Here is a 72089-nt window from a genome sequence, read left to right as displayed (position 1 = left end):
TTGGCAAAAGTTAGAGCGCAAAAAGAGAGGGTTAATACCCGAGTGTACCTTAACCCCGAACTACGTAAGGCTTGATTCCCATCTTTGGGATACGTAGGCAACTTCATTCTGAAGTCCAGCCGTAAAACACTTCAAAATCAACTGTGTCCATGTAATGGTTTTGATCATCTTTGCCTTCTCTGTATCCGAGAGTTCGGTTGTCATCGTCACTCTGAGGGCTGATTGCAATGCGCTGCGATGCTATCCAAACAAGGGGTAACTTTCCGTTGCCATACAGTGTGCCGTGGTGCCATTCAAACAAGGGGCAACTTTCCGTTACCGTGCAGCTCTCTTCAAGCAAGGGGCAATTTTCCTTCGGATCTGAGGTTGTGCATCTCGAGAGTAGGTTCCGTGCTTGTTGAGCATTGGCCGTTTGCAAAAATAGTTTTTGAGAATTTTTACAGAGGTTGACTGATTTTCTCGAAAAGTATTCCATTTTTTTCAAAACTAGACCATTTCTTGGATCAAAAAAAAAAAGGAAAATTTTCAGTGCTCATAGCCGGACTTGCATGATTTTAAATCAGAAAATTGAACAAGTATGTTAATCTGACTCTCATTCTGGTCAAAATTGTTTTAGTAGAAAACCAAAACAAAAAATGGTCAAAATGATGAACTAGGGGCACAATTGAGTCAGGTGTTCTGTCTTTTCCCCATTGTTAACATGCTTGCCAAGAAAGGCACCATACCTGCCGGAAAAAGGCACCACTGAAGCTAACCGCAAAAGGGCAGAAAGCTCTCACATCTTCCAAGCAATGAGGTATCAAGTTAAGTGCGAAGCACGAACCGGAATGGGACAAGATATTCCATTCCCTCATCTAGGCAGATCTGATCACGTCCAAACTCCCCAGCAGAGCATCGTCAACCGATGTCCGCTGCAGATTTGCTACACACCCAATTGTAACGCAGCCCCTCCGTGGAAGAAACTCACTGTTGTGAACAACAACAAGAATCTAGCGGAATGCTAGGGGCAAGACCCCGTAACTTTTTGTTTATCCACCAACCACCTAGGGAAGGGATAAAAAATGAGAGATTGAAGAATAGAGAGATGTGCGCTGAGAGAAAAAATGAGAAAATGGCTTTTTTCATAAAAACAGAGATTGAGTGCCAGAGTGATGTGAGAATCACAAATGAGAAAAGGGTAGGAAACACTACCCGGGGAAACTGGCTCCTCGCGAACTGAGAGGTGTCTTGTCTTAGTAACACATCTGTGTGTCGTGTCTTTTGTTTTGTTTACCTCAACTTTTGTTTTGAGTCTTTTTCGAGTGTTACTAGATGTGTTTAGGTCGTGTACCTTTTGTTGAGTCATAGTATGATGTGTTCAGTTATTGGCTCAATACCCGGTTGAGAACCCTTTTCTCATTTTCAAAAAAATCGTTTTGTGGTCAGAGTGCTGTGCCATTCTGCACATTTATGCAAAACAGGATTGTTTCTTTCATAAACTATAGGGTCCACCCCCGACAAGTGTGAATAGTAAAACAAGGACCTATCTGAAGCTCTGTGGGTTCCAGACTGCAAAGCAAAAAAAAAAAAAAAGAAAAATTTGGGGCATCTTAGTGTGTTTCAGCTTCGACAAATTCCGAGACTGCATTCCAGGTGCGCCTTCTCAGACCTCGCCACTTCTCTGGAGTATGAGTGTATCTTGACCCCAAGTGTAAGCCTGCTTCAAGTCAGAATGGCAGTCAAAGCAGCACCCGAGGGTTTCACATGCAGATGTTATCTCTCGCCAATATAAATAGGGTGTCCCCTTTTGAGCTGAGCGTATTGCCAAGTCCTCCGAAAGGTAAATCGGAGGCACCAGAGTACATGTTTGATGCCCTTCCATTGCATAGAATGTGCACTTTCATATACACTTCTGTTACATGCGTGCTGCGCATCATTATGATTCGTGCATAGAATATGCTTGCTTTCGATTCTGCATAGAATATGCTTTCAACATTGCATAGAATATGCTCCTGTTTCTTGCATAGAAAATACTCGTATCTTTTGCATAGAAAATGCACTCTTCCATACTTGCATAGAAAATGCACCTCATTTACATAGAACATGCATTCACTCGCACTGTCTTGTGCATCTTGTGGTGATATCTCACTCGCACTGTTTTGTGCATTTCAAATCACTCGCGCTGTTTAGCGTATCGTACAGTTTAGTGCATTTCAAATCAATCGCGCTGTTTAGCGTATCACACTTTCTTGTGCATTTTAAATCACTCGCGCTGTTTAGCGTATCGCACTTTCTTGTGCATTTCAAATCACTCGCGCTGTTTAGCGTATCGCACTGTCTTGTGCATTTCAAAATCAATCGTGCTGTTTAGCGTATCGCACTTTCTTGTGCATTTCAAATCACTTGCGTTGTTTAGCGTGTCGCACTGTCTTGTGCATTTCAAGATCAATCGCGCTGCTTAGCGTATTGCACTTTCTTGTGCATTTCAAATCACTCGCGCTGTTTAGCGTATCGCACTGTCTTGTGCATTTCAAACCACTCGCGCTTTCTTGCGCATCGCATTATTTTGTGTAGTTTATCACTCGCGCTTTCTTGCGCATTGCACTGTTTTGTGCAGTTTATCACTCGCACTCTCTTGCGCATCGCACTATTTTGTGCAGTTTACACTGGCGCTCTGTTGCGCATCGCACTATCTTGTGCATTTCATTACATGCTCTCTCTCATCTTGCATAGAAAATGCTTGTAGCATTTGTCAGTGCATTGCGTCGCACTGTTTTGTGCACCTTTCTTTCATTTTGCATGCATTCTATCACGCTTTCTTGCGCACCTAACCTGTACTTGTTAGTACGTTGCATCGCACTGTTTCGTGCATCTTCTTAGCATTGTTTTGTGCATTCACTCTCCACTCGCACTTTCTTGTGCACTCTTCGGTCTAGGAGACCTTAAATCCTCTGAAGGTGCAAGTCCTTCGGTGTTTGTTGTGCCCGAACGACTTTTGGTAAGTTGCATTGTACATGTATTTCAAGCGACTTGCGTCATCGCATATTCAAGTTCACATGCATTATCATGCATTTCAAGCGATGCGCGTCATCGCGCATTCGAGTTCATAAGCATTTCGAGCGACACACGTGGTCGCACATTCAAGATCATTTGCATTGTCATGCATATTACAAGACGTGCGTTGTCAGGCGTTTACATTAGCATGCATCAACATGCATTTCAAACAAAACCAAAAAACAAAAAACAACAACATGCATATGTCATGCATTTCATTGTAATATATTGCATATGTCATGCATCCCACTATATCCATTCCTTTGCATATTGTAGATGTTGCATTGTAGCTTGCATGCATTCATTGCATCACCTCCATCTAGGGTTTGCACCTTTCCTTGTTGAGCTTGGTCTGGTATGTGCCCATACTTTTCACGTCTATACACTCATAGTTCTGTATGACCGTTCTATGTTAGACGTGGCTTGTTTGTGTCCATGCCTTTCCTAGGCAAGATACGATTTGGCCGTAGGCCTTAATCCACTATATCCATTCCATTGCATATTGTAGATGTTGCATTGTAGCTTGCATGCATTCATTGCATCACCTCCATCTAGGGTTTGCGCCTTTCCTTGTTGAGCTTGGACTGGTATGTGCCCATACTTTTCACATCTATACACTCATAGTTCTGTATGACCGTTCTATATTAGACGTGGTTTGTTTGGGTCCATGCCTTTCCTAGGCAAGATTTGGTTTGGCCCGCGCGCCATATCCATCATACATATTACATTGTAGTGTAATTTTTGCATCCTGCATTAGGATCGTGTTCTTTCGTTAGCGGATCATTCCCCACTTATGTCATTCCACCCAATTACTTGTTCTTGTGTCCGTCTACATCACTCATAGTTCTGCATGTGTATGCGCTTTGAGGGTTGTGGAACCTTTTCTATGGTAGACGGACTTGCTACTTCCATCAATCTATTTGACATTTGTGTGGTTTTGAACCGCTCATGATTGGATCATGATTCAATTGCATTGCATTTCATTTGCATTGTTTCAATTGCATTGCATTTTCATTTGCATTATTATACATAGTTTTGTATATATTGCATATCATTTTGCATTCATTTTGCATTGTTATGCATGTTGCTAACAATATTGTACCTGTTAAGTTTGCTTTCTTTTCAGGCACGATATTATATGTACGGTACATTTATTATGCTTCGTTACAGCTTTCTTTGCATGATCATAAGCTATGTTCGGCTTTGTGCATTGTCTTGCATTTTGCCCCTGCCTTCGGGCGCATATCTTGTTTGTCTTGCATGTTTGTCTAAGTCTTTGGCCTTGTCAAAAATGGGTCGTCTCTGGGCTTTGACATTCACTCCCGTCATTGTTATGACTTTCGACTTCTGTCAAAGAGGGGCAACTGTAGACACCCCATTTTTGACCGTCCTCAAGACTTGGACGTCACCGCTTGAACACTCGGTGATCATCCATGTTTGTGTTCGTCTTGAGTTCCCGGAGGTCTCGGCTACGCGCCTTGCCTCAGGATCTCTCGACTCGACTGTTTTGTGTCTGGTTTTGCACCAAACACTTGTGCTTTGCCTTGGAGGGGCAGGGAATGGCTTGTGGGCCATCCCCACACTCCACCGGCCATGGCTTGAGGCCACCGGCTGTGTTTTGTTGCCACCGGCCAAATGCTTGGTCGGCCGGCACTATAGATGGCTGGCTGGCTATCTTTTTTTGGTCAATTGCATTTTTGGCCAGGCGACTACTGTGCATCTGCTTTTGCAGAAATTTTTGTGCAGCTGGCATACACTGTCACCCCCTCCATACACGTGTATGGAGGGATTGCCCTCTTGTTAGCTTCTTTTGGAAGCTTTACAAGACTAATTGTCTATAAAAGAGAACCTCTTCTCTCTTATTCAGGGGTTAGACAACTTAGACAACATTTTCAGAGTTTGAGCTTTAGGGTTAGGGTTTACATATATCCTCTATCTCTATATCTTTCTCCCTCTTGTGTTTAGTGTGTGTTTAGTCTCATTTTTGTGCACAAACACCCACCATCACACCTTTTCTTAGTTGCTGAGGTACTAGAGGTCTTTCCTTGAAGCTTTTGGACTGGTTTGGAACCAAAAGAGCTGCTGGAACATTGTTTGTGAAGAGGGTCTACAAGGGTAAGACTTTTGTCCTCTTTTACCCCATTTTTGCAAAGCTTTTTAGTCTATCTTGCATCTGTTTTTGAGCTTAGCATATAACATATAAAAGTCTTGTTTTTGTCTGCTCTAAATAGTTTGTTAAGGGTATTTTAAGCTTTGGGGTTGTTTGACCCCTCTTAAGGCTTGTTTGGCCTTTGTTTTGTGCCATTTTGGTTGAGCTCCGGGACCATTGTGTTTGGGCCTCCTCACCACTGAAATCTTGAGGGATTTCAGAGGTGAGGATGGTGCCTTGAGGTCCTAGGAAGGAGAGGGCCACCCCCTCTCCTTGTTGTCATTGAAAAGGGCTATTTTTGCCTCTTGAGGGAGCATCTAGTTTAAGTGTGTGTTGACCTTGCCTTGACTGATATTTATGCTTATTTTGCCATGAAATAGCATTGTGTTGAGTTGGTTTGGACATATCTTGCATGCTTTGCATACATGTCTTGTAATGCCATCATTTAGCCTTAACATGCATCTAGGCTTTGACCCTTGTTCAAGCATGTTTTAGGCCCTGCTTTATGAAGCTTTTGTACTTGTTTTTCCATGCTTAAGGTCTGCCTTTAGTTGTTTTGGTCGACCATGGCATGCATTGCATAGCCCCTTTACATTGTTTAGCTTGTAGGCTTTAAATGTGTGAAGTGTTGAGCATGCATTGTTTGATTTATTTCAGTGGTTTGACACCACTGATAGCATCATTTCAGTCCTTATGACATGCTTGCATGCTTGCCTTTGATGCCTCTTTGATGCCTTATGAGGTTATGCCTTATGCTCCATGTTTGGTCATTGTGCATGCCCTTGAATTTAAGTCATTTAGATGCCATCTAAGTGGTCTTTAGGCTTTGTTTTAATATGCTAAAACTTTGTTTTTGGTTATTTAATTCATGCCATGTTTGGTTTTGCTAAGGGTAGTTCAATACCTCCTTAGCTTGCCTTGAGTTTTGGAGCTCTAATTGCATGCTTATGCTTGTCTTGTTGGTTTGGTTTGGTACCATTTTAACATGATTTTCAGAGCTTATGTTGCATGTCATTAGTCCATGTTTTTGTGCTTACAAGTTGTCTTCATATGCTTAAGTGTTGGACCATATTTGCATGCATGCGTGTGTGTGTGTTGGACCTCACTTCCATAGTATTGGCCACTGATTTTGGCAAGCTTGCAAGCTACCCATGTTAGTTTAAGCCCACCCCTTTGCATGTTGTTGTATGTCCACCTTGTATGTTGTTGCATATTTGTGTGTTGTTGCATGATTGGAGTTGCATGATTAAATGAAGTCACATGCTTGCTTGCATGCTCGAACACCCACATTGTGCCTTGCATACTTGTTAGTTGCATTGTCTCATGCCCTATGTCTTGCATGACCATTGTATGCCTTGTATGCTTCTTAGCATTGTCCATGTTGCATACTAGTCGACATGCTTAGGATTGCATTGCATTGGCATGCATGCTTCGCCTCTTGAATTACTTGTGATAGAGGTTGAGTTCAATTTGCTTGATTATGTGCATTGCATTCCATATCAACATGCACACTTGATTCTTTGGGCCATCATGCATGGAAATGCGTGATTGATGGCCCGAGGGTCGAGGACCACGCTCCCTTGAGTCCATAACATGATTGGGAGAGTGGCCACGCACACATTTGCTTGAAATGCATTACCATGCTATGTTTTGCCCTCTGCTGCTGTCAAAAACAGATTCTGCAGGAAAATTTGGCCGACCGGCCATCTGCAGTGCCGACCGGCCATCCATAAGTGGCCGATGGATTAATTTATGGCCGATGACCATTCCTCATGGCCGGTGACTATTCCTCACGGCCGGTGGTGCTCCACAGCACTCAGAGAAGCAACCTTGAGACTTGTGCAGTCTTCAGAGAAGCAGAACAGTCAAAGCAGAGGCAGCTTGTGCATGGCAGTGACATCCGAGCGGAATCGAGCACGCATCGCATTAGACCCTCTTTCCGAGGCTGTTTATTGCTTAAATTAGATTAATTAATTTGCTTAATTAATTAGGTGGTCTGTAATATTTAATTAGCTTACTAGTTAGTTAAATTGTATTATTCTTTCGGTCCCTCCGAGTGAGGGCTAACTTGTAATAAGTGTGGGTGCGTGTGTGCATGTCTTCCAACCCCCACTTCTTTCTCCCTTTTACTTATCTGCTTTTGATGGTTAGTATTAGGTCATATTTGATTTAGCTTACCGTATGCTATGCATACGTACATCCATACATTTGTCTTGCATGTACCGGGCTCGGCGCATCATACTAACTGCATTGTATTTCAATTCCAAGTTGAATACGTGTTAGTTGTAGCATCATCATATGTCATCCATAGATTAGCCGAGCCTATTGTAGCTGCATCTTGCAAGTGTTGCATTAGCCATCTTAACATGAACTAGGATCATGCATATGATTACTAACTAGGTTTTGTTTTGGCTTGGAGTACTCAGTGAGCATTTATGTTTTAGCATCCTTGCATGCGTGTGAGTGTTGCCTTGACAGCATGCTTACCATGAGGCTACTTGCTTATGTGATATAACTGCTTGAATGCCTGTGGGTGGAGGTTGAATTACCTAAATTGGAATAATGTATTAAAACTGTGAGTTTTAAGCCCACTAGATAATGACAAAACCATCTTTTCTAAAGCCCACTTGAGGGTGGCAAAACTTGCATTTTACCCTACTTGCGAGTAGCAAACCATTTTCAAAACAAACATGCAATGTTTTGTTCCAATTTAGGCGATTTGGTCTATACTTGTTTGTTGTGCGCATAACATAGTAATTCTAGGCTAATAACCGGAATAAGAACGCATAACGTTTCAAAATAGGATATCACGGTTAGTAGAGGCCGATCTTCGGATCGGGCGAGAGGGGGTGCTCATAGCTAACCTTCCCCAATCGTACCCAAGTTCCCGAGCCGAGGCAACTTTGGTGATGACGGATACGTGGCCTTCGGCACTGAGTCAGGGTTTCCTAAATTTCCTAAAATAAAATATTTAGGTGGCGACTCTGTATCTGGCAAAGCAGTCCATGTTTGGCACTTCTTTTCTACAAATCTGTTTTCCAAAACGATTTGCCGGATTTGGACTCTTTGGTTCAGATTAAGGACCGTGAGAATTTGAGAGTCCTGAACTGTAGCGAGCCTAAAACGAACAGAACGGGACTCGTCCTGCCGGGGCGTTCGGGGACGTCTACATCTGCTTGATAGATTGTATATCTGTTTAGAAATATCTGTTTGGGCTATCGGTGGAGAATAGCTATGATTGTTGTAGAAACTGCATGTGGATTAGGCAAATCGAAACTAATCAATTGAATTATGTCATTGAATATGACGGTTTGATTAAACCATCGAATATGTGATTTGATTAGTCATTGTATATGACAAAGTTTTTAAATACATTGTAGATGTATTATTGTTTGGGAGGAGATATGGGATGTACTCCATTGTTTGGGAGGAGATAGGGGATGGACTCCATTAAAAATTAAGCTGGCCGAAGTGTCCAAGATGAAAGTCCCGAAATCTTATATATATATGGGTGCCGGTTCCCTCGGATGTGATTCCGTAAAATGGCAAGAAATAGAAGTGTTGGATTGATGAATGCATTGAATTGTGAACCATTGAGTGTATCTCATTTTGGTTGATTGAATAATAATGAATTTGATTAATAGATTTACCTGAAATGGATGAATGGAAATGAATTGAGGTATTGGTTATCTATGTTAAATGGTCTTGGAAAGAATTTGTATTGGTTAAGAATATTGCACATTATTTAATGTTTATATCTTAGTTAAATATCATATATTGTTTTAGCATATCTCTACTGGGCTCTGGCTCACCTTACTTGGGAAACCATTTTCAGGTACAGGTGACATGCCGCCTCCAAGGGCATAACTTGGGAGGTTTAAGGGCTAAAGACTCCGTTTTGTTATTTCGTTTTGTGTTAAATGTTTATTTCAAGCCGAGGGCTTTAAATGTATAGAGTTAGGACTCTTTCTTTTGAGGTAACCAAGAGATGTATTGGAAAGATGTAAGCCCGTAGGGCATTTATTTTGTTGTAATTAATCAGTGTTACATGCTGTAGTTTTAGAATGAATATTTATGAAAGTATGATGCATGTAATCGCTTTTGTATTATAAACTCTAATGAATGAAAGTAATACATTTCCTGTTATGATTATGAACCTCTTGGGTTGGTTTATCTTCTTTATTTTGAGGGCGTCACACTGATACCCACTTTTCAAAGATATAGTAAAAATTTAAAAAAAAAAATTGAAATAAAATGTTAACTAGTTAGAGTTTTTTTTACTAATTTATAATAGTTATGAGCTTATATTTTATTTTTATAATCCTTTTAGGGACTAAATGAGTTTGAATTAAATATTTTAGGGACTTAATAGATTATCGATATTTTAAGGACTAAATAAACTTTTATTCATATAGTTTAAGGATCTAGTAGACACAATCGATAGTTCAGAAACTAAATAGATAATTTAACGATAATTAAGGAGTATAAAATGTAATAAACTCTAATATATTACTATTTTTTATTTAAATTTTGTGATTTCAAAACAACCAAAGATGTAATTACTAATTATGGTATGAAATCTATACCTATACTTCTATTTATATTATTATATAAAAATATTATTGGGTGAATAAATTTAAAACTTCTAATCCATTTTTTAAAATATTTTTTAATTAATAAAATATAAAAATACATGTGACTTAAATTCATTGGTCATTTAACTTTAATTATACTTATTGATATTTTTAATTATTATGATAATATATTTCAAATTGTTAAATGTATCGTTCTTTTATGTAATATGAAAAATAAATTAGAATTTTAAACTATAATAACAATGGAACACAACTTTATCAAATTTAGTTTGTTTATAGATAATAGTAAACATGAATTCATGCAATGCATATTAATCGTGCAATAATATTAGGTATCATGAAAAACCTTCATAAAGATTCTCTACCCTTGAATTAATTTGTAGTGTTTTATTATATTAGGGGTGTGAGCCCACCAAATGGGTGTATTTAAAATATAAATTTTAATTTTGAATTTATAACATATTTTCTATGTTGTTTAAGTGATAAAAGTGAACTTAGTAAGTTAAGTGAATGATTTTGGGTTTAAATTTTGTGTCTTTCTTTTAAGGAAGTTCATGGACACCAAATGAGGTGTTCACTTTTAATAATAGTATAGATGTTATTCAATCACCTTTGGATTAATTTCATGCATTTTATGATATTTATTTCATGATGCGTATTGTTACTTATTAATCATGACCTATCAATGTTAATTTTCATATTTTATTATGCAGAGTTCAATTTTTTTGGGTTCAAATTTTACATTTATTTATTTTTTTAAAATTCTTACAATTCTTTTTTAAAAGCTAAGAAATATATTTGGCATTAAATTATTGGCACATCAAGTTACATATCTAATTTGAAAATCTTTTTAAATGGAAAGTCCAAAATAAAATTTTATTCATAATTAAACCACAAATTTGAAATTTTGGAATATTTAAAAAATAAAATATGAAATTATTAATGCTATGGTGATTGTATTTAATAGTAGGGCGAATTACACTAATAGTCCCTATAGTTTGGACTGTGTCACTTTGATTCTTAACTTTTCAATTGTAATATATTTGATCCTGAATTTTGAATCTTGTTTCAAATAAGGACAATTGAAGACATTGTTGCTCCATTTGAAGGACAAAGTTGTCATACAACTAATTTTTTGTTGGTTAACTTACATCTTTTTAAAAATATAATGGCCTTTAATGTCATAATTTTTTTGGTTATAAAGTTCTGTTTGATTTCATTTTTAGAATCTATTTTCAGAAATTTCTTCTAAGAAGCTAAAAATTAAATTGATGAAAAAAAAAATTAAAAGCATATAATTTTTATATAATTTTATCTTTTGGGAGGGTAGAAATAAATTTTTTTGATATTTATTTTGTTAAATTAGTTTTTATTTTTTCAAAAATCAAACACGGTGACAACTTTGATATCATTATTAAACCAACCCATCAAATCAAAAAAATCCAGAACTAAAAATATTTCATATATTAAACATATCGATTGTACATTAAAAGCCTAATAACCGTCCATTAAATGATAACCATCCAAAAATATATGTTAACAATAAATACAACCATCTATTACATGGTAACTATTCAAAAATATCAACAAAACAACCACCCATTGAAAGATAATCATCTAAATACATACTAAAAATTAATTTGGTAAAAAAATAAAAATGTAAAAGATTTATTTATTTTTATATAATTTTATCTTTGGTGAATAGAAATAATTTTTAAAAATTAAAAAATAACTTTTTGACATTTATTTTTGTCAAGCTAATTTATATTTTATAAAATTGACAACTTTGCTCTTGAAATGGAGCAAAAATGTTTTCAATTGACCTTATTTGGAATGAGATTTAAAATTTAGAGTCAAATGTATAACAATTGAAAAGTTAGGGATAAAGTGACACAAAACCCAAATTACAGGGACCGTTAGTGTAATTCGCCATTTAATAGTATCTTTTTTTCTTGAATTGTATTTAATAGTATCTAATGTAACGCTATAAAAATAATAATTACATGCGTCATATAATGCCCATCGAATGATGTGATGTGTTACAATATATGGTATTAAAATCTGATATCAAAATATCATCACATTATGTTACTCATTTTAAAAATTTACGTATAAAGTGTGAAAACTATCTTTAAGGTAAATCATAATTGACTTCATTCTCTAATATTATTCGTAGTTGAATAACCTGTACAGTCTAAATAATTTGGTCAAAAAAATAAAAAAATAAAACCTAAACTAGAGTTTTTATTAATAGGCACCAATAAAATAGTTCAATTAAAAAAGCCAAAAAAATAAATTTATGGGTTAACTCATTTACATTATTTTATAATACAAATATTTTTACAAAAAGTAAGTTTTTTTTGGCACACATACCTCCAATTGTACAATTTATGTTTGTAACATGCTCAACTCATCCATTCAAATTTTTAGAATACCACTTTTACCCATAGAAGTAAATCTAAAAAAATAATTTTTTTAGATATTAAAAAAATTCAATAAAAAAAATTTCACAAACTATTTTTGAAAAGACATCCACCATATTTGGTTAGCAATTTTCAAAAATAATTTATGAATTTTTTAAAATTTTTTAGTGAACTTTTTTAATATTTTAAATACTTTTCACTGTGTTTGGTTTGAGTTTTCTGGATTAAGTTTTTTGAAAATTGACTTTTTTGGTTTTTGTGTTTTTTTGTTTTTAGTGAATATTTTTTAAATTTTAAACTTTTTTTTTTTTACTTTTTTAGATGCACCTTACTTAGATGTATCTAAAAAGTAAAAAATTTGTGAAAAAATATTTTAAAAAATTAATAAATACATAAAAATACAAAAAATGTACTGAATTCTTGTATTTTTTTTGTATTTTTGGTATTTAGTGAATTTTTAAAAGATTTTTTTTACAATTTTTTTACTTTTTAGGTGTATTTATGTTAGGTGTGTCTAAAAAGTAAAAAAATTACTTAAAATATTAAAAAAATTCAGTAAAAACAAAAAAACACGGAAAATAAGAAAGTAGAATTTTCTGAAAAGTATTTTGGAAAACTAGAAACCAAGCAAGGTGTTTAGTTTTATGTTTTAGATTTGTTTAATCTAAATACACTTAAAAAGTAAAATATTTTTTAAAAATCACTAAAATAAAAATATAAAAATTCAATAAATTGGTTTTTTTATAGATTTTTTCAAAAATATTTTATTTTATTTTATGCATTTAGGTTAAGTGTATCTTCATAATTAAATAAAAAAGAGACTAAAATAAGAACTAGATGGGAGATATATGACTTCTAAGGGTAAAAATGGTATTTTGAAAAATTGATTGAGGGCTGCTATTTGCCTCCACTTTTTTACTTTCGCCCCCCCCCCCACTTCTTTGAACCACTACCCAAGAAAATGAAACCCTTCCATTTTCTCTTTGAACCCCTACCTTAATGCCAACTATACCTCTAACCCCAAATCTAAACCCAAACACTAACTTTAATCATAATCCCATCTCCACCAACTCCGGCAACCAACGCCGCTAGCCCACCTCCGCTGCTATGTCAGCACTACCATCCATGGCGGCCACCATTGATGCTGCTTTGAACCAGTCCAGCTCCTTGCCCCATCGGTTTGCCATTCCGACCACCTCTATCTTCCTTTGTTTTTCTTTTTCTTCACCTGCAAAATCCTAACACAACCTTTTCCTACCGCACCGCCACCCATCTCCATCGAAGACCCCATATCGTCTCTTTCTTTCTCTCTCTCTTACAAATGCTATGAGATCACGATCGTAGCAGCGGCTAGGGTGATCGCAATGACGGCAACTATGGTGGAAATCAATCTCGCTCAATCTCTTTTTGTCTTATTCAAATCTGTAACCATCGTCGCTCCTCGATTAAAAGAAGAAGAAGAAGAAGAAGAGGAGCTAGGGGCTGAGAGATAGGTTTTGATGGTGGAGTAAGAGCAGTGGGTACTTAGTGGAGATAATGTTGGTTACGATGGAAGGAGTAATGGTTGGAGTAGTGAGGGATGGTCAGAGATGGTGGTGATTGCTGGAGGAGATTAGGGTTAAGGTTAGGGTTTGAAAAATTAGGGTTAGAAGATTAGGAATAAGGGTAAAAGTGAAATTTTAGGTTGGGACAAAATTAGAATTAAAAAAAATAGAAGATGTGAAGGTTCTAAGAATAAAGGTAGGGGTTAATTGCAGTGCTCAAATTGAAAGGATGTATTGAGTATGTTACTACAATTGGGGGTATGTGTAATGTGTCATCTCACTATAGTTTTTGAAACTTCAAGAGAAGTTGCAATAATTACAAGAAATCTTAGGAGAGGTCAATGTAATTTATCCTTTTATGTTTTTACGAGGTGAATAAAATATTTTTTGAAATGATTTTTAAGTTGTATAAAGAAACATGAACAACTAGTGTGTTTTAACTTATATATTTTTTTAATAACTTCTTAATTTTTAGCTTTTTATTGACTTTTGGATTTTGATTTTTTTATTAATCTTTTTTGTCTGAGCATATATATGGTTCACTATCCAAAAAAAAAAAAATCCAAAAAAAATAACTTTAAAAAAAATATAAAAACTTAAATGATGATCTCTATTTAGTCGAACAGAACTCCAAAATATAAAATTTTCTGAAAAACTGAAAAAAAAAAAGTTCACTAAAACAGAAAAAAACAAAAAACAAATAGAACACACTAAAAAGGTCAACTCCACACACTCCCTTAATTTATTTTATTATGTTGTAATATGGTTGTTTTTTATAATTTATGTTGGACAAAGTCAATTTTATCTCCTTGTATTTGAGGCAAAAACATTTTACTTTCCTGGTTCAAATATGCCAGAAAGTCACATCTGGTTTTGGATCAAAGTACAATTGTTAATATCGTTAACTATAGATGTGAAATGACAATAATACCTTCAAACCCTATACGTTTTTTGTTTTTGTTTTTTCTCTCTCTGTCTTTTCATATACATAATTTATAATGTCTAATATTAATTCAATTAAATCATAATTAATTATAAATTTTTAATTATTTATTGTAATTATTAACTTTTTATTCTAATTTTAATTTAATTATATTATAAATCATAATTAATCCTAAATATTTAATTATTTATTGTAATTTCTAATTTTTAAATCTAATTTTAATTTAATTATATTTTAGATCACAATTAATTCAAAATTCTTAATTATCTATTGTAAAGTAACATGTTAATCTAATTTTAATTTATTTATATTTCAGATGAATTCTCAATTATTTTATTTTGTATTTTTATTTAATTATATTGTAAATCAATCCTTAGTTATATTTTATATTTTAGATTAATCCTTAATTATATTTTATTTGATTTTAATTAATACATTAATCTAATTTTAAGGTTGGAAAATTAGGGTAAAATTATCTTTTTGTTGTATTAATTCTACTTTATTTTTTCAGGAAATCAAATCGATTCAAAAAAATAGTATGTGTGATACACCTTCAGTTAGTTTAAATGAAAAAACTAACGGCGACACTTTAATTCAAAATCACATAGGGACTTTATGACTATGTTTGAATCATAGGGACTTTATGACCATATTTGAACCATAAGAGGATAAAGTGTTTGACTTCCAAATCATGAGGGGATAAAATGAAATTAACCATAATTTTTTTTTTTTTGTAAAAATTTCAATTTTATGTTGTATATTAAGAATAAAATTTTAGTTAAAATTTATCATCTCTTTTTAAATAAGACAAATCTAACTCAATAATTCTCCATTCCCGTCTCCTCCCCAATATTCCCCACCTCATCCCATCCCTTCCATGCCCTGCGCCCAACAAATTAAAGGAAAGGGATGAGGACTACAAACCCACCGCAGCTCCCATTGCCATTCCTACTTCAGAGGGTCGCAAACACATGTCCACGCAATAACACTTCAAATCAATAACTCAAATGCTTGATTATCCGACGGCAGCAACACGCGGCATGAAGGAAGCCATATACTCCATAAATTTTGAATAATTTTTTATTGAAAAACCCTCAATATATATATATATATATATTTATTCCAGAATCTATATAAAACTAGTAGTGGTTGATAGTGGACATGAAAGAGAGAATAAAAAAGTGTGAACTTTTTTTGGTCAACAAATATTGTATTCAACTAACAAAAATCTGCCTCAAGCGCTCATTTGTTACAGTCGAGTCTATTTGCTACTATGTCTATTGACTACAACTTACAAGTCAATTTCAATACAAAATTGTATAGCTATCAAACAAACATTTACATCAGACAAAAGTGGATGCAATCTCAGCTTCAAACTCCAAAAACTATTCATCAACTGCAATAGCTTTTTTCACTATGATAATTGGACTTCTGACACTATACTCAGAGTTGTACCATTCTAGAGAGGCGGAGAGCACACCCACTTTTGCTTCGCTCCATTCCTTTACCCTCACACGTACTGTAAAACCTTTTTCTTTATCATTGTCAAAGCACAATACAGTAGGATTCACTTTAATTTCAACCGCGTCAGGACTTGTAACTTTAAGAAAATAAGTTGAAACTTTTGTGTCTCTTCTCCCAACATGCTTTACACACCTCTTAACACACTCGAATTGGTTTTGTTTCTCAGATTGAAGCTCTAAAAGATGGGTGGTTCAAGTTCCATACAAGTACACCAAACGAATAATCTTCTAGCTTTATTTCATAAACAAGGCTTGGATGAATTGCTTTGGTAGGATTCACAAGTCCTGAGCCAATTCTATGGATATCACATATGTTCTTCACATTCATTTGGATCGCTGCATATTATATATATTGCCTTTAATTTCAAAAGATTTAAATAACCATACAAAAACAAATCATGTAAAATTTACCAATTGTCATGAGTGCCGATTTTATAGCGTTTGATGACCAAGTTGGGTGAAATAATTTAACAAATGCAGTAGCACCGGAGACAATGGCAGTTGCCATAGATGTTCCAAAGGCCATGGTAAATGGGAAATTCTCTTTAGCACCTTTCACCTCTTCTGAATTCGCACAAACAATATCAACCCCTATTGCACAAATATCAGGTTGAAAATTGGAAGATATTTAGTATTATATTTATTCAACAAATTATCATGTTTAAAGATAAAAATTATAAGAAACAACAACAATATATTGAATTTGGTAGAATGTACCTTACTAATATGTTTTGATGGTGGGCTTGTCCCTTTTGCACAAAACCTAGCTATATGTCACAGCCTTGGTTGTTTCCAGGCTATCCGTAGACAATCATAAGTCCTACTTGGTGATACTAAGTCAGCTTAACTTACAAGTTTGCAAGAAAGACAAGTTAGAAGACAAAGAGAGTTTAAGAGAATGCCTTTGTATTCACTTTGAGAAAACTTACACAACTCTTGGATTATTAATGGAGCAAATGAGCCCCTCTCCTATTTATAAGCATCTTAGGTCTTCGTTGGAATATTCCAGAACATACAAGAAAAAGGACTATCAAGAAAAAGAACTATGGAGAAACTTCTCATGAAAGCTTCCCTTATCGTACAAGAGGGTTCTAGAATCCTCCCTAAAAATATCTATACAAACATCCGCTTCATTCTAGAAGTAGATACGAGGATCTTTTACCACCTCCATTTCTCTAGGGGGTTCTAGATCATTCTATTGCTTCCATTCCTCCAATCTTCACTTAAATGCTATAAAACCTATTCTAGATCTTTCTATGTACATTATAGAATTATGTACCATATTTTCACATTTTCTCAGGTCTTCTAGGAGCTTCCAAAAATATTCCATCAACCTTCCTTCCTTAAGACTTTCTCTTGGTAGGCAATTCTATCTAGGTAATTTGGCGGGACGTGACATATAGCTAGATAGTCAGGATTTGGTTCTTCTTCACTTGTGCAAATTTTAGTTATTGGGTTACTGTTCAAAAATTAACACAAAAATCATTAAGCTTATATATATATATATATATATATATATATAGATATTTATGTATATATTAAGAAAAAAATAGAGTAACTAATTTTACCACACAACCAGGTACGGGTCATTTATCGGATAATAAATTCACCATCTTCTTTAGTCACACATACTGCCCGAAGTGGAAAGATTAGAGATCGAGGTGTATCATTCCCTTTGCTTATAATGATAACATCTACATCACCAGCTTTCAAGCCAAACATTCCATTTGTGTTGATTGCATAGACAACTATTTTTCCTTTCACTTTTTTGAGATCTAGCTCATTCTTTGACCTGAATTCAAATTATGCAAAAAAATAACGATTCTTTCATGATTTCATGCCATTCGACAAATAAAAATAGTATGCATTATTTTATTTTATTACTTGAACTTCCAGTACCAGCAGCACCTATTGGGGCTCTTGCATCTTTAGAATAGATCAAGCTGCAAAATTCAATATCCCCAAATCTATAGCGATCCTGGTTTTGACCCGACTCTTATGGTATCCCGGACTCAGGTTTAATGCTTTCATACTGTTGTTAAGCTCTTTCTCCCCTTGTATACCTTGAAAATTGGCTCTTGGGTTATTGTGATTGTGTTTAGGCAGGTTGGTCGCCAGTTTTTCAAACATTATGTTGCCTAGAATTTTGCTCCTCCACTCAAGCGGCCATTCTTGCGCTCGAACGGGATTTGCGAACTCTCAGTGCTTTGCAGGTCTGCAAAACTACTGGGAGGGTGTTTTCTATGCTTGAGCGGTGTTTCCTACGTTCGAGGGGGTTTGCGCTCAAGCGACCTTTCCTGCACTCAAGCGTTGGTTTGTTGTCTGTAAAACTTCTAGATGAGTATTTTCTACGCTTGAGCGAAGAGTTCTTGCGCTCGAGCGGGGAGCATTCATTGCGTCTTAGCGCTTGAGCAAAACAACTTTTTTTGTGTCTAGTGCTCGAGCATCAACTCTTCCGCTTGAGCGGACTATGCGTATATCAGATGGCAAAAATGACTTTTTACGTCACTTTTTCAAATCTATTTACTTCAAAACCCTAAAGTGAGACCTTCTCTCTCTAAAATACTTCCTCTCTTTACATTTTCATCTAGTTCCAGTGATTTTCTCACCCTAATCCCTTTGTTAAAAAGATAGACCATCTCAATATCTTCATTTTGAACTAAATAAAGTTGGGTTTAAGTATCTTTGGAGTTCCACCTTTGCTTTGCTCGTCTTCTCTTCTTGAGGTAGGGATTTTCTACACTTTAATATGATTTTTAACTTAGTTATTTGTCGTTGTGTAACAATGGTGGGATTGGGTGTAATGTGAACAAACCTAGGGTTTGGGTGTCAAATGGAAAGAGGGGTTTTGATGAATGAGAGATAAATGATTGTGGGGTTTAAAAATGATGTTGTATGGAATCAAAATAGATGATTTTGATACTTGGTTGATACTTGAGAAAAGAAGGGGTTTGCCCTAAAATGATCATAATATTTATTTTGGATAAGTAAATGAAATTGATGTTGTGAGCATAAAACTAAATGAGTTTTGAAATAAATAGTGGTTGTGAGTAGATGATATGCCTCATCTTTGGAAATTTTGAATAAATTATCTGTCTTGAGCTTGTACATCTGTTTAGAAATAACTGTATTGGGCTATCGGTGGAGGATAATTATGATTGTTGTAGAAATTGCATGAGGATTAGGTGAATTAAAACTAATCCATGGTTGGTTATCATTGTATATGATCATGTTGCAAAGACATTGTATATGTATGATTGTTTGGAAGGAGAAATAGGATGAACTCCATGTATGATTATGTGTTTAAATACATTGTATATGTATGTTTGTTTAGGAAGAGAAAAGGGATGGACTCCACTACTTTGGAGCAGAAAGGAGATAAACTCCATTATAATTAAGTTGGCCGGAGTGTCCTGGGTAAAGGTCCCGAAATTTATACATGGGTGCCGATCCCGTGGACGAAATATCCGTAAAATGGCAGATGGAAGTGTTTATGTGTGTTTTATATGATTGGAAATGTAATGCCCCAAAAATTAGGTAAGGTATATATATATTTATGCCACAAAACCCACTTGATAGACAAACACATATATATAGCTAACTATTCCATACATCCATTTCCATTAAATCCCAAATGCCAAATACATACTATTCACACCTCAATGCCCCAGTTCCAACCCCAAGCATATATTTTTACAACAAGTATGAAATGAAAGCCAAACAGATAATAAATACCCTACAGACTCACAAATTTATCCAAGAACATTCTTGGTTACACAAAATGGAGTTTCAACGCAACGAAAATACAGCCCTGGGCTTACATTCAACAAATAACAATAAAACAAAAATGAAGCCTCAGCTCCGAGTCCTCCCAAGTCAATGCCTTGGCAGAGGCATAGTACCTGTACCTGAAATGGTTTTCCTTATAGGGTGAGCCACAACCTAGTAGAGATATACTACACAACATATGGACCATGACAAGACTAAAGAGGAGTATGCTCATGCCATGCTCATGATAAAATAATTTATCTCTTTTTTTATAAAGCATGCAATACTAAGATACAACAACAGATATAAAATCATTTCCATTTTAAACCATATATGTTATATGAATACAGGCTCTGTGAATCTGGATGTGAGTGTCTGCGAGTAGGCCCTAATGCACTACCATTGGCATTTTTACTAGTAAACTGGAAGGCTCGACACCTAATCGCGCGGTTCTACACCCCCTACCCAGATTTACCAAGTATTCATCTTTTCGGAAATAGATATATTTCCAAACATTTCTCAAAAACAGATACATTTCCAATAAAATGAATGTAATGCAAAGTCCAATGCAACAAATGAGGAATGTGGTTCAATTTACCTAAGTCTCATGCATTTCTACAACAATCATGGCTATTCTCCACCGATATCCCAAAATAGATATTTCTAAACAGATATTAAAACAATTAAATTCCAAAAAAAAATTTGATAAATACAATCTATTCCACATCTCATCAAATATGAACAACAACACTAGTTTTCGTATCACAATCACGTCCAGTAACCTCTCAAGGTCCATTTCTAACCGTGTCGGTTTTATTCCAATGTATACATTAAGCAAAATAATACCGTTAATGTCCAAGAAAACATCATTTTTTTTCCAAACTCATTCTTCAAGCATTATTCAACTAGGACATCCTATTTTGATCAAAAGCCCCAAAAGTTAAACATAATTCCTTTGTTTTCTTTAAAAATGCTCTTTTGGCCAAAAATCGGTAAAAATTTCAAAACCAATCGAATCGAAATCCGTTTTTGTTCAAATTTAAAACATAACTCTTTCATAACATTACAAACATATTCCAAGTTTACACTTTCGCAATTTGGGCATCAACTTTTTATTTTTCTCAAAATTTCTCTTTTAAGCAAATAAATCACAAATTTTTCAAAAATTCTATTTAAATTATATACAACTCTAAACTCCATATAATCAAGTAAAAGTGCATAAAGAAGTGTAAGAAAAATCCCTACCTCAAGCTAGAAGAGGAAACAAGCAAAAACTCTAATTTTTGACTTTGTTGGATTTCGATCTCCACCGGTCAAAACGTTGCTCTCACCAAGCTCTTTACTTTAATCTTAAGAACTATGGTCTAAAACCTAATAGATTTTGGTGGATCAAAGAAGTCTTGTGATAAACCTAAAAGAAATTTGAGAGAGCAAGAGAGATAGAGAGATAGAGAGAGAGAGAGAGAGAGAATGCTGCTCAAGAACAAAAAAAAGAAGAAAAACGAATGAAGTGAAATGAGGAGAGGGATAGGAAATGGAGTAGCCTCACGTGGGCTGCTCTTCTATCAGCATTATTATACTTTATTTTATTATATTAAAACATCTATGAATCTACATATGCATATATATATATATATATATCAATTAAAAGTATATTTTAACATCATTAATGATAAAAAGATATAATATTTTCTCACCACAAAATATATTTTGTTTAATGGTACACACCATAAAATCAATTATCAAATATTTATTATAATCATATATAATAAATAATAACAACTCTCAAGGTAGTTATTACCAATCACATTTTAAAAGGACCAAATAGTTAAACGTGAGTCATTAAATAAACTCAATTTAAATTAAATCTAAGTCATAGGTCTCACCCATAAGTCAAATATGGTCTAATTATACACCAAAATAGACCCAACAAATTTATCTCAAATCATGGTCCGAACACCCAAAACTCAATTTTAAATTCTGCTATAAATTAAACTGAACACCAATCAGTCCGTGAATTTTCATAAAATAAATACTTATCATTAAATTCTGAAATTTTTACCCAACATGCTAGACTCATATAGGAACAACATATAAAAATTTCATAATTTTCTGAGATCGGGGAACTATTTTAAAAAAATACAAAACCGAACTATTTTCGCACATAATTTACACGGCAATCAAATTCAAAAATTTACTCAATTAAATTATGCGCTGGCTATTTAAAAAAAAAAATTGGGTCATTACAGGAAAACCATTGAGTTGTAGTCTCAATTTGGTTATTGAGAGATAATGCACTTGACTCATGCATTGAGAAGATTAAATGAACTGGAAATGAACTGAATGGAAATAGATTGAGATTTGGATTTGATACCCTACGACTATATAAATTGTGAATGTTTGTCAAAGGCATTATTTATGCATATGGCACTTATATCTTTGTTAAATCTCATATACTGTGTTAGATTGTTCTACTGGGCTGTGGCTCACCCTATTTGGAAAAAATATTTTCAGGTAATGATGGCTTGTCTCCACCAAGGCAATAGCATTGGAAGGACTTCTAGTTTCTTGAGTGGTGAGTGTGATGAAGCTCAGGTTGAGTTGCCATGGGTGGTTTGTGAATACCTGGATGTCTTTCCCGAGGACCTTACTAGTTTACCACCTCACCGAGAGATTGAGTTCTTTATTGATTTAGTGTTTGGTACGACACCGATTTTTATGGCTCAATATAGATTTGCACCCGCCGAATTGAGTGAGTTAAAGGTTCAATTCCAGGAATTGTTAGATAAGGGTTTTATCCGCCATAGTACTTCACCTTGGGGAGCACCGGCTCTCTTTGCTAAAAAGAAAGATGGAGCATTGCGACTCTGTATTGATTATCGAAAGTTGAACTGGGTAACTGTTAAGAACAAGTACCCCAATGCCTCGTATAGATTATATGTTTTGTCACAACCCAATGTCATGACCCCATTCCGCCCCTAGTAGAATAGTGCCATGATGGCCAGTAACTCGAGATTACCAAAGGCCAACTTACAAAAATTCACACAATCAGAGTATACATATGGGGCTTACATGTGTGGAAGCATAAATTTAAAACCAAGTAGTCCATAAGAGCTGTGCATAGATTAAATGAAATGACATACATCTTAACGTGGTTTTTACAACTTGAATACAAAAGAAAATACATCTTACGTCTTACATCTTGATCAAAAGGCTTCTCAAAAGACATGAATTACAAACCAAGAAGTATAATCTTCAAGATGCTAGCAAAACATGAATTCGAAAATATCTTCCAAATAACATCTAGGCGTCACCGTCTTCTTGCTCGTCACCTACATATATATAAAGGGGAGGGTGACCTTGGATACTCAGTGAATGATATAAGTAATAAAGGTTTGAATGAATGATATCCGAGATCTTTATCAAAACAATCCATATCATAACTTGTAACAAAACATGGGATGAATCAAGTTCATCAATCAAATTGTTTCAAAGTTTCAAGGGATGCTTACTAACATCAACATAATACAAGGGATGACATTCCTAACAAAACAAGGGAATAATCGACCTAGAATTGATAAGACAAACCCACCCATACAAGATCGTTCGTGGCAAGGGAGATATCTCAAACAAGGGTACTAGTTGCATTATAGTCCCATAGCACTAAAGACTTTCCAAGAATGTCATCAAAACAAAGATAATACTTGATACGGAAGCTAATGGATAATCATTCATACTTGATCAAATACTTTTCCAAAATGAAGCAAAGCTTTATCAAAACATTATAACATAGCTTTATTAAAAATACCACTCACAATAGCTCTTCGGATGTAGGGCTTAAGGCAAGAATCCAAGACCTACAATCATATAGCAAAGTCTACTGAATGCATTTCAAGAAGATAAGAAGGAATGCTCAAAGATGATTATGCAATGCACTCTTAAAACAAGCTTTACATGAATGAAAATGATCCTGGCATTTCTTTCCAAAACCAAGTCAAGACAAAGCAAAACATGTGCTGGGAGTCAAAGCACTGTTTTTCTTCTTGGAAAAGCATGCTGGGTACCAACCAGGTCTTGGAATGGATGCACAGAGATGATCTAGGCAAAAATGGCCTAGCTAGGTGAACTCAGGGAGTCTTGGCCGAGGTCCCACACGTCTTGGCCTAGGCCTAGGTGTGCGGCTGCCTGCTAAGATGTTACAAGGTGTCGGCAAGGGTGTACCATGGTCAGCCTAGGTGTGCATGCAAGATAGGCTAAGGTGCAAGTGATCATGCAAGGTAGGCCAAGGTGAGATACGATGCTTGGCCTAGGTGTGAGATATAGGCAAGAGTGGTCTCAGTGACCACACTTAGGGAAACAATGAAGTCTAGGAATCTGGATTTCCCCCTTGAAGGACATGAAGAACATGAATGCCAAAAATCATAACTTTTTATTCAAAATATGAGATTTCATGGTACGTGTTCAAAAACATGGACCTGGGTACCCATGGTTGAAGATTTCATGAAAACAAACACAAAAACATGGAACTTGTTACAAACTTTTGGATCAAAACAAGGCTTTTCTTGAAGAACACAAGAACATCATTTTCTCTTTCTAAAACTAAACTTTAAATCAATGCATGGCTCATGAATCATGCTAGATTATGCAATGTGATCATATGAACATAAAGAACAACAAGAGTAGATCAAGAATCTAACCTCAAAACACGGATCAAACGATTCAAACGCTAAGGATTAGGCTTGGAAATCTAGTTCTCTCTCTAAGAACTTCTTCTTCTTCTTCCTAGAGCTTCTCTCTCTAAAAGGCTAGGATATGGAAAGTGATATGGGTTTCTCAGCTAGAACCTGACTTAACTCTCTGTTGGGACGCGTGGCATCATCTGATTGGATCTCCTCAAAAAGGTGCCAGAGTGAAAAGACAAGAGTATGACAAAGTGTGTAAGGTAACATGGGCTCTCTGACAAGGCAATGATCTCGAATCAAGACATAGGCTTCGGCAAGTAAGGTCTTCTTGGTCTCCGCTAGGGAGGATAACACTTGACCTAGCTGTGCCACACCTTGGCCTAGATGTGCCACACCTCGGTCTAGGTCATACCAATCCCGGAACAAGATCACTAGGTGCATAGATCAAAGATCTAGGACGCCTAGATGATTAACATCTCGGCCTAGATAATACACACCTCACACTAGGTGATGCATATCTCGGCTAATATGCCTAGGTGACGGTGGAGGTCAACCAAGGTGGTTCCAAGATGGTCCTAGGTGTTGGCGCTCAACGGCCTAGGTGTAAGAGGTTCAACGGTGTGACCTAGGCTTGAGACAACAAGGATAAATGATTTAGGCTTGAGACGGCAAGGATAAATGACCTAGGCTTGAGACAACAAGGATAAATGATCTAGGCTTGAGACAGCAAGGATAAATGACCTAGGCTTAACACACCAAGTAAGGAACAAAGCATGCATGTAACACTTAGGCAAAACACATAAGCACAAAACAAGACAGGGACTTTCACTTAGGCAAAACAGGTCAAAGTCTACAAATGCAAGCTTAACAAGACAAAATCATGCAAATGCACATAAATGTGGCTAAGACATGAATAAGGGTTATTAATGCAAGCTTAACAAGATAAAATCATGCAAATGCACATGAATGTGGCTAAGACAAGAATGAGGGTTATTACACCAAAACCCGCCTCTATAGGTTTAGCATCGTAACTGGCCAGTAATCCTGGGATTACCGAAGGCCTCTAAGACAGATTAACATAATGTTAGGGGCTAGCGGAAGCAAATTGCAAATATATAATGTCCATTAAGTTGTGCAAACTTATATGAGACAGAAAAATTTTGAACTTTTCATTCATATGTTTACATATCATCATATATATATAGGCTAGACAAAAAGGGACTTAGCCCTGTTTACAAAATAACAAAGACTTGTTTAACCAAACAAGAAAACAAAACTTAAACTTAATCACATAGCCATAACCACTTGACATATCCGGAACCTCCACGGGAGGCACATAGGTTGGCTGACAAAAACAGATTCCCGGCAGACGCCTCTAAGCTTGGTCACGCGTCTGATCACTTACGTACATAAATAATACAGTGAGCTAGAGCCTAGTGAATAATAACAAAGTAAAGGGTTTTAATGAATGATGTCCATCACAGAGTCAGAAAATCAGAGTTTATATCAAAAACAAATTCTTATTAAAAACAAAGTCTTATGCATATTCATGTTTCAATTAGAAACAAATTCATATTTATATTCTTATTCAAATCATATATAGAAATCAGAGTTCATGCTTAATCTTACATAGTACATCCGTTAGCGCTGATAGATCACATACAGAGTATCAAAGATCATACTTCTCAGTTCCATAGAGGAACCTCCGACCGGGTACGGATAACTTGTTAGTTCCATAAAGGAACCTCCGGACTGGGAATGGATAACTTGTCAGTTCCATAAAGGAACCTCCAGCTGGGTGCAGATAACTTTCAGTTCCATAAAGGAACCTCCGGACCGGGAAAAGATAATATACTTGTCATAAATACTTCTTCAAAATTGGACAATCATTCATAGTACAGAACATAACATTTCATAAAACAGATCTTATTTCATATACAGAAAATAATTTAACTTGAACATAACTTTACTAAGTTATTACTCACAGATAACTGCAAAAGCAAATCAAACAGACTGGACAGATCAGATAAATCAGGCAAACAATAGCGCGCGACCTACACAAGCACATAACATATACACATTGAAATACAATATCAATTCCTTTATCAAACTTGACTTTTCTTGTCTTTTTCTGTCTTAGTAGTCTGAAGTTCTACTACGCTTATTCTTTCTTATTCAAATGAACCGGGGTTCTTATTTCACATATTCTTTCATTACTAAATCATCATTTTCTGAATAAACCAATTTCTTACTTGGCATTCTTAATCAATTACTACTAAGTCCATGACTTATTCTTTAATCAACTAATTAATGTTGATTGTTAGCTTGTTAATCTTCATTGAGTCATAAATCATGTCTAGAATACTTGGAAGTGAAAGAGAACGAAAATCAAAATATGAAACTACTTTTCAAAATTTTCTGAAACAGGACTCTTCGCTCGAGCGCAACATTGGTTGCTCGAGCGGACACATTGGTCTGCAAAAATACTGGTTGCTTGCATCCTACACTCGAGCGATAACTTCTTCGCTCAAGCGATAGTGACGAATTTTGGATTTTCCAGAATGTTGTTTAAACTTCAAAACACATTACCAAGGCTCCAAATTCATGCATGACTCACTCGACTATACAAAAACATTCCCAATTATATATACTTAAAGATAATTCCACTTATACTTCAAGATTTCATCCATGATTTTAATTCAAATTTAGACATTGGCATTCACGCTTAAAAATCATCTTTCAATTCTTTCTTTGTTTCATGAAACTTAAAATTGAATCTATAAGGCCCTTTAAAAAATATTGCATGTATAAAATTAAATCAAAATCAAACTAATATTTGACTCTCAAATACAAATTACAATATATTTCCATATTTGTCTAAATTTAAATTTAATTCATTTTCTTCATATCAAGTCCAATTTCAAACCCACAAATTCTAAAACATAAATTAACCTTCAAAAACTATTAAACACTCACGATGCATGTATAATTGAAACTCAATTTCATGTTAAGACAACTAAATTAAAACCCAAAGTGATTACTTTCTAAATTATTTTTCATAAATTTGAACATAGCTTCAATTCCTCATTTTCTTTTTTAATAACATAAAATTGACTTCAAGCTCTTTCTATTTTCCTTCAAAACATAAAATTAAAGTTATAAACTTCTTAGAAAACCATTTGCATGCATGAAACATTTATCAAAATCCAACCAATTCTACATAATCAAGCTCAAACCATAATTAAAATCTTGAATTGCTCTAATTTAAATTTTTATTAATTTTCCTCATATCAATTCCAAATTCAAACTCATAAAACATGAATTCAAATCTCAAAACCTTAAAATTCCATGATGCATGTAAGGTTGAGTTTCAAATTTATGAAGAATGACAAAATCAAACTCAAACTAACTACTTTCCAAACTTATTTCCTTAAATCATAGATGTTCCAAAATATGTTTAATTTGAGTCAAACTCTTAAATTACATTATATGCATGAATTAATAATCAAAATCAAAACCTATATTTATTCTTTAATTTTTTTTTTCCTCCAAATTACATGCATGTAGAAATGAGACCCAAATTCATGCAAGATATTCGACATCAAACCCATTTCCTAGCAAATTCCATGGAATTGATCTTAAACTCTTCTTAATTTCAAGTGTAATGTGAAGTCCTTACCAAATATTTTATAAACATGCATTTAGCTTAAATCTTAAATTCTTACTCAAAACCCAATTTCTTATAATTTACAAGAAATTGATTCGATAGTCTCCTTAATTTCAAGTATTATATGAAGATTCTACATGATTTGAGCATAAATTCCTTACCTTGAACTTCAATTTCAGATGTAATGTGTTGATTTCCTCTAATTCCCTTTGTTATTCCTTCAATTTCCATCACAAAGTGGGTTTCTCTCTCTACACCTTTGAGCTCTCAAACTCACTTTCTTTTTAAGCTTCTTTCCAGCAGAAAATGGGCTCAAGAATGAGCTCTCTCTCTTCTTCTTGACTCACATATGACACACTCACACTTCACTTCTTAATAAGGCCCCACGTGTGCACACACCTACACCTCGTCTTTGAGCTCCAACACAACACTCATATGCACACACACAAATTTCTCTACACACACACATATTCCTCAGCACACACACACACCCTCATATATCCTCAAACTCTAAATCATTCTACAATTGAATTTAGGGTTAAGATTAATTTAATTAACTAACACTTATTCTTAATAAATCTTGATTAATACATAATTAAAATAATTATACCTAATCACAAATTCCACATAATTTAATTAGGCTAATTTGACTTCCATTATAGCCTAATTAATTATATTTAAATTTATCAATCCAAATCAGATTTTTAATCAAACTTCCAAAAGACTCCAAATATCAAATTAAATTTATATCCATCCTCAATTTTGGTTTCTTGAATCATTAAGGTCTTCAATTTTAGATTAAACTTCAAAATCTTTGCCAATAAATTACATACTCAATGAATACCTTAATTGAATGCCTCATAAAAAAATTTAATTCATAATAACCTTAATTTCCAATTTTCATAACTTAATTAACCCCAATTCGGACCCAATTAATCAAATCTCAATTTTATACATCTGAATCGAATATTTAATTAAACTCCCATATGGTCCGATACTCGAAATTAAAATAATTCAATTCACCAATTATACTTTATTGAGCCATGTAGGCTTTCAACTTCTAATTCCAAAATAAATCATCAATATAATTATATGCGAACCAGTCGCCATAGTTTTCATAAATCTCGGATTAAATTAGAATAATTGGCAATTAAAATTAAAATCTCCTTGATTAATTAAGTGCTAATTACTATACGTGGTAGGGTCGTCACATGTTTGATTAATTGAAGGGGTCTTGTTGCTTCTCTAAGATAGACCTAAGATCAGGTTATCACCAGTTGAGAGTAAGGGAGGAGGACATCTCGAAGACAACATTCCGTATGCAGTATGGCCATTATGAGTTTCTAGTGATGCATTTTGGGTTGACTAATGCACTGGTTGTATTTATGGATTTAATGAACCGGGTCTTCTGTGAGTTCTTAGATCGTTTCGTGATTGTCTTTGTGGACGACATTTTGATTTATTCACCTTCTGAGGAGGAACACGAGGAACACTTGCGAGTGGTACTTGAATTGCTTAGTGCCCATAAGCTGTATGCTAAGTTTGGGAAGTGTGAATTTTGGCTGAAAGAGGTTAAATTCCTAGGCCATGTAGTATTCGGGAAAGGGGTGACTGTAGGCTTATCCATGATAGAGGCAGTGCAAGATTGGGCACAACCTAAGAATGCTTTTGAGATTCGTAGTTTTCTGGGATTGGCCGAGTATTACCGGAGATTTGTGAAGGATTTCTCTAAGCTAGATTCACCTTTAACTAAACTGACATGGAAGAGAGCTAAATATGTGTAGGATGAGACTTGTGAGAAGTCGTTCCAGGAACTTAAAGTTAGACTGACCACTGCCCAGTTTGATTATTCCAGAGAGGGGTTTGGGCTATTCGGTATATTGTAATGCCTTACGGGAAGGTTTGGGTTGTGTATTGATGCAAGAAGGGAAGGTAAGAGCCTATGGCTCATGGCAGTTGAAAACATATGAGAGGAATTACCCCATCCATGACTAGAGTTAGCAGCGGTGATATTTGGAGGCACTATCTGTATGGTGAGAAATTTGAGGTGTTTTCCGATCTCAAGAGTCTGAAGTATCTGTTTACCTAGAAAGACTTGAATTTGAGGCAGAGGAGGTGGATGGAATTCATAGAGGATTATGATTTTGAGCTGCAGGGAAAGGCCAATGTGGTGGCCAATGCCTTAAGTGGGAAGTCTATTAGCAGTGTGGTTTGTGTCGCCATCCGAGAATGGAAGATGTTGGGTGCTCTTGGGGAGTTTGACTTGCATCTTAGCGAGTCCATTGAATCTATGACTTTGTTTGCGATAGTTGCCAAACCTACATTTGTGAACCGAGTGATAAAGGCACAAAAGGGTGACCTTGAAGTAGACACCCTCTGAGAGAAGATCTCCTATGTATCCTGACTCGAGTGTTAGATACTGTGGCCGTCTTGTCGTGCTGGAGTCTTGCCGAGAGGAAGTCCTCCAAGAGTTTCACCATTCACGCCTTGCGGTGCATCCAGGAGGCACAAAAATGTATCATGATCTGAGTTGCTAGTTTTGGTGGAGAGGTATAAAGAAGGATGTGGCTGTGTTTGTATCGAAATACCTTACTTGTCAGCAAGTGAAGGTTGAGCATTAGAAGCTAGCAGATTTGTTGCAACCCTTGCATATAACCGAATGGAAGTGGGGAGCATGTCACGATGGATTTTGTTGTGGGCTTTCCGAGGACTCAATACGGTAGTGATACCATTTGGGTGGTAGTTGACCGGTTGACCAAGTCAGCACATTTTATACCTATGTGAGTGATTTAGTGGACTATCTTGTCGACCTTTACATTAGGGACATAGTGAGGTTGCATGGGGTCCCTGTGATGATTGTTTCGGATAGAGATTCATGTTTTACAACTCGGTTGTAACAGAGCTTACAGAGTGCCTTGGGCACTAGACTGACATTTAGCATAGCGTATCACCCTTAGACTGAGGGGCAGTCTGAGCGTACCATTCAGAGCCTTGAGGATGTGCTTCGGGGTTGTGTCCTTGATTTTAAGGGGTCGTGGGAGAGGCACTTGCCCTTAGTGGAGTTTGCCTATAATAACAGTTTTCAACCGAGCATTGGCATGGCACTATTTGAGGCCTTGTATGGCCGACCGTGTAGATCCCCAGTGTGTTGGGCCGAGGTGGGTGATGCACCTTTGTTGGGCCTAAAGTTGGTTCGGGAAACGACGGAGAATGTGGCACTTATTCGTAAGAGATTGGTTACGGCTCAGAGATGCCAGAAAAGTTATGTCGACGTAGGGGATCATGTCTTTTTGAAAATATCACCTAGACGGGGTTTGATGAGATTCGAGAAGAGTGTGAAGTTGTCCTCTTGATTTATTGGCCCTTTTAAGATCCTTGAGCGGATTGGGGAGGTTGCTTATCGTTTGGCATTACCACCACAACTTTCCAGACTTCATGTCGTGTTTCATATTAGTATGCTTCGGAAATATGAGTCGGATCCATCGCACACGTTGGATTGGACTGACTTAGAGGTAGATGAGGATGCCTCATATGAGGAGAGACCAGTGAGAGTCTTGGATACTCGGGACCAAGTCTTGCGAGGCAAGACGATTCCTTTGGTTAAGGTCTTATGGAAATATCACGGGGTTGAGGAAGCAGCTTGGGAGTGTGAATCGGAAGTCCAAGAGAGATATCCGGACTTATTTGTTGATATTTGAACATGTATTGAGGTTTTGATTATGATAATGAACTGTAAAAGCATTGTATATGTTTTGAAATGTGAGAACATTGTATATATTGAATATGTTTTGGAAAAACAGGTTTAATATGAACATTGTATATGTTGTTTAAGTTTGGAAGCGCGAATTTATCATAAATATTGAATATGTTTTGGAAATATAAAATATATACATAGAAATCGGTTAAAACTATGGGAAATGTAAGTTGAGATGTAAATTGAGACTTGTTCATCATGTGATGGGATTGAGTGACTGGCAATGTCACGCCCCAAACCCGTCCCTAAAAGTTTGGGCATGACTACTTCAGAAACGGACGCTTAACTCAATGTACATAAGATATGGGGCCTGAACGGAAGCATTATATATATAAAATATCATATAATAACATACCAAACATCCATTGAGCTATCACTACTATGCCGGGATCACAAACAAAACATAAGGCAAATAAACATATAGTGACATGCATCTGAGAATATAGCTATGTACATATACATATACAGACCCAGCCCTCGAGATTGGGCGTGTAATAAAGACATTGAAAGGAATAAGGATCATATACACTTCAATCTTAGACAGACAATCAGAGTACAAAACCAAAAGCTTCGCATACACCATATTGTGAGCTGCCTTCATTTAGGTGCCTGGACACTCTAAGGTTGACACAAGGGGAAAGGATGCCATGGGTTAAGGTTGACCTCCAGGTTGAGTGCCTACAGAAATAGACATAACGTAGAGTAAGCCAAGCTCAGTGAATAATAGCACATAAACAATTCAATGCTCAACTTGAATTATAATACGTATTCATGCATTTATAAATAAAGAGATCATATGGTTAATTTGTTTCTGTACCAGTTTCAGAACGGCCTTGAGCCCAATCTTAAACAGAGTGGCATGAAGCCCTTAACAAAATGGCATGAAGCCCTTAAGCAGAGTGGCATAAAGCCCTTAACAGAATGGCATGAAGCCCTTAAGCAGAGTGGCATAAAGCCCTTAACATGCATGTATGAACTCAAGAGGTGGCTCGCACGGATTCTAGAGGTGTCTCGCATTGCAGCACTTAGTTCCGTGCAGCACTTTGTTTCATTCTAACAGATCATACAGAATGACTATAGGCCCAGATGTCATAGATTGGCCATAAGCCTCATAACTTTCATAGAACGGCCATAGGCCTCAGTTCACATATGTATGGATTTAAGAGGTGGCTCGTACGGATTCTAGAGGTGGCTCGCATTGCAGCACTTAGTTCCGTACAGCACTTTGTTCCATACCAGAAATCATTAGGTCTTAAAGACCGGTCAATCCATATCATGTCATAACATAGCGTAAACAGGACGGATAAACAAAAACATATTTATACATATTTTTAATTATACTTGAATCATAAACAAAAATCAGAATTCAGGTTTGATTATACATGGTACATCCAATAGTGCTAACAAATCAATATAAAGTATACTTGTTAGTTCCATAAAGGAACCTCCGTACCAGGAACTTGTAACATACTTGAACTACGGTATTATTACCCCCGAGCAAACGCCATAGACCACGGTATTATTACCCCCGGGTAAGGGCCATATGCTAAGGATGCCGTGGATACTTTTACATATATGGACAATCATTCATTAATTCAAAACATAACATATCAGAAGGTAGAGCATTTCTTGTTATATCATGTCATTACAGTACACTTAACAAAGACAGAACAGTTTACATCATAATATGAGTTACATAACAATGTCATTGATATTTAATTCTGTCTTCAGGTTGAGTCATCGTAAGTCAATCCGATGTTTATCATAATTCTTAACAGTTATTAACGTAGAAGACAATCCGTGGTTTGATCTAATTATTCATCCTGATTATCCCTTCTGGGTAGATATCTATGCCATAAAACATGTGTCGAACCAAATAAAACTGTAGAAGTTCATGATAGGTCATTCAGAATAGCATATTCCCGTTCAAAATATCATGTTCCCATTAAGTGGGATTCACATTCATAATTTCCTTTCCGTCGACTAATCGCATAGTGTTAATATTCGTATGTAATTCTTGTGCAGAGTTCATAGGTAATTCACAAGTTGGTACATTAATGATAATCATTAACCTTAACTGGAATACAGAGTGGGTTCAGAGTCGTACTGATGTACGCCAAAATCTTTCAATGGTCACACTGATTCCCAATCAACATAAGGTTAACATAACTACTTGTGAAGAGCAAAGCGTTAATAAAAAGAATTATTAACAGTAATCAAATGTGCAATTACAATACTATTACTCACAGTGCTATAGCGGAGTGCTTGACCTTCCCGAGTTATGACCTACACATGTGCATAACTTATACATTAGTTCTTGTTCTTTCTTTCATTATTTCCTGCATCATTTTACTTCGAATGAATTTACAGGCATCTTAGAGACATCAAACACATATTTCAAAAATACCAGAGGGTTAAGCACGCAAAACGGAGCGAACAAAATTTTGCAGTTTGGGCCGCACGTGCGGCTGTGAGCCCCACACGTGCGGTAAGGCTTCCCACACGTACGGCAGTGATCCCCGCACATGCGGCGATTTTGGACAGAAAGCAGTTCGCAAATTCAGCAAAACCCAATTTTTGGTACACTTTTCTAAGGCTCAAAATAGGTTCTTTAATTGATGACATATGGTTCAGAATCATGTATATAAACATTATGTAATCTCAATCTAACTTGGATCTTAATCTTTAAAGTTTATAAACATAACCTAATTCCACAATACTTCTAATTCCCTCACACATCTACACCCACATACACACACACATGCAACCATATATCCATATAGATGGGTTCAAGTTGATAATTGAGGAAATAGGTTGGACCTCTCATTAGATAATTCCACACAATTCCAAATCAATTCAATACAAAAGAGAATAACTTAATTAAGCACTTAACACAAGAACATAGAGGAATTTCTTCTTTATTCAATGAGAGGGTCAATTAGAAATGGGTAGACATACCTTGAGTCAAATTCCCTACAATCCTCTAGCTTTCCCCAATTTTTCCTTGAAGAACTTTGCTTCTCCTCTCTAACCCTTCTCTTTTCTCTCTCTCTTAGGATATTTTTGCATAAAGCTCCAAGTCAAATATTTGGGATAACATATATATATATATATATATATAAAGTGGAATAAGACAAAACTTAATCGTTTTAATCATCCCAATTCAAATTTTCACAAAAATGCCTATTATGACTTAAAAATTATGCTGATCTCACATATAAGCTCTTAAGGCTTTCAATTCTAGATCCAAACATTTTAATTGTGACAGATATGATTTCTTATTAAACAGATATGAATCTATAATCATAAGGTTCACTTCATTAAACTTAATTCCACGTGGAATGTCACAATAAGCATATAAATACGCATAATGAGGGACAGAAAATATACCGGGAATACATGGGAGGGTTGGGTTATTACAGGTAAATGGGTCATGGTGTTGAAATTTGACTCGTGATTATTGTGGAAATTTGTTTAAAAACATGATTTTGAAATGTGATTTGAAATTTCGGGAACAAAATTCTTTAAGGGGGAAAGGTTATAGTGATCCTGGTTTTGACCCAACTCTTGTGGTATCTCGGACTTGGGTTTATGCTTTCATACTGTTTACCTCTTTCTCCCCTTATATGCCATGGAAATTGGCTCTTGGATTGTTGTGATTGTGTTTAGGCAGGTTGGTCATCAATTTTTCAAACATTATGTTGCCCAGAATTTTGCTCCTCCGCTGGAACAGGCTTTGTAATTTTTGCTCCTCCACTCAAGCGCCCATTCTTGTGCTCAAGCGAGATTTGTGAACTCTCAGTACTTTGCAGGTTTGCAAAACTACTGGGAGGGTGTTTTCTACGCTCGAACGGGTTTGCGCTCGAGCGTTGGCTTGTTGTCTGCAAAACTTCTAGATGAGTATTTTCTACACTCGAGCGGAGAATTCTTGCCCTCGAGTAGGGAGTGTTCGTTGTGTCTTAGCGCTCGAGCAGCCTTTATTGCGCTCAAGCGGAACAACTTTTTTTGTGTCTAACGCTCGAGCGTGAACTCTTCCGCGCGAGCGGACTGTGCATATATCAGATCGCAAAAATGACTTTTTACATCACTTTTTCAGATCTATTTACTTCAAAACCCTAAAGTGAGACCTTCTCTCTCTAAAATACTTCATCTCTCTATATTTTTATCTAGTTCTAGTGATTTCCTCACCCTAATCTCTTTGTTAAAAAGATAGACCATCTCAAGTTCTTCATTTTGAACCGAATAAAGTTGGGTTTAAGCGTCTTTAGAGTTCCACCTTTGCTTGCTCATCTTCTCTTCTTGAGGTAGGGATTTTCTACACTTTAATACGGTTTTTAACTTAGTTATTTGTCATTGTGTAACAATGGTGGGATTGGGGGTAATGTGAACAAACCTAGGATTTGGGTGTAAAATGAAAATAGGGGTTTTGATAAGTGAGGGATAAATGATTGTGGAGTTTGAAAATGATGTTGTATGGAATCAAAATAGATGATTTTGATACTTGGTTGATACTTAAGAAAAAAGGGGGTTTGCCCTAAAATGATCATAATATTTATTTTGGATAAGTAAATGAAATTGATGTTGTGAGTATGAAACTGAACGAGTTTTGAAATAAATAGTGGATGTGAGTAGATGATACGCCTCATCTTTGAAAATTTTGAATAAATTATCTGTCTTGGGTTTGTATATTTGTTTAGAAATAACTGAATTGGGCTATCGGTGGAGGATAACAATGATTGTTATAGAAATTGCATGAGGATTAGGTGAATTAAAACTAATCCATGGTTGGTTATCATTGTATATCATCATGTTGCAAAGACATTGCATATGTATAATTGTTTTGGAGGAGAAAGGGGATGTACTCCATGTATGATTATGTGTTTAATATATTGTATATGTATGTTTCTTTGAAAGGAGAAAAGGGATGGACTCCACTGTTTCGGAGGAGAAAGGGAATGGATTCCATTATAATTAAGTTGGCCGGAGTGTCCTGGGTGAAAGTCTCGAAATTTATACATGGATGCCGATCTCGCAGACGAAATATCCGTAAAATGGCAGATTGAAGTGTTTATGTGTGTTTTATATGATTGGAAAACCATTGAGTTGTAGTCTCAATTTGGTTGTTGAAAGATTATGGACTTGACTCGTGCATTGAGAAGATTAAATGAACTAGAAATAAATTGAATGGAAATAGATTGAGATTTGGATTTGATGCCCTATGACTATATAAATTGTGAATGTTTGTCACAAGCATTGTTTATGCATATGGCACTTATATCTTTGTTAAATCTCATATACTGTGTTAGATTGTTCCTACTAGGCTGTGGCTCACCCTATTTGGGATGGCTTGCCTCCACCAAGGCAATAGCATTTGAAGGACTTCTGGGAAGTAAGAGCTTCTTTGTTTTGTTTCATATATTATAGCCTAGGACTTTAATTGTATGAGCTAGTCTCACTTTTGTTGTAACCAAGTCAAGACTTGGAAAGGTGTAAGCCTTCAAGGCACTTATTTATGTTAAACTCTTTTGTACTATTAACTTATGAAATGAAAGGATTTTACACTCTAATTCATGCAGTTATTCATGTATGATTTTAGGTTGAACTTGTAGTTATATTTTGGGGGTGTGACAGAATCGATTAATTGAGAATCCCTGTAAGCAAAATCCAAAATTAAATGACAAAAAAAAAAAAAAAAAAAAACTAATATAATAAGCGTATGTTTCTATGGAATTAATAGAATTTTATCAAATTAAGAATTCCAGAGATGAGACCGCTTTTGGAATGTTCAATTAGAAGTAAGTATTTATTTATTTTGAAGGTTTAATTCTTTTTTAACATGATTGAAAATCTTATCCACTAATCAAGTATCCAAACTAATTCAGAAAATTGTTTTGAGCTATGTATCATATGCACATTTAGTTATAATTTTTATTTCTTTGATTGTGACATATTGTGTTATTATTTATGACACATTGTGATTTTGGTTATGACATTATTATTTTTTTTTTTTGATTTAAGAGTTGTTTGGTTATATCTTATGTGATGTTATCAATTTATTAACGCTGTGTTTGATTGGGGGATTTGGGAAATGATTTGGAAAGAAAAATGGAAAAGGAAGGTAAAATGTGAATAAAATATACTTACATTTCACCTAATTTCACACATATTTTCCTTTCATTTTTTAAATTCTTTCACAAATCCCTCAACCAAACACAACGTAATATTGAGTTATATTATTTGTGATAATCAAACTCACAAATAGTATAACTTGCATGGTGTTGCTGTGTTCCATAGCATTTTGATGTGCAAAGTCAAACGTCTTTGTAAAACAGATAAATTATAATGAAAGAAAAAGCGATAAAAGGATTATCTTTTCGAGAAATGGTCTGAGTGATATAAGCAAAAATCCTACCTTTGAGTCAACTTGCTTGAAGTATTTTTTCATATAATAAAATATTTAAATATTCTCATATAAAAAATTAGCAAATATATTTTTGATTAATAATCAAAATAATACACCATAAATTATAATCAAGTTATAATTTGAATATTATAAAACTTTCAATTGTTTTTATTATTATTTTTAGGAAAAAAATCTTTTAATACACGTGGAATTTATGATTTTTAGCAAATTTTATTAACACAAATGAGAATTTGATTTTAGATTGAGAATACACTCTTTTTTTTTTTCTTTTTTCTTTACTTTGAAAGAAATTATTTTTATAAACCTATTTTACTTAAGATGTAAAAATAATTTTCATCAATTATTAACAAATCTATTTATATTTAACTTTCAATTATTAAATTTTTTACACATAAAATATTAATTAATTTTTTATTTTAAAAATAAATTCTCGTGCAATCGCACAGATCACTTACTAAGGCCTTGTTTGGTATAAATTAAAGAATTCAAAAAGTCAAAAAAAAATTATTACATCACTTCAAACTCAATTTATATTTCATAAAAAGTCAAAAAATATATTTATTTAGGACATCCCAAATCACCCATAATATGGCATAATTTCCTAGCCCACTACATTTTATTCAGTGACTTATTCCCACCCGTGAACACCTACCAAGGGTTCACATCACTCTCTTTCTCTACCTTACCTTCACTTAGGCTTTTTTTGGGGACGTGGTTTGTAGCTGCGTTTGGGTGTTTGATGAAATAGCCAAACGTGGCTTTTTTGTTCTAAAACCCATTTGGAAAGCTGGATAAACTCCATATTGCAATTTACGATTATACCCTCCATTCACTTAGGGTTTGCTGAGACTAAACACTTCACCATTTCGCATCTCACGGCTCTTGTTCTTTTCTCTCTCTCAAATCGTGTTCGCACTGCTACTGTGGACGCCGCAGAAAACTCGTTTCTAGCGTCGGCCATTGACATCGCCACCGACTTCCCTCTACCAGGTCGTCTTCCTCGGTTGAAGTACACAATCATGTAAGCCTCTTCCTTCCGCCGATTTTCTGCTACCAGTGATTTGCAACCCATTGTTTGGAAACTGTTAAATTGCAAATAGATCTGTTAGTTATCAGTTGCGTTTATGACATTACAAGTGTTATTTGGCTTTCCGACTGCCATCTGCTACTCTTTTTTCTTTTTCTTTTTTTTGGGAATTTTTAGGGTAAACGTATTTTGTCCGATTGCCATCTTCCCACCTAGTGTGCTTTGTTTTTTTTTTTTTTGCTACTTCTGTTGGCCTTTTTTGCAATGAAAAAATTTTACTGGAACTTTATTAGGGGTGCTCTTAGTCTTGCGACATATGGAAACCCCTTTCAGATTAGCTATTTCTGCTTGTGAACAACAAAAACAATGAGTCATTAACTTGAATCATTTTATTCTGTTAAGGAGCTAGACGTTGAGAGGAGGTGAAATTCTATAAATTGCAAATGGGGAGGGGGTATTTTAGTCATTTTACATTATGGCGTGATGATGTGACAACATTAAAAATTATTAACTAAAAAAGCCAAAAATAACTTTTTACCCAACTTCCCAAACGACTTTTTGAATAAGCAAAAATGTTTGGTTAACAGCCAAAAAAACCATTTTTTACCATATTCCCAAAATAAACCTTAATGTAACAATGTTATTGACCATAATAATGAATACCATTATTTTAATAGTACATCTTTGATATAGATCTATTTCGAATTGCTATGGCATAAAAATACTAGAACTAGGAGCAGATAAGCAATACAAATCTCCTTGCTGGTCTATAATACATATATGGGAGAAAAAGTTAAAAGTCATTTATCTTAACCTATAAGTAAATTTGCATCGCAAAAAATAACAAAATTATCCAAATCTTTATTATTTTAGTTATGTTTAAGTCTGACAATAATAATATTCTACAACTATTAAATTATTTATTTTTCAAACTGACCCATTAACTAATCTTTTATATTGAATAGGTAAAGAATCAAATAGTTTGGCAATTCATCGTGTAGGGATGACTCGAGAGAATTCTAAATTAGAGCTCTTGATTTTTGTTCATCCCTTGCCATAATAATATCTCTGGATTTGCAACGATCACTACTAAAAAAAACACTTTTTGCGACCGCTATAAACCGTCGCAAATAATAAAAAACAGTCGCAAAAGACTTTTTGCGACGGCCCATGCGACGGCAAATGGGGGTCGCGAATATGGGGGTGGCAAATACTTTTTGCGACGGCAAAACAACAGTCGCAAATTATTTGCGACCACCTAAACTACTTATGGCGACCGCTATTTTGCCGTCGCAAAAAACAAAGAAAAACATTAACATGATCTTTGGCGACCATCTTGTTACCGTCGCAAAAAATTAAAAATATAAATATAAATAAATAAATAAATAAATAAAAGTGTAGCGTTAAGCACTCTAGGAATAATAATGACAAGAATTCAGACAGTATAGCATTATAGTTTTATTGAACATTCTATTTGAGTCTCAAAATTTGAGCCATATGTAAAAGTTATTACAACTAAAAACTTGAAAAAAGCTATTTGAGTCTCAAAACTCTATCAATGAACTGGAAAAAAGCTCCTTCATTTACATGCATTTGTTCTCCATTCCATGGTAAAAAAGAAATACTTAAATCTTGATATGTCTCTCATATTCACTTATTCTTTACAGTGACTAGAAAAGGCATCCAAGAGTTTTTCAATCTTGAGCTGATTGATAGAAAGGGACCACCGACATATTATCAGTAGAAGACATAAGAAACTAATTGATGCACCTTCACTTTCTCATCTCGAATATGCTCAGGTGTAAGAGAAATAGGCTTCTCCATAGCAATTAGGCAAAGAATCTGCAGTTGGCAAGAATATATGTCTGTTACATCTTAAAGAAAAATGATAAACAAATTGGAGGGACTGTTGTGAATAAATTTATATATCTATCATTTTAATATTATCTACTCTAACTTGATTTCATGGCCTCACCTGCAATAGATGATTTTGAATAATATCACGAATGATTCTGCAAAAAGAAATGATAAACAGATTTAATAATGCCAGGCTAGTTACCAATTCTCAGAAATATGAAGAACGGGGAAAATTTTTTGCATAAGCTTTTCCAAGTAAAATTACATCTACTTGTTTACACATTGCAAATTGGAAAATGAAAACAAAACAGTGCAGAATACAGTTTGAAGGTCTAAGATTTTTATATTAAAACAAAGAAGAAAACTGTTAACAGATGGTAAAACCATGACTTTTATAAACTAAGTCCTAATCCGTGAACAAATCTTGCAACAAATGAATTATGACCTTCTATGGGATTCTTAAAGAAGAAAACTGTTAACAGATGGTAAAGCCATGACTTTTAGAAACTAAGTCTTAATCCGTGAACAAATCTTGCAACAAAAGAATTATGACCTTCCACAGGATTCTCAATTTCTAGGTCCTAATCAATAGACAAATCTTACAGAAAAAGATGTGAGGTTCCACTTGAGATACCCATATTCATCAATGAATAAAAAGATCAATGGCAAGGAACAAACACACAAAGATTTAGATTTCCAGAGAAGTTATTGTAACCGTTACAATGGTTAGTTCAATCCCCAGCCCCAGTTTTTCTCTGGAACCAAACAGATCTTTGAGCCAATAGGCTGCAAACAATGCAAGAAGAGAGAGGGAGAGAAAGAAGAGTTTGCAAGCTTTGAAGTTTTGGTGATTAGAATTTATCCATTTATAAATAGGAAAATGAATACATTTTAATGAGTAGTCATAAACAGAGAAATAAGCAAGCCTTGACATATACAAACCTGTACTCAGATAATTATAACTACTCATTAAAATGTATGGATCAAGACAATGATTGTCTGGACTCATTCCACAGCAAATGATATACCCTTTATGCATATGCATGTTACTTGCTTTCTAGGTAAATGATGAATCATATCTTAGCTTGAGTGGTATCTCCTGTCACCTCCAAAGCAGGATGGACATGCAGAATACATAAATACATGCAGAAATATATACAAATACCAATAAAAAAATATATATAAATACCACTAAAAATATATACAAATACCACAAAAACAAAACAAAAAAAATCAAAAATGCCTTACCAAACAGAAGACAGTCATATTTTGGCCTCTAAGCCTGTCTGTACTGGTCTTTGTATCCCATTTTGTTCTAAACAAACTTCAGAAAAGAATGAATGGATTGTGAGAAACTGGGATAATTTAAAACCATCCAAGCTTTTGTGAAACTCGAATTCAATTCTGATTTTGTAAATTTTCATGGCTTAAAAGTTTATTATTGTGGTCTACTGACTCAGATTACCATTATATGAACACAAAGGCATGGAATATCTATAACCATTCCAATTACTTGGGATATGACATATTGGTTTTGTGAATGGAAAATCCACAACCACCATTTCATATTTATCGAAACCATGAAACGTGGACAATTGGCTTTAAGGTTCAAAACTTGCGTCATAAAATATATACAAATACCACTAAAAAAAAGTTTCTATTTATTTAGACAGTAACAAAGATGAAGAGTAAATATAGCAGGTTTAACTGAACAAAATACAGTAACAAAGATGGAAGGGCACCAATGTAAATAAGAACCAGTTGTACCATATTTCACAAAATAATGAAAGGAGGAATATGATCCACAAACATAAAGTTACACCAATTAAGATAGAAAGTTTAACTAGAGAGATGAGGAGTAAATAAGCAGCAATTGTATCATATTCCACCAGGAAAATTATTAGTAGGTCTAAAGTAGCACATAGTGCATCTCATGTACATGTAACATGCTTATATAGTCTTGGAATACATGTGCTTGATCCTTGTGAACTAACAAGAAAAATAGCCTTTCAAATTACCTAATTCAGAGAATTCTTGATTCCATCCTATTTACTATTTTTTATTTTTGACAAGTAACTCAAATTACCAGACCAATTTTCTTCAATGCACAATTAAGTCAAGACTTGAGAGTTCAATCACAAAGACAATTCACATTGTAGTCGAAGAATTTACAAAACATGATGATTGAATCGTGGAAGAATGGACGATAACAAGTAAAATCACAAAATTAATGTTAATCACGTGATTCAAAAAATTCACAATCATCGAGATTGCTTAGTCAAGCATACAAAGAGAGATTTCTCATAGTTAAAAAAAGCTTGCTCGATACCGATTGTACAGTAGATAATACTGTACTCGTCGTCTTAGAGTAATCTGATTCGTTTGATGGACATAGAAATGGAATGTATGTATGTATATAGTTATACATTACATGGATATATATATATAGAGAGAGAGAGAGAGTACCGAAGAGCAGAGAAGAGAGCTGGATTACAGAGACATCAGATGGATTATAGATATCATTAAACACATATAATAGATATAATAGAGAGAGAAAGTTGGATTCATTCATAGAAATTAGGCTTACCGATTATGAATCAAGCGAAATCTTCAAATCTTCATCAACAATCGATCAAAACCTTCAAATCTTCATCAACAATTGATCAAAATCTTCAAATGAACAATAAAATTGTGATGGAGAGTCCAAAGAGAGAGTCGAACAAGAGAGAATGAAGAGTGAAGAGTGGAGAGAGAGAGAGAGTTCATACCGTTAGAGGTCGGTCTTCAATGAAGAGAGTGAAATCGATTTGGGAAATAAGGGATAGATAGGGCTGAAAGAGATAAGGGATCGATTTGGGAAATCGATTTGGGAAATACGGGATAGATACCGTTGGAGGTCGGTCCTTAGGTCAATCGTTTGTTGGGAAATAAGGGATCGATTTGGGAAATTGAAAGAGAACCGAAATCGATTTTTTCCTTCCTTTTTTTTTTTGTTTAAGTTAAGAACACGATTTGGGGGTTTAAATAAAATGACAGTTTGGTGTAAAAAGTGATTTTTTGCGACGGTTAAATAATCAGTCGCAAAAAAATAGACGCAAAAAGTCTAATTTCTAGTAGTGGATAACTAAATATATCTACCATACAACCATTAACTAAAACGGAAAAACATATATATAATGGAAAAAACAGATATATATACATTGGGAATAATTGTTTACATGTCTTGCCAGCTCATGGTGTGACTTAATTACAGATCTATTAACCTTACAGATAACAAGACCATTAGAGTACATATTCTAATGGATATTTATGTTAACATTCATTGATAAATATTCTACTACACCAATTCTGTTGGATACCACCTTTTAATCTCCAATACTTCATCCCTGCCTAAAAACCAATAAAGTAAATTACTCAGTATACACACATACAACATACACACAGAGATATAACTAACCAGCCAGTAGATCCACCTCCTCCTCTGTCAGTTAGACAACAAATACATGGCCATTGATGGGGTTAACCGTGGCCTTAACTCAAATGCACGACTGAAAATATCCCATTGAACATGTAATTATCATAGACAAATTTAAATGATCAACTACTTTTTCATTAATTAAATAAAAAGGCAAAACATTTAACACCTGTCGAAAACATCTTGCAGGAATTTCTTGTGATCAGGCAAGGTAGCTTTTTCACCACCACTTGCGTACCAGGTATGGCTGCATTTTGAAAGATTGATACATATAATTCAAATCTTAATTACATCTAGGAAAAAATTTATATTTTTATGAATTAGTACATTGTAACAAACTAATCAAAGACTCTTCATTTCAGGTTAGAAAAGGAGGCCAGAAACAAAAATAATCAAAACTTCCATACAATCTATTCACAACTACAATTCAAATACAATAAATACCAAACAATCCTTTATAATTCATATTTAACACGCGTAGATACTAGTATCACTATCGGAAAAATGAGTTTTGGCGACACTTATTTAACGACGTTTTATTAAACGTCACATTTTATAATATTTAACGACGTTTCTCAAACGTCGTCGTTTTAAAAAATCAAAACGGCACCATTTCAAGCGTTTAAAAGCGCCTCTCTCTCTCTCTCTCTCTCTCTCTCCCTTAAATGAGCAACCCTTTGAAGCCCTAATCTCTCTCACTTACTCATTTTGTAGCCCTAATCTCTTAGTCTCTCGTTCGCTCTCTCTCTTTCTCTAAACCTTCTCAATGGATCGATTCATCTCCCGCTGATTCATCTCAAAATGATACAATCTCGGTGATTCATCTTGGTGATTTCGATTTTGAAATTTATGTCTCGGTGATTCTCTCTCTCAATTTCAAAGTCTATCTTGAATCTGAGAATAATTGTTAAAGTCCTTTGTAAACCCATATTTGAAATCATCATGCCTTCAATTCTCGTCTCTCTCAACCCTCTCTAGACCGTTATCATTCTTACAGAGCGATTTCAATTTCGAAGCTCCACCGCCACCACCGTCTTCACCGGCTCGATTTCTCTAATTTCGATTTCATCTGAATCTCTTATTTCAATTTCGATTTTGATTTTAAAGCTCCACCGCCACCACCACCGCCACTGTCATCACCATCTACACCAGTGAGGTATCGATTTCTCTGTCGCTCTCAAGCTCTTCCTTCCCGTCTCTCTTGATTTGGTTATTGAGATTGAAATTGTAAGCAAGAAACTACAAGTTGATTTGTGACTAAACACATCCTTTTCTTCTTTTCTTCTTTTCTTCACTCTCTGCTTCGTTGAACTAGATTTAAGTCTTTACTTCAAGTCCGGATGTGAAAGAGAGAGAGGAGGAGGAGGAGGAGGAGGAGGAGGGGGAGTTGATTTGTGTCTGAACGCATCCTTTTCTGATCTATTATGTTGAAAAAGTTGAAAGATCTCTGAATATACACTTACCCATTTACAATCCCATATATACAGTTACTTTCCTTTTTTCAGATTCTCTTTAGCTGGAGGTACAGATCTCCAATCTCTTCACTTTCTATACCTTCAAATCTTGTGTGGATGTATATTTGGATTTATTTGTGTATATTACATGTTTGTTTATAGGATAAACTATCAATAGATCCTAATAGTTGGACTTAATTCCCATCAAGTCCTCTTGAAAATAAGTTTTGGTAAAATTGTCACTAAAAATAAAATTTTTGTGTTCAACTTTTTATATATGTCGCTAAAAATTAATAATTAGTGACTTTTTTGTTATGATTTTTATAAATTGTCACTAAAACTTACAATTAGTGACTGTTTTTTATGAAATTTTTTTTCCATAGAACCTACTAGACAATAAATCCACTTATTAAGACCTACATGTAAGTACCCCTTGTTTATATGCCAAGCTCATGTTGAAGTTCTCTCTTTCTTGTTCTCTGTTAAATTTCTATTTTTTTATTGTTTTTCACTGCATCCAAAATACACAAGAAATGCAAGAAATCAGTACAGTTGCTTCCTTGTAGCGGATAAGGAAGCAACTATACCCACATAATTCACACTCAAGAGTTAACCCCATATTCTTATGTTCATGATTGCATAATCTCATTCATAAAGAATAATCAGAATTCAAAATTATCCTTTAAATCTACACAAAACATAACATGTTCTGTTTCTGATTTTGCCAGGCAGGTTTAATCTTTAACAATTGTATTCAAAAACCCGTGGCACCTCCTCCGTTCAGGATAGCGGAGATTCGAGCTGCCATTCCTAGCCACTGCTGGGTCAAGAACCCATGGCGATCTATCAGTTATGTGATTAGGGATGTTATTGTGGTTTTTGGATTAGCTGCATTGGCAAATTTCTTTGAAAGTTGGGTTGTTTGGCCTTTTTGTTGGCCTGCCCCGGGGACCATGTTTTGGGCACTGTTTGTTCTTGGTCATGATTGGTAATATACATAACATGCTTACAATTCCTATTTTGGAAATTAAATTTGAAAGCTCATTTTTGTGTTTTTTGTTTTTTTTTTTTTGAATCTGCAGTGGCCACGGAAGCTTTTCTGACGACTCTTTGTTGAACAGTGTTGTTGGACATCCCCTGCATTCATCAATTCTTGTGCCTTATCATGGATGGTGTGTTCTTGATCTTAACTCTTTGATTCTGATATTTGTATATCAGTCTAGATTGAGTTTGTGAAGAAATGGTGTTTGTGCATATGACTGATATATAATTACAGGAGAATTAGCCATAGAACTCACCATCAGAATCATGGACATGTTGAAAATGATGAATCATGGGTATTGGTAATACTTCTATAATTTTCCCTCTTTGCTAATCTTTTTCTGTCCAGTTTACTGATGCCAATGGACATCACCATTCTCATATTTTTAATCTTCTGAAAACAATAATCTTCTTTGGTCCATTTTGAACATGATACATGTATGATTATTTGTTACATGTATGATTATTTCAGTTTTTAGAACGACTTTAAACAGTAAATTGGGGCATCGTTGACGGAACACAAAGACTCCGATTGTCGTTGTCTCTGGCTCTAAAAGTAGTCCACTATCATGACTTGTAAGACCCACCAACCATCTATATATATGTGTATGTATATATGCTAAAAGGGTTTATTGTTGTTGAATTTGTAAATTTGAATTGAAGGGCAGTTTGGAAGAAGTCCATGGGAGAGGGAGAGGGAGAGGGAGAGAGAGATGAATGTCAAGATCATCAGACCCCTTTGGTTGATTCTTCCATCGACAGAACTGGTTTGTCTTTCTTTCACTTTCTTTCTCTTCCCTTGTTTTTTTTTTTCTTTTTCTGACAGTAACCATGAATTTTACATTTGGTGATCTAATAAACCAATGATTTTTTATCCACAAGAATTTTCAAGAAAGTATATAATGTAAGTGTTTATAGCCGTGCTGGGGACCCTCGGTGGGGGGTGACTCCCAGCACCCCCACCTCCATGTGGGAGGCTGTGGACCAAGAAAAAAAAAATTATCCACCAATCACACCCCACTGGGGGCCCTGGGGGTCACCCCCAGTGGGGGTCTGCCTCTTTTTCCAAGTGTTTAATGCCCAAAAGTCAAAATTTTCCACACCCACTTTTTTACACAGCATCATCAATTCTCCAGCCCTTAAATATCAGGACACAATATATATAAACACACCAGGGGTATAAGCCCACCCCATGGGTGTGCTATTAAATTTGTAAAATATAAATTTTAATTTGTATTAAAAATTTATGTAGTATTTGTTGATCTAGTGGTAAAGGTGTTGTTTTCTAAACTCAAGATCTTAAGTTCAAATCTTGTACACTTCACTTCATAAATTTTTTTTCTCTTTTTTGATATAAAAAAAATCCACTTGGGAACTTTGTGATTTCTGTTTTAGTGACCCTGGGAACTTTATGTGAGTTCATGAAATGTTATTTAGTGATCCTGTGACTTGAAATGCATTGGAATAAAATAATTGGGAACTTAAAAAAATAAATAAAATAAAATAAAATAAAATCTCAAAATTTAACATTGTAACAAATTAAACTAGCATTTTTATATTTTTTCAATTTTTATTTTAGAAGATTATTGTTATTATCATGTTCAACCAGTCATTTTGAGCATGATAGAAGAACATGATTGAACCTATTAAACTGCACTTCCATTTTGTCCAGTGCTAAATATGTCTTGTAACCAGACTGCTAGGTTGGCGGCACATCAACATGAAGGATGAAACAAGCTTTAATGCTATATGATAGGTGATATATGCAAAAGGGTAGGTGATTATATGTGATTAAGCTTTAATTTTACCAAAGGAAATGGAAATATATAGCAACTACAAAAGACAAATACACTGACCAATGAAGGAAATGGAAATATAATATATGTTCCACAAGTTTTGGCATATTTTGAAAGTTATTTTCTTAATTTTCTTATTTGGGCTGTCAAAGGAGTTACATATATTTGGCCAGGTCATGAATAAAATCAGAAAAACTTGAAGGTGAGATTTTTCATCAATAATAATATAAGTTTTGTATACTTACATATTTTCTACTTTGTAATTAAAAAGTCAAATTTCTCACTTTTAAAATTATTATTATCACATCATTTTGTGTGGGATTTAAGTATTGAATATTGTTTCTGCACCATATTTCCTTGTTCAATGTTTTGATAAGAAAAATAACTATACTATTGAGAAGAAAATCAAGGCTTGTAAAACAAGATCATTCTTAGAACAAAGCAGAGCACACACCCATTTCCAAAAATTCAAACACACCTAAAGGGAACAAAAGTCACAAAGTACAAGTAATTATCATGTATTTCAGGAATGCCATGTTCGCAGTCCCCAAAAAGAAAAAAAAAAGCTAACTTCCAGAACTCTCAATTCATGGAAAGGCTTTATTACGACAAAAAAAGATGGAAAAATTCAAATATTGTATCATATACAGATTGGTGACCTTGGCTTATCAAAGGTAAAATAGCACACTTTAGTGTCAGGCGGTGTTCGTAGAACCTTACCTTGGATGACACCTGAACCTTTTAGTGGAAAGAGTAACATGGTTACAGAAAAGGTAAGATTATTCTAAGCTAAGAGGTTTTTAATTTCTTCTTTTAATTTCTTTTGAGTATATTATTATTATTATTGTTATAGCGATCTCGGGTTTCATCCCTTGTTGTACAGTGATCCGGACTTGGTTCCGTAGATGTTAGTAGTTGTTTGTGTCTTGTTTCCGTCCTTCAATACTTGTTATTTGAGTTATAGGATGTGATGGGCAGGTTTGTTACAGGTTGGTTGTGTTTGGGAGCAAATGGTTGCTGCCCAGAATTTTGGTCCTTTGCTCGAGCGAGCAGTTTGTCGCTCAAGCGAGCTCTGTGTTTTAGATTCTTCGCTCGAGCCAGGGTTCCTTCGCTCGAGCGAGAGTTGAGTTTTGTGTCTGGTGGCTCAAGCAAGAAGTCTTGCGCTCGAGTGTGTGTCTGCGTCTCATTTTGACCTGAGAGCTGTGTTTCTTGGCTCGAGAGAGCTTTCCTTCGCTCGAGTGAGCGAGGTGCATGTTTTGGGTTCCTTCGCTCGAGCGAGCATTCTTGCGCTCGAGCGTGCTTCTGGGTTGCAGACCTGAAGCTTCGAATTGTTGGCTCGAGCGAGGCTTTCTATGCTCGAGCGAGAGTTCTTTATGTCTGGTCGCTCGAGCGACCAATCCTTCGCTCGAGCGAGCCTGTGTTATATCAGTAGGCAGCAGCGGGATTGAACATCACTTTTTCATCTTCTTTCTTTCGCAAACCCTAGATCCGACTCTCTCTCTCTCTCTCTCTCTATACTTGTCTTCTCTCTCGGGATTGATCTACCTATAGTGAGTTTCTACCCTAAGTTCTTTGTATAAAAGATAGAGGGTGTTAAGGGCTTTGTTCTAATCTGAAAAATTATGGATTTGAAGCACTTTGGTTTTTGGTCTTCTTCTCCATTTGAGCTCTAACTTCGAGGTAGGGATATCCTACTCTTTCTTATGAGTTTTGTCTTTAAATTTTGACATTTTAATATGTTGGGGGTTGTTTGGTAATTTTGGAAAAGTTTGGGGTCTTTATGTAATTTTTATAAAAGAGGGGTTTTGACTAATTGAACCCATGTGTATATGTAGCATTGAAAATGGAAGTTATGTTATGAGATTGGTGGAAATGGAACCTTAGGGTTGGTATTGTGAATTATGGGAAAATGCCCTAATTAGTTTGATAAATTAATTTGTAAAATTAATTTTGAGAAATGAGAAATTGAATTGAGAATATTCAAATTGGGAAGGTATGAAATTAAATGGTGTAGCTGGAATCAATTTATCGCTCACCTCAGTGTTGTCAAAGTCGCGCCTAGGCGCACGCCTAGGCGCAATGCGAGTCGAGGCGCACCATTTGCGCCTGTACAGGTACAGGCGAGCGCCTTAGCCGCAACTTTAGCAAGGCGAGAGAGGCGCAAGGCCCTCGCCTAGGCGCGACTGAGCGTTTAATCTGTAGATCTGATCTAACGACTCAGATGCGACTCAGATGAACCTTTCGAATGGCTCGTAATCACAGAGGATCAGAACTCATGTACCATATGAGCCAAATAGGACTCAGATTAACCCTAATTGAAGTCGTCTCTCCCTCTTTCGCCTCGCAATCGACTTCGAGCTGCTGGAGCTGGACTTGGTCTGTGACTACGACTGCGACACAAGAGTTGGACTTCGATTGCGACACTGGATCGACTTCGGCTTCGCAGGTTCGACTCTCTCTCCCCTTCTCTTTCTTCTTCGTCTTCGACACTGGTCATTCGACTTTCATTTTTTTTTTCCTTTTCTTTTTTTTCCTTCGACTTTTAGTTCAGTCCTCTCTTTTTCTTTTTTTTTCCTTTTCTTTTTTTTTCAATTATTTGAGTCTATTTTTTTCCTTCAGTTCAATCCATTCCTTTTCTTCTTCTTTTCAATTATTAATTTTTTCTTCTTCTTTCAACTTTCTTTTTCTTTATTTTTTTTTTCATTAATGATTATTACATTCATTATGATTATTACATAAATAAATTAATTAATTCATACATACATAAATAAAAAAAATAGATACATTACATTACATTCATTATGATTATATTGAAATTGATTCATTATTATACTGAAATTAATTAATTGATCATTAATTAAAAAAATAGAAAATTGATTCATAAGTTAATTAATTTATACATTCATTACATTACATACATTGAATCATAACATTAATTAATTCATAAATTGATTCATAAGTTAATTAAAAAAATAGAAAATTGATTAATTAATTAGAAAAGATTAATGTGTTGTGATTAATAAGAATTTAATGCGTTGTATGTGTTGTGATTAATGTGATTAATAAGAATTTAATTGATTAATAAAGATTAATCAATTTATCAATTAATCAATTTAGTGTGTTGTGATTAATGTGTTGTGATTAAAAAAATAGAAAATTGATTGATTAATTAATTGATAAATTGATTCATAAGTTAATCAATTTATTAATGTGATGAATTAATAAATTGGTCAAAGTTTTTCTTGAAAAAATAATGTAACATAGGAATGAATGTAATGGAATGTAATGTACATTAATTAATTAATTCATCATTAATTAAAAAAATAGAAAATTGATTCATACATTACATACATTAATTAATTCATCACATAACATACATTACATTCATTATACTGAAATTGTTTTTCTGTTATTTATTTTTTGTGTTGTGTAGTAAGTACTAAGTAGAAAATGACATCGGAAAGTAATAGAAAAGATCCGGCGTGGCAATATGCCCATTTGGTGGAGGAGAATAATTTAAACAAGTTTGAGTGTAATTTTTGTGTTAAAGTATCAAATGGAGGTGTTTATCGGGTGAAACAACACCTTGCGTGAGGTTATAGGAATGTTACTGCTTGCCCGAAGTGTCCTCATGTAAGAGAAGAGATTAGAGAGTTCATGTCCAAAAAAAAAAGACACAAAAAGAAGAAATGAACATGTTGCCTGATTTTGATGACATGGGCATGGAAGATGAAGATGAAGATGATGATGTTGTTGAGATCAATGTCAATCAACACCGCAAGTTGACAAGTAGTAGCTAAGGTTCATCCAAATCCAAATCCAAATCCAAATCAAAAATGCCATAGAGAAAAGGGCCTATGGATGTTTACTTCACACCCAATCCTGAATCAGTGGTGAAAAATCGAAGAGACCAAGCAAAAGGGAAACAAATAAAAATTGATGCAAATGACCCTTACAAAAAAGAAATGAGAGGTCGGGCACTGCAAAGATTTGCAAGGTGGATGTATGATGCTGGTATCCCTTTCAATGCAGTAAATTATGAGAGTTTTGGACCAATGATTGAAGCCATTGGCCAATATGGTCCTGGTATGAAGCCACCGACTTACCATGAAGTGCAGGTTACCCAACTCAAAAAAGAAGTGAAACATACTGAAGATTTGATGAAGTATCATAAAGAGGATTGTGCAAAATACGGGTGTTCCATAATGGCTGATGGTTGGACTGATAAGAGAGGAAGGACATTGATTAATTTTTTAGTTAATTGTCCAAGAGGAACCATGTTTGTTGAGTCGGTTGATGCTTCTAGCTATTCAAAGGATGGGCAAAAGCTATTTGAATTACTAGACATGTTTGTGGAGAAAGTTGGAAAAGAGAATGTGGTGCAAGTTATCACTGATAGCGCTGCAGCTAATTTGTTGGCGGGTAAGAATATTTCCTCATTCCTTACATCAAAATTGTTTACTCATAGTTTGTTTTGTATTTAAAATTTAAAAACTTGAAAATAATAATTCTTCATTATTGTTACATTATAGGGAGGTTTTTGGAAGCTAAGTATGAACACTTGTATTGGACACCACGTGCTGCTCATTGTTTGGACTTGATGTTAGAAGACATTTTCAAGATACCTAGACTGAAAAAGACATTTGAAAGGGGTATTGCAGTACATGGCTACATTTACAATCGGCCTACGTTGCTAAACATGATGAGGTGCTATACAAATTTGAAGAATTTGATCAAGCCTGCAAAAATTAGATTTGCAACCATTTTTTTGACTTTGTCTAGGATGCATCAACAAAAAAACAATTTGAGAAAGATGGTCACCTCCGAAGACTGGACCTCAAGCAAATGGGCCAATGGGCAAAGGAGCCACAAGGTAAAAGAATGGCACAAACTTTGTTGATGCCTTCATTTTGGAATACTGTTGTGTTTGCCCTTAAGGTCTCGGGTCCTCTTGTCAAAGTGCTTAGATTGGTTGATACCGAGAAGAAACCTCCCATGGGATACATTTACGAGGCAATGGATAGGGCAAAAGAATGCATTGCAAGTTCATTTGATCATAAAGAAGAGAAGTATAATGAATTCTTCGAAATCATTGACAAATGATGGGATGTCCAATTGCATCGACCTTTACATGCAGCTGCGCATTTTCTTAACCCAGAATTCTTTTACCCAAAAGCGTTAGAGGTGCAAAGAGATCATGAAGTGATGAATGGGTTTTATGAATGCATGCAAAGGTTGGTCCCGGATGTCACTGTTCAAGATTTGATCACTAATGAGATGAGTATTTATATGAAGGCTGAGAGTCTTTTTCCTGTTGCGATTAGGCAAAGAAATACAAGAGCACCAGGTAATATATTATAGACTCATAGAGTTTATTTTTAGTAATACTTTTAGTAAAACTTAATACTTGGTAACAATTATTTCTAACTAGTGGATTATCGCAGCTGATTGGTGGGCATCATATGGTTCTTATACTCCAAACTTGCAAACTTTTGCCATAAAAGCCCTTAGCCTAACATGTAGTTCATCGGGTTGTGAACGAAATTGGAGTGTATTCGAACATGTGAGTATTTAACATTCTAACTAATTTTTTGTTGAATTCAAATATTTTTTATTCTCATTATATAGAATTTAATATCTTTTTAATACTTGCAGTTTCATAGCAAGAAAAGAAATAGATTGGAACAACGTCGTCTCAATGATTTAGTGTATGTCAAATACAATAGAACATTGAGATTTAGGTATGACATGCGCAACACTCTTGATCCCATATCTTTGCAAAATATTGATGAAAGCAATGAGTGGTTGCTTGGGAGGATGGATGGAGAATCAGATGAAGATAATGAGCCTGTGTTTGATGATGATGATGATGGCTTGACGTGGGCCACTGTTGCTAGAGCTTCTGGAGTAGAAAAAAGTAGCCATGCAAGTAGAGCAACAAGTTCACGCTCAAAGGCACAACCGAGGATATCTAAATCATCAACATTGACTCCACTTCAATTAATAGATGAAGAGGAAGCGGGCTCAGATGACACAGAGGAGGAAGATGTTGAGGGATACAAATCAACTGATGGAGAAGAAGATGATAGTTTGCTTGCCATTGATGTTGAGGATGATGATTGACTGACACCGACCTAACCTACCCTTTCTTTTGATATTGATGTTTTTAAGTGTTAAGACATATATTAATATTTGTTGGATATTTATGTTTTGGATGTTTAGTGTTTATGTTTTTATTTTATTGAATGTGGATTATTTGATCTTTGAAAATTGGAATGTTATGTAATATGCACTTTCATGGCTTTGAGAATTATTCTATATTTTGTCTTGAATCTTGATTACTTTTTATTTTTTAAAAAATTGTCTTACTACTATGAATGATTAGTCTATACTAATTTTTCTATATTTTACGAATACTGTGCGCCTTACTTCAATAAAGCCCGCGCCTCGCCTTGTGCCTTGCGCCTAGGCTCCAAGAGACCTTTGGCGCCTTAGTGCGCCTTGAGCATTTAAAAACACTGGCTGACCTAGTTGAAATGTGGATATTATATCCTTTAACGTATTTATCAGGAGCGTCTGGTTCTAGACAGAGGCAGAGTTTTCAGCCGGCACAGTCAGTTCAGGCCTCGAGGGCCAATCCAGGAGCTTCGTCGTCCCAGTCTGTACAATAATTGTTTGCTCCGAGGGGTGAGCAGGTAGAGCAGAGACCTTCAGGGCGTGTGTATGCTGTTACTGCGCAGGACCTTGTACCTGCTCCAACAGTTGTGAGAGGTACCTTCTTGTTTTGCAACTCGGTTGCTAATGTGTTGATTGATACAGGTGCATCTCATTCTTTCATATCTGTTGTATTTGCATCTGTTTTGGGATTGGAGTTGGCACAGTTAGCATCTCCTATATGTGTTGTATCATCTGTTGGGGGTGAATTGATTTTGAAACAAGGATGTAGAGGCTGCGATACAGAGGTTGCTGACCGCTGGCTTGCGTTTCCTTTTGTAGTTATGCCTATGTCGGGTTTTGATGTTATTTTGGATATGGACTGGGTATCGTCATATCGGGTAGTTATTGATTGTTACCGCCAGAGGGTCATAGTATGTACCCCGAGCGGGGAATGTTTCCATTTCTTGGGGGATCGGGTTGGTAGTGTTTTACCACCGGTGTATGATCCGCGAGGGCAGAGTGAGCTTAGTGGTCTTCTTACTAGCCTTTTGAGTAGTGAGTGTGATGAGACCCAGATTATATTGCCGAGGGTGGTGTGTGAGTATTCGGATGTCTTTCCCGAGAATCTTGTTAGCTTACCACCTCACCGAGAGATAGAGTTCTCTATTGATCTAGTGCCCGGCACGGCGTCGATTTCTATGGCACCTTATCATTTTGCCCTAGTCGAGTTGGTTGAGTTGAAGATTCAGCTCCAGGAGTTGTTGGATAAGGGCTTTATTCACCCTAGTGTTTCGCTGTGGGGAGCACTGGCCCTCTTTGCTAAAAAGAAAGATGGTGCCTTGAGACTTTGTGTCGACTACCAGAAGTTGAATCGGGCTACAGTCAAGAATAAGTACCCTATGCCCCGTATTGATGATTTGTTTGACCAGTTGAAGGGTTCCCGTTGTTTCTCTAAGATAGACTTGAGATCGGGTTACCACCAGTTGAGGGTCAGGGAGGAAGATATTCCCAAGACGACATTCCGTACGCGGTATGGCCATTATGAGTTTTTGGTGATGCCTTTTGGGCTCACCAATGCACCGGCAGTGTTTATGGATTAGATGAACCAAATATTCTGGGAATTCTTAGATCTCTTTGTAGTCGTCTTCGTGGACGGCATTCTGATTTATTCACCTTCTGAGGAGGAGCACGAAGAACACTTGAGAGTGGTGCTTGAGTTACTTAGAGCCCATAGGCTGTATGCCAAGTTTGGGAAGTGTGAGTTCTGGCTAGGAGAAGTCAAGTTCTTAGGCCATGTGGTTTTCGGAAAAGGGGTGTCTGTTGATACATCCAAGATTGAGGCAGTGCAAGATTGGGCACAGCCTAAGAGTGTGTTTGAGATCCGCAATTTTCTAGGATTAGCTGGGTATTGCCGCCGGTTTGTGAAGGATTTCTCCAGGCTAGCTTCGCCATTGACTAGATTGACTCGGAAAGGAGTCAAATTCGTGTGGAGTGAGACTTGTGAAAAATCGTTCCAAGAGCTGAAAATTAGATTGACCACCGCTCCGGTCTTGATTATTCCGGAGAGAGGGTTGGGTTATGCGTTTATTGTGATGCCTCACGAGAGGGTTTGGGTTGTGTGTTGATGCAACAGGGGAAAGTGGTAGCCTATGGCTCACGTCAGCTGAAAATACACGAGAAGAATTACCCTACACATGACTTAGAACTAGCAGCTGTGATCTTTGCCTTGAATATCTGGAGGCACTACCTTTATGGGGAGAGATTCGAGGTGTTCTCGAATCATAAGAGTCCGAAATATCTGTTTACACAGAAAGACTTGAACTTGAGGCAGAGGAGGTGGATGGAGTTTATTGAGGATTACGACTTCGAGTTGCATTATCATCCGGGAAAGGCCAATATTGTGGCTGATGCCCTTAGCAGGAAATTCATTAGTGATATAGCTTGTATAGCCATCCGGGAGTGGGAGATGTTGGGGGCACTTGGGGAGTTTGATTTGCTTCTGGGCGAATCTGTTGAGGCTGCGGCCTTGTTTTCTGTTGTTGCGCAGCCTACACTTGTGACTAGAGTGTTAGAGGCACAGAGAGGTGACCTTGAGGTAGAATCCCTCCGAGAGAAGATCTCTAGTGGAAAGGTTGAGAAGGGTTTGACGGTGTATCCCGACCTGAGTGTGAGATACTGAGACCGTTTGTTTGTGCCGGAGTCTTGTCGAGAGAAGGTACTTCGAGAGTTTCATCATTCATGCCTTGCGGTGCACCCGGGAGGCACTAAGATGTATCGAGATTTGGGTCGCTAGTTTTCGTGGAGGGGTATGAAGAGAGATGTGGTTGTTTTCGTGTCTAAGTGCCTTACTTGTCAGCAAGTGAAGGCCGAACATCAAAGGCCAGCGGGTTTGTTACAACCCTTGCCTATTGCCGAGTGGAAGTGGGAGTATGTCACTATGGACTTCGTTGTAGGTCTTCCGAGGACTCAGCGGGGTAGTGATGCTGTTTGGGTGGTTGTAGACCGGTTGACTAAGTTGGCACATTTTATCCCTATGCGCGTGAGAGATTCGGTAGACCATCTTGCCGACTTGTATGTTCGGGACATAGTGAGGTTGCACGGGGTCCCAGTGTCGATCGTCTCAGATAGAGATCCACGCTTTACTGCTAGGTTGTGGCAGAGTTTGCAGAGTGCCTTGGGCACTAGGTTGACCTTTAGCACGGTTTATCATCCTCAGACTGATGGGCAGTCCGAGCGTACTATTCAGATCCTTGAGAATATGCTTCGAGGTTGTGTCCTTGACTTTAGTGGGACGTAGGAGAGGCATTTGCCCTTGGTGGAGTTTGCCTATAACAACAGTTTTTAGTCTAGTATCGGTATGGCACCGTTTGAGGCCTTGTATGGCCGACCGTGTAGGTCTCCGGTTTGTCGGGCCGAGGTGGGTGATGCACCTTTGTTGGGCCCGGAGTTGGTGAGGGAAACGACGGAGAAAGTTGAGCTTATCCGTAGGAGGCTTGTTACAACCCAGAGTCGTCAGAAATGTTATGCTGACCGTAGGAGAAGACCTTTGGTATTTGAGGTGGGTGATCATGTCTTTCTGAAGATATCACCTAGGCGGGGATTAATGAGATTTGGTAAGAGAGGGAAGTTATCCCTCCGGTTTATTGGCCCTTTTGAGATCCTTGAGAGGATTGGCGAGGTTGCCTATCGTTTAGCTTTGCCGCCGCAGTTGTCCGGAGTTCATAACGTGTTTCATGTGAGTATGCTTCGGAAGTATGAGTCGGATCCATCGCATGTGTTGGATTGGACTGACTTAGAGGTAGATAAGGATGCCTCGTATGAGGAGAGGACGATTCGGGTCTTGGATAGGCGGGATCAAGTCTTGCGAGGCAAGACCATTCCCTTGGTAAAAGTTTTGTGGAAACATCACGGAGTGGAAGAAGCCACTCGGGAACGTGAGTTGGAGGTCCGAGAGAAATATCCGGATCTATTTGTAGATGTTTGAGCATATGTTGTATATCTTGTTGTATTATTGAACCTTAAGAGTATTAAATATATCTTAGGTTGTAAAACATTGCATATGTTTTGATTTAATGGAAGTTTAATGTAACATTGCATATGTTGAATGCGTTGTAGAATTGGAAATATATCATGAACTTTAATTATGAAATGAAATTGTGGATCATGTATGTTGGAAATTGTTGGATTGGAAAGAAAATGCATAATGATAATGCAGGTTGAAATATATGTTGTTTTACATATTGTGAAATGTCTCTTGATAAGAGATGGAATGACCGGTAATGGGTCAAGTTGTTGATTATTGAAATGTCATATTGTTGGAAATTGAGAAAAACCTGTTTTTGAAAACTTGTGCTTAATTTCGAGGACGAAATTCTTTAAAGGGGGGAGGTTATAGCGATCCCGGGTTTCACCCCTTGTTATACAGTGATCCGGACTTGGTTCTGTAGATGTTAGTAGTTGTTTATGTCTTGTTTCCGTCCTTCAATACTTGTTATTTGAGTTATAGGATGTGATTGGCAGGTTTGTTACAGGTTGGTTGTGTTTGGGAGCAAATGGTTGCTGCCCAGAATTTTGGTCCTTCGCTCGAGCGAACAGTTTGTCGCTCGAGTGAGCTCTGTGTTTTAGATTCTTCGCTCGAGCCAGGGTTCCTTCGCTCGAGCGAGAGTTGAGTTTTGTGTCTGGTGGCTCGAGCGAGAAGTCTTGCGCTTGAGCGTGTGTCTGCGTCTCATTTGGACCTGAGAGCTGTGTTTCTTGGCTCGAGCGAGCTTTCCTTCGCTCAAGCGAGCGAGGTGCATGTTTTGGGTTCCTTCGCTCGAGCAAGCATTCTTGCGCTAGAACGTGCTTTTGGGTTGCAGACCTGAAACTTCGAATTGTTGGCTCGAGCGAGGCTTTCTACGTTCGAGCGAGAGTTCTTTGTGTCTGGTCGCTCGAGCGACCAATCCTTCGCTCGAGCGAGCCTGTGTTATATCAGTAAGCAGCAGCGGGATTGAACATCACTTTTTCATCTTCTTTCTTTGGAAAACCCTAGATCCGACTCTCTCTCTCTCTCTCTATACTTGTCTTCTCTCTAGGGATTGATCTACCTATAGTGAGTTTCTACCCTAAGTTCTTTGTATAAAAGATAGAGGGTGTTGATGGCTTCGTTCTAATCTGAAAAATTATGGATTTGGAGCACTTTGGTTTTTGGTCTTCTTCTCCATTTGAGCTCTAACTTCGAGGTAGGAATATCCTACTCCTTCTTATGGGCTTTGTCTTTAAATTTTGACATTTTGATATGTTGGGGGGTTGTTTGGTAATTTTGAGAAAGTTTGGGGTCTTTATGTAATTTTTATAAAAGAGGGGTTTTGACTAATTGAACCCATGTGTATATGTAGCATTGAAAATGGAAGTTATGTTATGAGATTGATGGAAATGGAACCTTAGGGTTGGTATTGTGAATTATGGGAAAATACCCTAATTAGTTTGATAAATTAATTTGTAAAATTAATTTTAAGAAATGAGAAATTGAATTGAGTATATTCAAATTGGGAAGGTATGAAATTAAATGGTGTAGTTGGAATCAATTTATCTCTCACCTAGTTGAAATGTGGATAGTATATCCTTTGACACATTTATTTTCTGTTTAGAAATAACTGCTTTGGGCTATCGGTGGAGGATAGTCTTGATTGTTGTAGACAATGCATGAGGATTAGGTGAATTAAAACTAATCATTTGAATGTGTCATCGAATATGACGATTGGAATAATATATTAACCTTATGTATTGATTAATTATGTATATGATCTGTGTTTATATACATTGTGTTGTATGGGAGGAGATAGGAGATGTACTCCACGGTTTAGGGGAAGATGGGGGATGGACCTCTAAACCGGATTTTGTTGACATTGATACAGCACTAAAATGTGTATCATTTGTGAAGTATGGAAGTGTTTTTACATGTTTTGATACAGCACTAAAATGTGTATCATTTGTGAAGTATGGAAGTGTTTGGTTTGAGGTTGATACAACACCAAAATGTGTATCTATTATGAAGTATGAAAAGATTATTATGAGTTGATATCTCACTTGAATTGGAAGTATTGTTAATAGGAGATGCAATCTCTGTCGAATTATCTAGCCAGGTCCTAAGCCACGTATATGAAATGAATTGTTAAGTAAAGGAAAATGAAATGTAACATGGACATAATTGTAGTGGAATTGAAATGTGATATGAATGGATGTATAAGTGTTGACCATCTATTAACTGCTAAACTTTTAGTCATTGTTTATAGTTGGTTTAGTATATTTCTACTGGGCTGTGGCTCACCCTATATGGGACATCATTTTCAGGTACAGATGGTATGCCACCTCCAAGGACATAGCTTCGGGAGTTAGAGGCAGACAGACTTTTTGGTTGTTTTGCTTTATTTTTGATGTATTACATGTAAATTAAAGCCAAGGGCTTAATATGTATTTGAGTTAGCACTCACTTCTTGTATCCAAGTGTTGGCTTAGAAAGTTGTAAGCCCATAGGACATTTACTTTTGATGTCAACATGTAATACTTTTGTAAAGAACTACTCTGATGAATAGAAAGATGTTATTTCTCTTATATAAATGCATGTCATGAATGATGGGTGTTATGTATTATTTTGAGGGCGTTACAATTATTTCTTTTTTTATGCATTGTAGATTGATGTTTACTCATTTGGGATTGTCATGTGGGAATTACTCACAGGAGACAAACCTTATGCGGATATGCATGGTGCTTCTATAATAGGTATGCACTGATATATCTATCTAGTTTTGTAACAACTAGTATAATTCCTATCTTCTTTTTTTCCTCATCCTTTTTCTTCTTTTATTTATCTATATATATATACTAAAAAAGAAGATAAGAATTATTCTCTTGGTTACAAGATTAAATATAATTCTTATTTTTTTTAAGTCTCGCAGTCAGTATTTTTGTTTTGTTTTAAGTTAAAAAGTTGAGTGCTTGGTAAACAACAGAACTTGACATAATGGATGGTTTTAGTGCTAATTTCTGTTTAAGATGTTTTTTATTCACATAGGATATTGGAATTTTCCCTTTGTTTTCTATTTGATCCCTCAAATATAACTCATTGAACTGGTTCCACTCTCTTTAATTTTATTGTCCCCTTTTATATTTTAATTCTTATGCGAGAGATATTTTGGGACAGGAAAAAATTGTATTGATGTTGCATAGGTGAACTTTTCAATTGTTGTTCTATCCAAGCATATAAAAAATTTAATGTTTTATCCTAACTATGTATGCTTAAAAATTTACAGTGTAGAATGGTGATAGGTTTGGAACCAATTTGCCTTTAGTTAAGTTTTTTGTAATCTTGTTCGGTAGATTAGTAAATTCTGTCACTAGGGTTCACTTTGCTTCCATTATATTTGAGGTGCACTTGATTAGAGGCCTATTGATGCAGGATGACTGTAGGAAACTTGGGTTAATGCTGAGTATTGTTATGGGTTAGTTTCTAGGATTTGGGTTCTAAGAGGTAAAAGAAAGATTTATGTGTTTATAAGATAGGAGTCCATCGGCATACCATCGGGAATTAACAATTGGTTGGTCCTTCATCAAACTTTGTGTCTTACTATATATAATCAATTTCATGGTTATAGTATATACTATAGAATTGTCTTTTGGGTCATGTGCTATACTTGGTGGGACAATAAAATTTGGCACAGCATTGTGGTGTTTTTTTTTTGTTTTTTTTTTTTTTTTTGTGTTCAATTGGTGGTATGCCAAATTTAGCTTTGACACATATTTGAGTTGCTATGAGGTCTAAATCAAGAAAGTTCACCCTATATGAACCCAGTTTTTAGGAATGGTTTGGGATGATCTAAATAAGTGTACTTTTTGACTTTTTGTGAAATATGAGTTGGGTTGATGTGGTAGAGAGGTGATGTGACTTAAATAGGATAGTGACTCTTTGATTTTTTGACTTTTTTAGAGTATCCCAAACAAGGCCTAAGTCAGTCTAGTTGTTTTTGGCTGGCATTGGCAGCAGAAACTTGGCATAGATAGATAGATAGATATATGAACCCATTTTTCATTCTCTCTGAAAAAGGTTCATTCCATCTTTCTTATCAATTTCTCAAGATTTGTAAGTCAATTGTAGTTTCATTTCTTAGTTTTTATCTTCTCAAGATTTCTTTGGTTTTTGAGATCTGATCTATACTTGTGTGTGAATGATGGGTTGTTGTTGTGGTGTTTAATTTTTTTGTTGAAATGATCTGGTTTGAGGCAATGACTTATAGAAGACAATAGGCAACATGTACTTTCTTACCTGGAATTGATGGTTAACATAAGGTCAATTCCGGATTTATTAATACCCATTAGTATCATGGATTCATTTGTTTGGCTGAAAATTTGTTCTAAATAAAATAATAATAATAATAACATAAAGGGAAAAAAAAATTATACTTTATACTAAATTTTGTAGTTACTTAAGAATGAAGGATGACCAATAAGAAGAGAGTGGACAATGAATGAGGCTTGACAAATTGGTTGGGTTAATTTGGAATCAAATATTCCTGGGAACTTTTAAAAAATGGAATGCTAAGAAAAATATTTCACAAAAATCCTGACTTTTAAGAATAATTGAAACATATGTTAGACTTATTTTTCTTGAGGAAAAAAAAAACACACTAAAATCATTTAAAAAAGAGAAACACATCCAAAGTGTTTGGCTTTTATAAGAAGAGGTTCCAGAGTGGAAAGATAAACAGAATTAAGGTATATTGTTTGGCTAAGGGCGACTGGTGAGACCCTGTACTCAATCCTTTTTAGGTAGGTCTCCAATTGATACCCTTTTAGCATTTTGCCTGTCAAGATAATATCGTGTTGTCTTGTAGGTCTCCAATTGATACCCTTTTAGCATATCTTTTCTCTGTGTGTGTGTGTGGGTGGGTGTGCATGTATGTATTTACTTGTCTGTGGTTTCTGATTTATAAATGAACAAGAGTTATGTACAATAAGAAAATGCCTTGGGACTTGGATGTAGTAGATGCTACAACTTACTCTTTAAATGCAACCAATGCTGTTGTGACTATGTATATTCATTATTCATATACCTCTTGTAGGGATGAATCACTGCTATGTCAAGGACTTGCATTGAATGATGACTTGCAAGGACTACTAGCCAAACATGAATCTATTGTCTCAGGAATTTCTGCGAAAACAGAGAAACCGAAGCCTGGACCTGTTCAAGCACTGGTGAATCTGGATGCTCCTCTAATTTATATTCTTTGCAGTGTTTGTGTTGGCTAATATCCTTGATACATCAGTTATTGTTGGAATTGGTCTTTTGAAAATTATATTAGGTATGGTTCATAGATATCAAAACATTAGTGTTTATGTTTTGCACAATTTTTTTTAGAAAGCCAATGGCTAGACAATTGGGAAATTAGAATTAACTTTGGAAGACTTATGCAATGGATATCTAGAACTTGAGTGAGTTTATTCTCATTCTAGAACAGATGCTTTGACTTTCTGTTTTGTTGAATTAGTGGGGTTCTTTCCAAGGATTTTGTATTTTTCTGTTGCTGTATTCTGGAACTTACATTCTACAGGAGAGAGAGTCAATTTTTGTTTTAAGACAATTCTAATTGCCTTCTATATTAGATTGTTGTTGGATGATGTGAAACTGTGCATGAGATGTTGGATTTTTTTAAAGGATGTTGTATTGGGTACTATTATAGATGTGAGGGAATAGTAATCTCATAGAAATATATGTCTATACAAAATTTTATTCATTATTGCTATTTTATAGGTATTTTTTAAAAGTTAAATCTCACAGAATTAGTAGTTAAGTTTATTTTTATTTTTGTTAAATTGAATCTATTGCGGCATTTTTCCAACGCCACTATAGTTATATTTTTAAAATAATAAAAAAGTTATTACGACGTTTTTGAAGTGTCGCTGAATACTTATGTGACATCATCTTACCATTGCTGCCACATTTAGTGGCGTTTATGCCGCCACCTATTCTAATTTCACGATGTTTTTAAAGCGCCATAAACTTATAGCGACGGCCGTGTCGTCGACGTTTGGTGATAAGCCTCACAAAAAGAATTGGCGGCGTTTTTCAGACATATAGCGGTGTTTTTAAAACGCCTCTAAAAATCGTTTTTCCAACAGTCTATAAAAGAAGCCTCGCTTCCATGTTTAACAAGACCAGCAAGCCACAGATGATGGCATTTTTTAGTTGAATTGTGCTTGTTGATGGATGAACAACACCAAGGATATTTAAAATGGTTGGTTTACAACCTCCAACATCTACCTTTTGGGTTAAATAGAGAAGAGAAACATGAAGTATAGAACATCTCAACCATAAAATTAATCAACTGGCAAATCTGGAAATGATTGTACGAGGTAGCATTCAGAAGCGCCATTGAAAAATAACCAAAAAGTTGAAGACTACAATTTCATCAAAACAAGCAATGTGCACACATGCAATTCAAGATTTTCTAGCAAAACCCCACAATTTCATCAAAGTTGAAAATTAAACACAACCAGTAGGTGAATAAAAATAACTAGAGAATCTAATTCTACCACTACCTCTTCTTCAAGTTTTAGTTTGTGATGTGCTTGATCAACCTCAGTGTCCATCTTAGTTTTCACCCGCTTCCACTTCTGCATCACCACAAAGTGAGAAAGAAGAAAAAGAACTTGCAAGAATAGCTTCATCAATAGGTAAAATTAGCTTAATCATTATATACAAATCATAACTACAAAAAAGTACTTATTTCTTTTCCATCTCTAGGCTTTGGCTGATGCATTGTCCTTACGGCAAGTGTCATGAAAACTAAAATATAAGGGGAATGTAAAGAAATTCTAATCAATCCCAAGAAATGAAAAGCATACCCTTTTCAGTTGTTCTTTTGACGGTGAATTACAAATATCCGTATGACGTTTACTTAAAATATAAATTGTTCTTATAATTTGAAAAATTAGAAATACTCCTTATTTGAATTTTTTTTAACAAAATTAACTGAAAATGGGAAATTCCTAACTGCTCTCCTATATAATAAAATTATCTAAATTATTAATTGAAATATATTTTCAACATCATTAAAAATTATTAATTGACTTGAAAATTTATTAATAAAATAGGTCATTTGTTATAAAATTAGAAACTTCAATAGGCAGAATATAATTTTCAAAACTACATAAGACAATTTGTATTTTAAACAAATCTCGAGAATGTGTATTTGTAACTTACCCTTCTTTTAAGCTTTATTTTTGGAGTAATTATCTTATCCTCTGGAAATTCCACATTGGTTGTGTGCCCAACCAATTGTAAGAGGCTAAATGAATAGATGACCCAAATAACAAAGAGATGGTAGACAAATTATAACAATTCATTAGTCGGACACATCAACACGTGATTACTGGATAATTTCTGCTACTTTTGGCCTTGAATTTGCTGCCAAAATTAACTTACATGATATTAGTACATTTATAATACATAAATGATAGAAACCCTACTTTTTCTTGACCCTCACAACCTCACGGACACATGTCATTGAGTGGTAGAAGGAAAAAAAAATAAAAAACAAAAAGTTTGTCAATCCCAATATATTGAGGTGGTAGGGTCAAGAAAAAAGGAGTCTCAACCTTTTCCGTTTACTATATTGAATCTCTCTCTAACAGATATGCTTGCTAGCGCCCACACAAACAGACTTATGATTGAAAAAATACATGAACATATGATTAAACACCGCAAAATATCTTCAAATAACCAAAAAAAAAATAATAATAATTTTTAAACCAAACCCTAGAATCTAGATGTGAGAGCACACCTTCGCAGATCAGTACACCACAGAGAGCGTCAAGTGACGATCGTTTTATACTAAAGGTGCTATTGAACGAGGAGAGGGAGAGAGGGTTTTTGGAAGGAAAGTTTCAGTCCAAATCGAGAATGAGAAATTGGTGGGGTTAGCGTGGGTTTGCTTATTTATATTTGTTTTGGATACAAAAAAATAAATAAATAAATAAAATAAAATAAAATAAAAAAACACAGTTTATTGGCTTATTGGATTAATCATATCATTTTTCTACCTTTTTTTTTATAGGTATTTTTAGTAATTAATGAAAATTCAAAAATAAAATAAAAAAATAAGTCGTGTTTATAAGCAAACAAGTGTACTTATTTAAGTAGTTCTCAAACAAGGCTTTAATTATGCTTTTCTCTATGATCCAAATTTTACTTTATATTTTATAATTTTAATTTTGAATAATTTAATTATTTTTTGTTTTTAATTTAGTTATTTCATCAAAATTAGAGATTAATATTAACAATTTTGAGACATTTGTTAATTTTTTAAGATGTACATATGTATACAAAATTAATAAAAATTTTAAATAAAATAACAAAATTGAAATTAAACTTGAAAGTGGACTAGTGTCTAAATTAATTTTAACTTTTAATTTGCATGAAATAATTAAATTAAAATTAGATCTAAAATGTACAAATTAAAACTATAAAAATTAAAGTAAATTTTGGATTGAAATATAAGGATGAACAATGTTATAAACCATTTTATTTTTAATTGCAAACCACAAATCATAAGAAAGATGAGGGAGGTAATTAGGTACATTGGTTTTGGACCAAAATTTGTCAACGACTGATGAGTGATTGGAAGTTCTATTTTTTTTTAAAAAAAATTTATATGGTGTAAGTACCAATTTTACACGCCTCCAATTAATTTTGAGATGTTAAAATTAACGAACAAATAAATTTTCAATAATTTCAAAATTTTAAATTCTATTATATATTTTTATTATGAATTAAAATTCCCAAACTTTTTCATTTATATTTCTCTTACATCATTTTATTTATTTATTTATTTTACCACGACCACTATCATTATGAACCATCGCTACCTAGCCACCATCTATTTTCTCCACCAACCACCACCACCACCATTTTTCACATCTTTCAGACTTTTTATTCATCTACAAATCTAAATATATATCTGTGGGTGTTGATTTTTTATCACACAACCAAACGGAGAACTCAGTTAGAGAGCACCGGCAGAACAGATTAAGCCCAAACAACTTGTCATAGAAAGATAAGAATCCGACAGTGGTTCGTCCACCCAGGGACACTCCGACGATCAAGTCAGTAATCAAATATCTCTCAAAGATAGCAAATTGTGCTTAATCTCACAAGAAAGAACTTACTGCTCACAGTATATCACACCTCAGACCCACTAGGGTGCCCTGCTTTTATAGCCAACACTGACCTGATCCCTGTAGAAACCTTATTTCAGTGGACTGAGGCTCAATACTCATCCTAGACTCTTAGCTAGATAGGGATAAATTCTTTATGAGCTTTATCCTTTTCCTAACTGAGACCCTCCCTTGTTCTAGGACTCTTGCCCTTTATCTGCTCCTCTCGGATTCCAGTATCTCTGCAGATAACCTAGGCCTAGCCAAGATCACTTCGGCATCATGACCAAGCCACCTTGGCTAACACTTCAGCGTCACCTTGGTCACGTATTGTTATTCATAAAATATGTCCCTACAACTACCCCTAGGTTCTATTACGTCGGCAACCTGATGTGATAGAACCTACATCGTTTGTTCATATAGCATATCGGCTGAAATTTCATTCCTTCTCCACGACCGAGATCATTATTTGTCAACTTCAAGAACCCAGGACACAACTATCTATCTTTATCAAGGATCAAGAACCAAGAGTCAAGTTCTTTAAATATCTTAACTGAGATCCCTCCTCTAGCCGAGGTTATGGTATCATTATTTCAAGAATCCCAAAAGTTCTAACTGTGCATGAGTTGTCACACACAGCCGTCCCAACCATTTCCTCCAGGCGTTCATTTCTCATTGGTTCGTACCTGGCACGCGTCACTAGGTCGCGTCGCTTCTGCACAATCGGCCTGAAAAGTATGTCGTCCAAGGCGTCTCATTATGTTTTGCCGCCTTTTCGTATATTTGACAGAACTCTTCCTTCTCTTGCCATCTTTTCACTTTTGCAATTCACAATTTCTCTCGTTTCTCAGACTCTCTCTCTCTAAACATTCCCAAACCTTTATTGTTGTTTCTTTGAGCTCTGTAACTACTCTGTTCACCTCTTCTGGCGAGCTCCTCGTTTGTTCGTTTCCAGTCATTCAAGTTGTCTAACTCCGGCGAACCTCACATCGGTACCTATAATTTCGGCCCCAATCGGTGAGTTCATAATTTCTTTCAATTCCAGTCATCCATTGTTTTATTTTCATGAATTGGCCATATGTCTATTCTGCATCTGTTGTGATTGAATCTGTTTTCATTGTTGTATTTTGTTCTAGCTTCATGTTTTGGTTGTCATTTCTTGTTTTTGAATCTGTTATATGCATTGTATTGCTTATGGCTCTTGCATACTGCCTTGCACACACTCCACTCAGTGTTTTGTGTAATTTTCCATATTCTTGGATCTTTGCTACTTTCCTGATTCTAAATCATGCTCTTTTTTCTGCTTTTCTTGCTTTGCTTCCAGATTCTTGCATTTGATTCTTGTTTCTGTATAAACTTAGGTTTGGGACTTGATAGTGTAGCTCGACTTTTTCGCACCCCCTTTCAGAAGCTCGAATGTAAGCCCTACAGTTCAAACTCCTGCAGTTCTGAATCTAATCTCACAAGTGTAATGTAAAATTGATAAACACCAAAGAGTCCAAATCCAAAAAATCTTTTTTGAAAATCGATTTTGAATAAAAAATGCCAAAAATGGACTGCTTTGTCAGATACAGAGTTGCCACCTAAATATTTATTTTGAAAAAATTTAGGAAACCCATGACTCGTTCCAAAGGCCACATATCCGTCATCAACAAAGTTGCCTCGGTTCAGGAACTTACGTACGAGAGGGCAAGGTCATGAATTGAGCACCCCCGCTCGACCGATCAAAAGATCGGCCTCTACTAATCATGATATGAATCTTATCAACATTATGTGTTCTTATTTTGATTTATTAGGCTAGCATTACTATGTGATGCACACACACAAGTATAGACTAACTTTGCAATAATTGGAACATCTGATTCATGTTTGGTTTTGAAAAGAGTTTTGATTTGCCACCTGAAAAGTGGGCTTAAATGCACATTTTAATCGAATTATTCCAATTCAAGCAACAAGCCTTCATCCACAAGCATTCAAGCATTTTAGCAATTAAGCACTTAGCCTCATGGCAAGCATGCTAGACATGGCAACATTTACACGCATGCGATATGCTAAAGCTAGTAAAAGCTACCTAGTACTCCAAGCTAAGATAAAACAAAAGGGTTAGAAAAAATATGCATGATACCTAACTATGGCTAATGCAACACATGCAATAATGCAACTAAAATAGGCTCGGCTACTTAACATGTTATTTGTAACAATTTCATAGCATGCTTTTAAACACGTTTTTAACGAGGTAATACATCACAATGCAAGTTTGAATGATGAACCGAGCCTTAGTGTAGGCAAGACATATGAATGGATGCAAACATGCGATATGCTAATTGAAAGTGATGCCCCTAATCTAACCATCAAAAGCAGATAAATAAAAAGGAGAAAAACGTGAGATTGGAAAACATACACATTATTACAACATTGATGCCCTCGCGCAAGAGGGTCCGAATGAATAAACTAGTTGAGCTAAACTACTTAACTAATTATTACAAAACTTGAATAAATAAGCTAGCTATTTAAGCTAATTAATTATTACAACAAGTAAATAATTAATTATGCTAAGCTAATTAATTAAATAATTACAATAATGAACTAATTTAATTAACTACGTTAAGCTATTTAAATAAGTATAATACGAAGCTAATTAGATAACCATATTAACTAATTAATTACAAAGCAACTAATTAAACTAGTTAATTAATTTATTACAAAATGAATTAATGAACTACATAACTAATCTAATTAAATAACTACAACACGTAAACACAACAACTAAATGAATTAACTAGTCCGAGAAGCAAAGGAGGCCCATGCATGCTGAGTTTCCACCCAAAAAACGTCCATTGTTTGCTCCCGAAAGCCTCTCTTACACAACCTTTGCACTGGTTTTCCTCTTCCAGACCAACTCTGCTCTGCTTCACAAGCATTTTGCTCAAAATTCACTGGTGGCCAGCTGTCACAACCCAAACCCGACCCTATAGTTTTAGCGTCGTAACCGGCCAGTAATCCTTGGATTACCAAAGGCCTCATAACGTAATAGTGTATAATTAAGGGTTGCAGAAGTAAATACATAAAATATACATAGCCCATCAAGCTGTGAAGACATACATAGGACAAATAATCTTAAACTTTTATAAACATACGAGTGACATCAAAAGATACAGCATTTACACGTCACTTCATGTACATAAAAATAGAGAAACTTGTTCATAGAGCAAAAGAAACAAAATCTTATACATTCAAAACAACACAGCCACTAGACTTGACTTAATCTGGAACCTCCTCGGGAGGCGCAAAGGTTGGTTGACAAAAACTAAGACGCCAGGTCCTCAACTCTAAGCCTGATCATGTGCTTGATCACCTACATACATAATATAAATAATGAGCAGGAGCCTAGTGAATAATAACAGAGTAAAGGGTTAAATGAATGATGTCCCATGACTAAGCTAGTTCACATTCGTATTCTTATTCAAATCATATACAGAATTCAGAATTCATGCTTGATCATACATTGTTTATCCGTTAGCGCTAACAGATCATATACAGAGCATCATAGATTATATTTGTCAGTTCCAGAGAGAAACCTCCGGCCAGGT

General features: G+C 35.4%; 2 protein-coding genes and 2 long non-coding RNA genes across 18 annotated transcripts; 2 read left to right on the top strand and 2 right to left on the bottom strand.

Annotated features, from left to right (window-relative positions):
* Window positions 1-16072: 16072 nt before the first annotated feature.
* LOC145800183 (subtilisin-like protease SBT4.15) lies at window positions 16073-20774 on the bottom strand. Its single transcript, XM_082889827.1, has 4 exons — window positions 20761-20774; window positions 17821-18002; window positions 16622-16801; window positions 16073-16386 (listed from the first exon to the last, which is right to left on the bottom strand). The coding sequence occupies exons 1-4, from the start codon at window positions 20772-20774 to the stop codon at window positions 16073-16075; spliced, it is 690 nt and encodes a 229-aa protein (XP_082745953.1).
* An 18405-nt stretch (window positions 20775-39179) lies between these two features.
* Window positions 39180-64962, top strand: LOC114286500 (uncharacterized). Of its 14 annotated transcripts, none has more exons than XR_014341720.1 (9): window positions 39180-39526; window positions 45054-45105; window positions 47047-47306; window positions 47401-47490; window positions 47595-47655; window positions 47832-47935; window positions 48023-48126; window positions 61983-62070; window positions 64407-64962. It is a non-coding gene; the product is annotated as an uncharacterized LOC114286500 (long non-coding RNA). The 14 variants fall into 14 exon arrangements; XR_014341716.1 differs by having other exon boundaries at window positions 39182-39526; window positions 47047-47167; window positions 47595-47661; XR_014341713.1 differs by having other exon boundaries at window positions 39183-39526; window positions 47595-47661.
* On the bottom strand, window positions 40958-44354 carry LOC145801565 (uncharacterized). 2 transcript variants are annotated; one of them, XR_014343178.1, is made up of 5 exons: window positions 44158-44354; window positions 43977-44028; window positions 42638-42713; window positions 41508-41544; window positions 40958-41374 (listed from the first exon to the last, which is right to left on the bottom strand). It is a non-coding gene; the product is annotated as an uncharacterized LOC145801565 (long non-coding RNA). The 2 variants fall into 2 exon arrangements; XR_014343177.1 differs by having other exon boundaries at window positions 43977-44354.
* LOC114257188 (uncharacterized) lies at window positions 53013-54055 on the top strand. Its single transcript, XM_082890921.1, has 2 exons — window positions 53013-53577; window positions 53688-54055. The coding sequence occupies exons 1-2, from the start codon at window positions 53013-53015 to the stop codon at window positions 54053-54055; spliced, it is 933 nt and encodes a 310-aa protein (XP_082747047.1).
* Window positions 64963-72089: the final 7127 nt, after the last annotated feature.

The sequence above is a fragment of the Camellia sinensis genome, chromosome 10 (genome assembly GCF_055761805.1).
Source record: "Camellia sinensis isolate YWXY chromosome 10, ASM5576180v1, whole genome shotgun sequence".
NCBI classification, from domain to species: Eukaryota; Viridiplantae; Streptophyta; class Magnoliopsida; order Ericales; family Theaceae; genus Camellia; species Camellia sinensis.
The sequence above is the reverse complement of the archived record's forward strand: the minus strand, read 5'-3'. Positions and strand labels throughout refer to the sequence as shown.

What these genes read in the sequence shown, in the direction of transcription:
- LOC145800183 (XM_082889827.1), bottom strand. An exon ending in ATGTGTGACTAAAGAAGATG is followed by an intron (nt 16,802 to 17,820) that starts GTGAATTTATTA and finishes TTTGTGCAATAG; the next exon opens with GGGTTGATATTGTTTGTGCG. An exon ending in ATCGGCACTCATGACAATTG is followed by an intron (nt 16,387 to 16,621) that starts GTAAATTTTACA and finishes CCCATCTTTTAG; the next exon opens with AGCTTCAATCTGAGAAACAA.
- LOC114257188 (XM_082890921.1), top strand. Translation starts at nt 53,013, where the DNA reads ATGGATGTTTACTTCACACCCAATCCTGAATCAGTGGTGAAAAATCGA. An exon ending in TGCAGCTAATTTGTTGGCGG is followed by an intron (nt 53,578 to 53,687) that starts GTAAGAATATTT and finishes GTTACATTATAG; the next exon opens with GGAGGTTTTTGGAAGCTAAG.